We start from the raw sequence: 72,089 nt of genomic DNA on the forward strand, positions 1-72,089 counted from the left end.
AAGTTTTCATTGTATCAACAAAACATTTATTATATTAACTAGCTGAACCCGGTGCGCTTCGCTACCCCTTTTGATTTTATATGCATTCAAAATTTTATTTACCAATATATGCTGGTTAAAAAAAAATTATTGCACTTCTTTAATGCGTAAATAACCAAAGCCATTAGAAAAGCAGTAACATGACATACATACACGAAGGGTTTGTACTTCGGATTTATTTATTTCATAGCAAATAAGAAGCGTGCAGTAAACTGCAATCTTTTGAAGTTGAGTGGCATTTCTATTGCAATTAGTGAATTCGAGATAGCAACAACATATTCGCCGTAATAAGCGTATTTCAAATCAATTGTTGTGTTGTTTTTTAGTGTTAGCCTTAGGCGTTGTGGGTCAATGGTTCTTATTAAAATGATATCCCAATCTGATCCGATTTAAACATAATTTAAAAAAAAAAATACTTTTACACCAAATTCCGCCACACCTTTCATATTTCATTGAAATTGGTGCGTCAGATATTTGAAATCGGCCGAGAATATATATAGAAGCTATATCCAAATCTTAACTAATTTCCAATTAATTTGTCACATTTATTATTGTAACCAAATTCCGCCACACATTCTGAATTTCATTGGTATCGGTCTTATATATCATGTTTGGTGCATAACATGTATGAAATCGGCCGAAATATATATGTTAGCTATACCCAAACCTCAACTGATTTCAATATAATTTGGCATTTTTTTTTCTGGTGCCAGATTTTGTCTCTCTCGCTTTGGGTGCATCAAATAAGTGAAATCGACTGAGAATATATATGGGAGCTATAATCAAATCTGAGAGTGTTTGAATATAATTTGTCAAATTTATTTTTGTAACAAATTTAGCCACTCATGCCAAATTTCATTGGAATCGGAAATACGTATGGTGTTTTGTGCATCAAATATGTGAAATCGGCGGAAAATATATATGGGAGCTATATCCAAATCTGAACCAATTTTAATATAATTTGAAAAATTTATTTTCTAATCAAAATCCCGTTACATATTCCAAATTTCTTTGGAATCGAACATACATATCGTGTATGGTGTATAAAATACACGAAATCGGTCGAAAATATATATGAGAGCTATATCCAAATCTGAACCGATTTTAATATAATTTGACAAATGTATATTTGTTTTAATTTCCGCTACACATTCCAAATTTCATTGAAATTAGAGATACATGGCGTGTTTGGTGCATCAAATATATGAAATCGGTCGAAAATATATATAGGAGCTATATCCAAATCTGAACCGATTTCAATATAATTTGAAAAATTCATTTTTGCTCCCGATTCCGTTACTTATTTTAAATTTCATTAAATTTGGACATACATATCTTATTTGGTCCACCAAATACATGAAATCGGCCGAAAATATATATGGGAGCTATATCCAAATCTGAACCGATTTCAATATAATTTGGGAAATAAATTTTTTTAGATAAAATCTATCACACGTTTCAAATTTCATTGAAATTGGGGATACATAGCGTGTTTGGTGCATCAAATGCTTGAAATCGGCCGAAAATATATATGGGAGCTATATCCAAATCTGAACCGATTTCAATATAATTTGACAAATTTATTTTCGGATCAAATCCCGTCACATATTCCAAATTTCATTGGAATCGAACATTCATATTGTGTTTGAGGCATCAAATGAACGAAATCGGTCGAAAATATATATGGGAGCTATATCCAAATCTGAACCGATTACAATATAATTTAGCAAACTTATTTTTGTTCCAAATTCCGTTACACATTCCAAATTTGTATACTGTATCTTTAACCGATCAATAGATATGTGCATATAAAATCTAAATTTTTGGGAGGTACCTCCGATTCTGATGCTATATCTCCAGTTCCAAGTGGAAATTCAAAAATGTATATAGCCTATGTTACTTTCAGGCGATGTTGCAGTATATATGGAAATTTTCAGAAAAATCTATTTAGCAGTTTTCGAGTCCTTAAATTACAAACAAACAAACAAACGTACAAACATTTTCCTCTTTTATAGATATAGATTTATTTATTTATTTTTTTTTTTTGAATTAACAAATATCTATATCTATAAAAGAGGAGAATGTTTGTATGTGTTTGCGTAGCAAAATGAAAATAAAGAAATTGGGAGAAAAATAAAAACACAAATAATTAATATTTTTTCCCACTGAGCAGTGGACTGTATATTTTTTATAGGGTGGCTGTTCGTGGAACAGTATTACCTTCGTACAAAGGGTTTTTGGCAGTAGGGCGTAATCCTATGCTTGTTAGTACTCGTAGAGTCGGTGGAATACTGTAAAGGCGGCAATTACAAAACGTCGCTCCTTAGGAAATGTCATTACCTTTGACATTATGTACGAAGTACAAAGTCGTATAAAGAGGTAGTAGACATTACCTAAGGAGGAGAAAAATCACCCGTGTTACAAATATGTAATATTAACGCAATTAAATGAAAATTAAGTTTGAAATTAAACATTCCGCCGGCCTTTGCAACATTTCACCGTGTTGAAAATTTTACGTTAATGTTAGTTATTTTCATGTGAGCTCGTGGAGCACGATCGTGCTATGCCTCGAGGAGGAACTGATCGTATCATGAAAACAATGGACAAAAAAAAAGGGTTTTCAATTTTTCATGCGAAGTCATAGAACACGGTCGTGCCCGAAAAGGAACCGATCGTAACATGAAAATTGAAGGAATGTGCTCGTAGAGCAAGATCGTGCAATGCCTCGAGAAGGTCCTGATCTTTTAAAGGTTGAACTCGTCGAGTCCAATGTGGCGAAACCACCGATCTCTCCTGGAGGAACTCCAGGGACCGTCGAAGACGGATTTTTAATTCAATTTTCTCCGAGGAGGTTCTGCTTCATCCGTTGTGTATGCCGTGGGCTTCAGGGATCAGCGCAGCCATCAAATCTTTGTTCCTTATTATATATGGGACGTAATCCGCACACCATCATCGCAACCATCATTCTAAAATTTCCAACTCATATGAAAAGTAGAGAGGAAGCGAAAATGTAAATAGGAACGAACTTTGGTCAAAATGACCGCAAAACCGTAGGTCGTTTTTCAACTGTATAGTTCGATGCTTCGTGGCTCTAACGCGGCCATCAAACTAAGTTTTAAGAGGCGCAGACGACGCGAAACATCGACTATAACTAACTCCGTAGGAGTGGGAAAGGAATTGAAATGGCCGTCGGACGTTTTCAATATTAAATTTCGCTCCTCACATTCGGTTATATTTTTGTGAATTATGGATCGGTGATCCAGCAATATATATAATTATAGATGCGTAGCATCTGCTTCTAGATTTGGCATTCAAAATATGCCAGATAAACAATATGGGATGCCTCTGGGAAAATGAAGCACAGATGGCCGTATAGCCATTGTTTATGCGGATTAATTCTTTGGGGGACAAATGAAAAAAGAAGACGTAGTCGATCCAGATGGTCGTTGACCAATATTTGCGTAGCAAGTAGGAGGACGAAGTGTAGGCGATGGAATCTTTGTGTTTCCGTGGGAAAACTGACCTATACATTAAACACGTTAAAAAAAAACAAATTTTATAATTAAAAAAACAAAAAAATTATTGCACTACTTTAATGCGTAAATATACAAAACCATTAGAAAAACAGTAACATGACATACATACACGAAGGGTTTGTCCTTCGGATTTATTTATTTCATAGCAAATACCAAGCGTGCAGTAAATCTTTTGAAGTTGAGTGGCATTTCTGTTGCAATTAATGAATTCGAGATAGCAACATACTTCGCCGTAATAAGCGTATTTCAAATTAATTGTTGTGTTGTTTTTTAGTGTTAGCCTAAGGCGTTGTGGGTCAATGGTTCTTATTAAAATCATATCCCAATCTGATCCGATTTAAATATAATTTTAAAAAAATTACTTTTACACCAAATTCCGCCACACCTTTCATATTTCATTGAAATTGGTGCGTCAAATACGTGAAATCGGCCGAGAATATATATATGGGAGCTGTATCCAAATCTTAACTAATTTCCAATTAATTTGTCACATTTATTATTGTAACCACACATATGTTAGCTATACCCAAACCTCAACTGATTTCAATAAAATTTGGCAATTTTTTCTGGTGCCAGATTTCGTCTTTCTCGCTTTGGGTGCATCAAATATGTGAAATCGGCTGAGTATATATATGGGAGCTATAATTAAATCTGAGCGTATTTGAATATAATTTGTCAAATTTATTTTTGTACCAAATTTAGCCACTCATGCCGAATTTCATTGGAATCGGAAATACATATTCGGTTATATTTTTGTGAATTATGGATCGGTGATCCAGCAATATATATAATTATAGATGCGTAGCATCTGCTTCTAGATTTGGCATTCAAAATATGCCAGATAAACAATATGGGATGCCTCTGGGAAAATGAAGCACAGATGGCCGTATAGCCATTGTTTATGCGGATTAATTCTTTGGGGGACAAATGAAAAAAGAAGACGTAGTCGATCCAGATGGTCGTTGACCAATATTTGCGTAGCAAGTAGGAGGACGAAGTGTAGGCGATGGAATCTTTGTGTTTCCGTGGGAAAACTGACCTATACATTAAACACGTATGGAAAAATAGTGTCCGTATGGAAAAATGTGAGCAATAATGACTCAAAGTCCCCAGTCCTTTACCGAAATCTAAGGAGAATCCCTAAAGAGAAGGTTGTAGAGGGGAGTTTGGCATGGGACCAGTAATGATCCAGCCGAAGACGGTGCTCTGCGCTATTAATGAACCTAGTACGTTGGTACGTGTACCCTGTAGCAGAATCTTCGAATAAAGATCTGCACCTAATAGTAGGACAACAGGACGAGAAGAAAAAGGATCAGGGTCGGCCAAACGAAGATTTGGCAATTGCGGAATGGTGTCACGTTTTATGGAAAATGATGGCAGATTTTCTGCAATTGTCGGCAGAACCAGAGCATTAGTTTCCATTGTCTGCGTAGCATCCAATGGAGAACTGATACGAACGGGACATTGCTTACGGGAAATTTGTGAAACGGACGCACTAACCCCCAAGATTGAAGCTTGAACGTTATTCGCGCTAAACCCAATCTTTTTGTATACGTTCAGAAACAAAAGATGCTTCTGAAGCAGGATCTATTACGGCTCTAGCTGGGTACGTAGTACCGTTGTGCAAAGTATGTACCATAGCTGTGCCTAACAATATTTTTCTGCTCTGGGTGGAATGAAATACCTGTCGGTTTGAAGACCCCGATATAGTATTGGTAAAAGTAGTAGGTAGAATTACCTGATCTAGACTTCTAACATTTGAAGTCGTCGGAAACGATTGAGGCGTGGCCTCGATGTGTAACAGCCTGTGATGACGTTTATTGCATATAGTGCAGTTGTAAATGCTGTTGCATTTTGAAGATTCATGTCCGTGAGACACACAACTAAGACAACAGAAGTGTTTCTTAACTTTGCTGATTCTTTCAGGAACTGAAAGTCTAAGGAATTTATGACAAACTCTTAGATGATGCCTTTGTGGTGAACAAAGCGCACTTGATTTCGGCGAGGATGTACGAGGTAACTTTAAGAAATGAGGGGCACTTTGGGCCGTGACGGAATTTGATGTATTCGTTGCACCATTCGTAGAAAGGGAACGTTTATCATTGTTTAGAGGTTCGACGTAATCGATGCCCCTAATGTCACGTAAGCAGGCCGGAGTTTGGATCCTTTCTGTAAGAAAGTGATCCAAATCTTTCCACGAAAACAAAGTAGATTTGTTCTTTATGCTTTGTTCCCAAAGCACCACGCAGTTCTTAGGTAACCTCTGAAGACACAGGAAAACTAGAATAGGATCCCAGTCTTTGTCGACACATCATAATTAGACATGGACGAAATACACCCGTTTATGCCTCTTTGTAATTTCTTTAACCCTGCACTAGTTTCTTTGTCTAAAACTGGAAGGTCAAAGTGGAGCTTAAGTTGGTGGTTCACCAAAATTCGAGGATTGTCATAAGTAGAGAATAATGCACTCCATGCTAAGCTAAAGTTTTTGTGTGTAAGCAAAAACTTAGACACAGTTTCATGGACATCACCACTAGTTTTGTTATTTAAATGGCATAAACGCTCGATATCGCTTATACCGCTATTATTTACATATATGGCAGAAAATAAGTACCTGAACGTAGGCCAGGAAAGAAAATCGCCATTGAATACTTCGATGTCACAGGGTGGCAAATTTAACCTGTGACTGGAATTTTCATTTCCACAGGATGTAAAAGATGAATTTTGGGAATTTGCGGAACGATGCGGAGCATTCGATACGGTCGCTGTATCCCCGGAACGAGGTTTTGACGTGTTATCTATATGAGATTTTGGTGTAATTACAGTAGGTGACTTAGGCGGAGCCCGTAGCGCACCTACCTTTCTATTAATGGACGCTAAAACATTTAAAAACATTTGTAGGCGACATCGTATTTGATGTCGGCTGCTGAAATGTCGTCCTCATTCGAATTTTTATCTTCATATAGGTAATCGAGGCACTTTTCAAATTGGAATTTAACTTTATCCCATTGTGTTCTGACCTCAGCTCCTTGTAATTCTAGGATGTAAACATCGAGCTCTTCCTCCAGTTGGGAACTGAAATTGGCATCAAATTTAACCAAAGCATTAGTAGCTCGGATGAATAAATCCAAAGGAGTGAGTGGCATTTTGAATGCAAATCAGAAGCAAAAGAAATGAATACTGTATATTTAGGCACGTAATGTCTTGTTTGAAAAACAAATGCAGCCGAAGAATACAAAACTGCAGCGAAAATACAAGAAATTGTAATTTAATTTGAACGAAAATGCGTAAAATATTTTTAAAACGACACGTAATGTCAAGAGATTCAATATTTATTTAATGAAAATACACTGATTGTATAATAGTCGTGGACTATTCTCAATATTAATTGAGGTTTAACGTGATTAAACCACAAGAAGTAAAATATTATTATACAGAAACTCGAAAATTTTCAATTTTTTCTTTCAGTGTATTTGTGGCAGGGTATTGTAAATACCACTTACCGACAAAAAAATCTAAAAGAAATGTGTAAAAAGTCGAAAAACTCAAAAAATGTGACGAAAATCACTAAAGCCGATGATAGGGTGCACGGACCCTTAGTTGTGCTCTTCCAATCGTTCAGAATAAAGCAAGAAACAAAACAGTTTTCTCGAAAGACTTTGCAAAAATAAATAATAATATTTGTATTAAACGTTATTTAATAAAATATTACTATGCACATATATGTATGTATATACCGAATATAGGGTGTATTGTATCGGAGACACAAGCAAAATTTTATTATTGGTTGATATTCGAAGAAATCAACACAAAATTTGATTGCAAATAGCACATTCAATTTTTTAATAAATATATTATGATAAATGATCGTGAACACACCTATTGTATGTGATCAGCTATCATTTATCAGTGAGTGTCACTATTGTTATTTACACGAATATAGTTCGTAAAGTCCTTTCGAAGGATCCTAAATCCATAGGAAGTATAAAACGGACTGACGGCACATGGACTGGCTCTGGACTAGAGACACTTAACCTGTTGTATTGACACGGCAAGCAATCGGCAAACCGATCAAGTGCATTGTGATCATACGGCTGGACCAAAACCTGGCTGACAGAATAGTAAGCTTACCCAAAATTAAATGGAGAGAAGTCACAGTCACTTATATCCCCAAAGCGGGGAAACCGAGTCACTCACTTCCTAAGGACTATAGACCGATAAGTCTCTCATCCTTCTTATTGAAAACTTTGGAAAGGCTGATAGACATAGAGATCATATCTCTATTACCCAAGACCGCCATTAGCCCTGCTCAACATGCCTGTATGAAAGGTAAATCTGTTGAAACAGCGCAAAACGATGTCGTAGGGTATATAGAGAAGAACATGAATGGCTCCTTATTCACCTTGGCTGCCTTCCTCGATATTGAGGGAGCCTTCAACAACATCACGCTAGAATCCATTCATGATTCACTATCACTATCTTCATAGACAGGGTTGATACCATGCTTAGCAGCAGAAATTCCTGCAAACAATCTCGGACCTAATGCAAGGAGCTCTAGTCACCCTATCACAGTGGGCGTGTCGCAATGGACTTGGCGTGAACCCATCAAAGACAGAGTTCGTCCTTTTCACTAAAAAACGTAAATATCTTTCATTTACACCGCCGAGACTAGATGGAGTCACTTTAAACCTCTCACCAGAAGCCAAATACCTTGGCACTATCCTTGACCGCCGATTAAGTTGAAAGAGGAACACCGAGGAACGAGCTAAGAAAGGCTTGATCGCACTCTATTCCTGTAAGAACTCCATAGGCAAAAGCTGGGGCCTCAAACCACATATCATTAAATGGATGTATCAGTCAATCGTTCGCCCCATTCTAACCTATGGATCTCTAGTATGGTGGCATTCTTTGAAGAAGTCAACCTACTCACGACACATTAACAAAGTTCAAAGAGCCGCATCCCTACTAATAACGGGTGCCTTCAGGAGCACGCCTCAAGCAGCACTACTGGGCCTAAGCCCGCTGAATATATATGTGGAGGAACAGGCATTCAGGAGTGCTCTTCGACTCAGAGAACTAAGTGAATGGCGCAGTCAATCCTTTGGACATTCTGCGATTCTAAGGCGTGTAAGGAATGTGGGAGCCTATGCATGTGACTATATTTCACCACGATTAAGCTTCTACCCACCTGACATACACATACCATATAGAGACGCCTGGGCCCATAACAACCCACCTTTCCGCGGCATAACTGTTTATACCGACGGTTCAAAGATGGAGTGTGGTACGGGAGCTGGTGTCTTCTGTGATACCCTTAATGTTCGTGAATCCTACAAGCTTGGAAACAACTGTAGCGTATTTCAGGCGGAAATCGTTGCGGTCAAAAAGGCCATAGACCTGCTGGCCACGAGGAGCATTGAGGTCAGCGGTCCGGTGACTATATATGTCGATAGTCAAGCGGCACTGAAGGCCTTGAGTTCATTTACTATCAAGTCTAGGGCTGTTTTGAACTGCAGGGAAGCCTTGGAAAACACTGGGTTGTCCATCAAGCTCTGTTGAGTTCCTGGACATTATAACATCCCAGGTAACGAGACTGCAAACGAATTGGCCAGACTAGGATCCGAAACAACTACAATTGAAGTAGACAACTCGGTTAAACCACCACTGTGCCATTTCCTACAGGTTATTCAAAGACATTACTCTGAGAAAATCCAACAAAAATAGCTGGACGAAATGGGATGCACCATCCCCAAAAGAATCTGGCCCACACTCTCAGAGAAGAGAACAAGGTCGCTGATGTCATTGTCAAAACCTGATTTAAAACTTGTGGTGGGTATCATCACAGGTCACTGTAAGGTGAGGGCTATGACCTCGGAATGGGACAGCGACGACACTGACTACTGTAGCATCTGTCAAGATGAAGAAGAAATCGAGACAGTCGAACACTTGCTCTGTCACTGCCCAGCACTCATTAATGTGAGACACAGGCTAGTGGGAGAACTAGTGTCACATGACCTGTCTTCTTTTTCTAACACTGACCCTATAGTAATCCTTCAATTAGCCAGAAGATTCAAGTGACTAAAGACGACACGGCAAACTCCTCAGCCGTAGATCACATTCTACAACATTATCTTTTATCTTCACCTCTTCTACCAATCACTATTTCCTCTTTTCTTAACATTCTTTTAGGATGAACACAATAGACCTATAGGTCTCCGAGTGGAACGGTTGCCTAACCTAACCTATATATATATATATATATATATATATATATATATATATATATATATATATATATATATATATATATATATATATATATATATACATATATATATATATATATATATATATATATATATATATATATATATATATATATATATATATAAATCAATTTTTTACGTTACGTTACGTTTTTAAGAAAAAATATTAACTACGATTACTTTTACGCCCACTATTTCGATTTATCTAAAATCCCTATATTTGCCAAAATAATGAAGATATCGGTTTGAGAATTATTACACGAGATGCTGTTGGCTTTCCATCCAACCCTAAGTACTTATTTAGGGGCTGAGGCGCGTTCCTCAATCTGTTGAATCTATCTCTCTATATGTAAAAGAAAGTTGTGTTAGTTACTATTCTTATAACATAAAGACCGCCGGTCTGATTTTAACGATTCAGACAAATTCGGAATTGCCTCTTGGCAGAAAAGACTTAAATCGAAAAAAAAAAATCGTGTAAAAATGTGAAATTTCAACATTTTCATTTTGACTTTTAAAATGTACAATAGTAATGTTTTATTGCATATTTTTTTTTTCATTTTGCCTTACCATTTTCGAATTTACATTTGTAGTGTTTTTTTTATACCCTACACCACAAGGTGGTCAGGGTATTATGTCTTTGTGCATTTGTTTGTAACAGGCAAAAGGAAACGAATAGACCCATAGTTCCTTTTGATGATCTGCATAGAATCACATTCTGAGTCGATTTATGCATGTCCGTCTGTTCATGTATTTTTGTAAACAAAGTACAGTTCGCATTTATTGCCCTATCCAGATGAAAGTTTGCACATATCATTTGTTTGGCCCAAGGACGAACCCTATTGAAATTGAAGATAATCGGTCAAAATTTAGATATAGCTCCCATATATATCTTCGTCCGATTTGCCCTATTTTGTGCACCAAACGTCTAATATTTGCCCAAATAGTATGGAATTTTGCACATACAACCAAATTGGGCCTGAAAATAAGTATGCCAAATTTGATCGAAATCGGTTCAGATATAGCTATAGCTCCCATATATATTGTTCATCCGATTTGTTATTTTTGCCCTCCGCAGCCGTAATATGCACTCTGTAACAACAATATTTGGGGAAATATATCAAATGCAGCTCAGAAATACCTTTGTTAAATTTTATCGAGATCGGTTCAGATTTGAATATAGCTCCCATATATAACTTCGTCCGATTTACCCTTTTTTGTGCACCAAACGTCTAATATTTGTCCAAATGGGATAGAATTTGGCACTTACGACCGAATTGAGTCTAGAAGGTAGTATGTCAAATTTGGTGAAGGTCGGTTCAGATATAGCTATAGCTCCCATATATAATGTTCATCCGTGTTGATATATTTGTTACCCACAGCCGTAATATGCACTCCATAACAACGATATTTAGGGAAATATATCAAATACCGCTCAGAAATATCTTTGCCAAATTTTATCGAGATCGGTTCCGATTTGGATATAGATCCCATATATATCTTGCACCAAATGGGCAATACAAGTCCGAATTTAAAAGATACAAATGCTTCGGCATATTGAGTCTTTCGAACTTTACATTATAATTATAATCGTAGCGTGTATGATTGAACTCTCCCATAAAAACAAAGTGGTGTAGGGTATCATAAAGTCGGCCCCGCCCGACTTTAAGACTTTCTTTACTGTTTTTTTTTTTTTTTTTTTTTTGGAATTCTAATATGATGTGTAGGTTTTTTTTGGGTAGTATAAAGCCACAACGGATAAAACTGTTATTTATAGATTTTATGTATTTATTCGTATTACCCAATAAATACATAAAATCTATAAATAATACTTTTATCCGTTGTCGCTTTATATGAAAATTCAAAATAATAGTACATTCTACCAACAAACTTCGTAAGGACCTTTAAAAGTTTGCCGCAAAAAGAACAGCGAACCAGTTGAAAATCCTTTTTTTATACCCTACAACACTATGTGTTGGGGGTATTATAAGTTTGATTGGGCCAGAATTTATGTAACACCTCGAAATATTGGTTTCCCATATAGGAAAGTATATATGGATCTCCCTAGCTCGCCGAGCTGAGTCGATCTAGCTATGTATGTTCGTCTGTCCGTCTGTCTACGTTAATTTGTAATCACTCTACAGTTCGCAATTATGGTCCGATCTTCACGAAATTTAAAATGGAGGTGGGGCTAGGGTCAGAATAGAACCTTATTTCTTTTGGAGACGATCGCATAATATTTAGGGGTTGAAATGTAATATTTAGGGGTTGCTCTACAGGTTGCAATTATAGACCAATCAAAGCGAAAGTTAGCATGGGACTAGATCTTAGGGCTGGGCAGAAGCCCCAATTTTGTTGGTCATCGGGTAATATTTAGTGGGTGAAATAGGCCACAACATTTGTGTTAAGTAAAAGTCAAATTTTCCATTAAACCGCGAATATTTTTAATCCCGGCGAAATCACAAATAGACAAACAGGTCAATTCTGACCGTTACGTAGATGCAGATAGTAAATATATCGGATATATATAGCGAAATATATACAATGTGTATATACAAAGGAAGGGGATGTTAGCTAGAATGCTTATATTTCAAGAATGGCTGGACCGATTTTGACAAATTTTGTCAATTCAGAATGCCCTCTTGGCATAAAGGTATATAGTCTAAAAAAATCGCGGAAAAATATGCCAATAATGATGATAATATAGGTTTTGTAGTATTTTGTGATATTTTTTTTTTATTTTTTCATATTTTTTATCGCATGCGATTTTTCAATTTGACTTATAATATTTTGTAATATATTTCCACCTTACAACACAGGTTGGGGATCCTCGCGAAAATTTTCACAAGGGTAGGGTTGGGTTCAGAAGGGCTAGGCCTATTGTTTTCAAAGATGTCCGCAAAATATTAAGGGTTGAAATGGACCAACAACTAAATATTTTCATGATTTTGAAGTCGTTATAAAGGTCACAAATAGAAACCAACTGACACGAAATCTCGCATAAAGCTAGAGTTTAGGACAGCGGGTAGAATGGACCACTAATTTTATGTGAAAAAAACCAGCATTACTTACAGGCGATATCCGAAATACATAAAAGGCGAACTTTTGGCTTTTTATGCTGATTTCGTTGACGAATATAGCCAAATATCGTAGACAAGCAAATCATATAGATCAGTCTAAATTTGGAGATACAGAGGGGCTTCTTGCTTTTCGAGATGATTGCAAAATATTTAGGGGTTCAAATTAACCAAAAACAGAAATGTTTTTCCGATCACGCAACTGAAGCCAATCGACACGCCTGTGAAGAGAGTTGAGGACAGGGAAGAATTCTAGCATTTTGGATGACCATTGGATTATATTTAGCTGTAAAATGGACCACAACAACTAACAGTCCGACGGAGTGCATAACTATTGGCAAATGTCCCAGTCAAAATCCTAATTTCAAAGGCGAAATCATCCAATATGGATTTGGGGGCTTCTAACATATTGTAGTGTTGTAGGGTATAACATAGTCGGCCCTTTGCTAACTTGTTATGCTTTAAAAACTATGCATTAAAGACTAAATCTACGGGCCGGCAACGCGGACTGGGCCAGCTAGTCTATATATAAAAATCAATTGTTGTTTGTTGGTAATGAAATCAGTTGAGAACGGCTGGACCGATTTGCTTAATTTTTGTACAAATGTTCGTCATACCCCGAGTTAGGTTTTTGAAGAAAAATGTATTGACCACGCCTACTTTTACGCCCACTATTTCCATTAATCTAAAATCCTTTTATTTACCAAATAATGAAGATATGGATTTGAAAATTATTACACGACTGTTGACTTTCCATCCAGCACTAAGTATTTATTTGGGAACAGAGAAACTGACCACGCCTACTTTTTAATCTATATATACATACATAAAAAATTGTTGTTCGTTGGTAATTGAATCAGTTGAGAACGGCTGGAACGATTTGGCTAATTTTTTTTTCTAAATGTTTGTTCTACCCCGAGTTAGGTTTTTATGCAAAGAAAAAGTGACCACGCCCATTTCTTCGATTTACCTAAAATCCTAATAAAGATATCTGTTCCACAGTTAGTGTACGACGTAATCTTGACTCGCCCTGCAACCCTAGGTATCTGTTTGGGGACAGAGAAACTGGACACACCTACTTCTTTAAATCAATATGTAAAAAATATAAAAAGAATATAGAAATGCAAAAAGACGAATTGTTAGTGGTATTATTATACCTAAACAAAACGTATATATTCTAACTTTCTAGGAGTATTGTAGTTCCAAGATTAACCTAAATATTTCGCATTTATTGCGATTTCAACGAACGGGCACATACACAGACGGACATAGTTTAATTGACATAGGATTTTACACTGGTAAAAAATAAATAACTGACAGCACGATCTTCTAAAAGTTACGAATTCAAAATTACTTTTGATTTGGAAAATATTGCTAAGACCTTTATAATACTGAAAAATTGAGGCTTAAAAATTTAGTAAAATACGTTGAAATAACGAATATAAAGGACATGGGTGAGAAGGAAAATAATAATAAAGTAGACTTATGTTGTAATTTTTTGACAAAGGATTTCTAACCTCGAAAATGCTTTTGAGCCCTTCAAAATACCTCAAACTAGAGCACATTTGGTCGACGAATATTAGGTAATAATATTATATGAGGGCTATATCTAAATGAGAACAAATATATACCTTTGTAACATCAATCATCCTAAGAATACTATTAAAACCTGTGCAAAGTCTGAAAGACACATATTAAGTTTGGTGACCTCTATCGTAATTGCAAATGGTGAACGAAAAAGCTAACGGACATAATTTAATCAACAAAGATTTCTACTCTTTAACATACTTTATGGGGTCTCTAACATTTATAAATCGATGAAATTTTTTTTTTCTGATAGTTAAATTAAAGTCATATTGCACGGATAACATTTTAGAAATTACTATTTATTCTGATGTCCAAAACTCCAAAAAATTGCATAGATATGGAAATAATCCATCCAATGAGAACTGAAAATGCAAAAGTCATTGGGACTGTAATCAGTGAAATACCGAATATGAAGAGGCACTGTAATATGCGGACTATACAAAATAGTGGAGCGAATTGAAAATTTTGTGAGAAAAGGATTTATATCCTCAGAAAATTCTTCCGAACCCATAAAAGTAACCTTACCTCACATGTAGCGTTATACGAGGACTATGCCCTATCGTCAGTAATCAAACAGAGAAATTGTTCGGTTGGTAGATGAAAATCCCAGAAGGGGGTTTTCTGGTTTTTAGGGTCCATTTTATATAGCTTAACCATACACAAAGGACCTCAAATATTTTTCTCTATACTCCACAAAAGTAACGATAGAGTTTTAAATTAGGGGTTACATGAAGAATCATTTGTACAAAATATATGTTAGGTCGGTCTACATTGTGATATAGACAAATGATAGAGCCCATTTCAAATTCCTTAAATGTTGGTAATTTGAGAATTTAGAAAGAACAACACATTCTTTCAAATAATTATAAGTATGGGACCATGCTTTGGTATAACCCTTATATGAAAGTATTCGCTGATTTCAGCTATTTCCAGGGTCTTGGTAACATTATTCAATTGATTTTACACTTGAAACACTATGAATCGCCCGTTACGTGAACCTGCATTGACATTTTTGCGATGCGTATCTATTTCTATTTAGTTGAGTCAACATTTATACTAAAAATTGTGCCATTTATGTGAGCATTAAAGACTAAAACTACGGTCCGGCAACGCGGACGGGTCCAACTAGTTATATATAACAATCAATTGTTGTTCGTTGGTAATGGAATCAGTTGAGAAAGGCTAAACCGATTTGCATAATTTTTTGTAGAAACGTTCGTCATACCCCGAGTTAGTTTTTTAAAGAAAAAACAAGTAAGCAAAGGCTGTAGTCGTGTGGGGCCGACCATGTGATACCCTACAACACTACAATATGTTAGAAGCCCCTTATGTCCAAAACAATTTAGGAAGATTTCGCACAGATATTACCCTTAGCATTTAGACCAAGGATATTTGCCCAATATTTACGCACATCGTCGGGCTGTTAGTTGTTGTAGTCCATTTTACATCTAAATATAATCCAATGGTCATCCAAATTCCCAGAATTCTTCCCTGTGCTTAACTCTCTTCATAGGCGTGTCGATTGGCTTCAATTGTGTGATCGGAAAGATATTTATGTTTTTGGTTAATTTGAACCCCTAAATATTTTGCAATCATCTTCACAAGCAAGAAGACCCTCCCACCTTGCCTACGATATTTGGCTATATTCGTCAACGAAATCAGCATAAAAAAGCCAGAAGTTTGCATTTTGTGTATTTCGGATATCGCCTGTAAGTAATGCTGGTATTATTTCACACAAAATTAGTGGTCCATTTTACCCGCTGTCCTAAACTCTAACTTTATGCGAGATTTCGTGTTTTTTGGTTTCTATTTGTGACCTTTATAACGGCTGCAAAATCAGGAACATTTTTATATGTTGGTCCATTTCAACCCCTAATATACTGCGGTCATCTTTAGAAACAATAGGCTTAGCTCTTCTGAGCCCAACCCTACCCTTTTGAAAATTTTCGTGAGGATTGGACGATATTTGCAATACTATATAATATCCCCAACATGTGTTGTAAGGTGAAAAAATGAAAAAATCGCATGCGATAAAATGTATGAAAAAATAAAAAATGTCACAAAATAATACAAAATCTATATTAACATCATTATTGGCATCTTTTTATACGATATTTTAAGATTTCATACTTTTATGCCAAGAAAACATTCCGAATTAACGCAATTTGTCAAAATCGGTCCAGCCATTCTTGAGATATAAGCATTCTAGCTAACATCCCCTTCCTTTGTATATATATATTGTATATATTTCGCTATATACACCCAATATATTTGTTATCGGCATCTACGTAACGGTCAGAATTGACCTGTTCGTCTATTTGTGATTTCGCAGGGATTAAGGATTTCGACTAGGGACATTTGCCCAACATTTATGCACTCCGTCGGGCTGTTAGTTGTTGTATTCCATTTTACAGCTAAAAATAATCCAATGGCCATCCATAATGCTAGAATTCTTCCCTGTCCTTAATTCTCTTCACAGGCGTGTCGATTGGCTTCAACTGTGTGATCGAAAAAAACATTTCTGTTTTTGGTTAATTGAACCCCTAAATATTTTGCAATCATCTCATCTCAGCAAAAAGCCCCTCTGTATCTCCAAATTTAGACTCATCTATATGATTTGCTTGTCTACGATATTTGGCTATATTCGTCAACGAAATCAGCATAAAAAAGCCAAAAGTTTGCATTTTGTGTATTTCGGATATCGCCTGTAAGTAATGCTGGTATTATTTCACACAAAATTAGTGGTCCATTTTACCCGCTGTCCTAAAATCTAACTTTATGCGAGATTTCGTGTCCTTTGGTTTCTATTTGTGACCTTTATAACGGCTGCAAAATCAGGAAAATTTTAGTTGTTGGTCCATTTCAACCGCCTAATATATTGCAGACATCTTTGAAAACAATAGGCCTAGCCCTTCTGAGCCCAACCCTACCCTTGTGAAAATTTTCGTGAGGATCGGACGATATTTGCAATACTTATATAATATCCCCAACCTGTGTTGTAAGGTGAAAAAATATTACAAAATATTAAAAGTCAAATTGAAAAAATCGCATGGGATAAAAAATAAAAAAATGTCACAAAATACTACAAAATTTTTATTAACATCATTATTGGTATATTTTTCTGCGATTTTTTAGATTTTATACTTATATATCAAGAGAGCATTCTGAATTGACAAAATTTGTCAAAATTTGTCGGTCCAGCCATTCTTGAGATATAAGCATTCTAACTAACATCCCCTTCCTTTGTATGCATACATTGTATATATTTCGCTATATACATCCAAATATTTGTTATCGACATCTACGTAACGGTCAGAATTGACCTGTTCGTCTATTTGTGATTTCGCAGGGATTAAAAATATTCGCGGTTTAATGGAAAATTTGACTTTTATTTAACACAAATCTTGTGGCCTATTTCACCCACTAAATATTACCCGATGACCATCAAAATTGGGGCTTCTGCCCAGCCCTAAGCTCTAGTCCCATGCTAACTTCCGTTTTGATTGGTCTATAATTACGACCTGTAGAGCAACTGCAAAATCAGGAATTTTTTCAGTTTTTGGTCCATTTCAACCCCTAAATATTATGCGATCATTTCCAAAAGAAATAGGGTTCTATTCTGACCCTACCCCCACCTCCATTCCAAATTTCGTGAAGATTGGGCCATAATTGTGACCTGTAGAGTGATTACAAATTAACATGGACAGACGGACGGACGGACATACATAGCTAGATCGACTCAGATCGGCGAGCTAGGAAGACCCATATATACTTTCCTATGTGGGAAACCAATATTTCGAGGTGTTACATAATTTTTGGCCCAATCAATCTTATAATACCCCCAGCACATAGTGTTGTAGGGTATAAAAACCGAAAAAAATGAGAAAGTTTGCATATTTTCTGTACATGCTGTTATATGGTTGCAATACCCAAATTTTCGATTTTCATTATATATGGAAATGATCCATTCAATGAGAACTCAAAATGCAAAATTCAGTGGACTTCAATCAGTGAAATATCGAATATGTAGAGGCACTGTAATCTGCAGGCTATACAAAATAGTAGAGTGAATTGAAAATATAGTAAGAAAAGGATCCATATACTCGAAAAAATCTTCCGAACCCTTAAAAGTAACCTTAAATCATAGGTAACGTTATACGGACACTATGCGCTATCGTCAGTTAGGAAATTTGTCGGTTGGTAAATAAAAATTCCAAAAGAGGGGATACCTGATTTAATTTTTTTGGAGTCCATTTTATATAGCTTAACCATACACAAAGGGCTGCAAATATTTTGCCCTATACTCCGCTAAAGTTTTAAATTTGATACAGTCCTAGGGGTTACATGAGGAATCATTTGTACAAAATATGTATCAGGTTGGTCTACATTGTGATATAGCCCCTTTCAAATTCCTCAAATGTTGGTAACTTGAGATTTCAGAAAGAAGAACAAATTCTTTCAAATAATTATAAGTACACTGAAAAAACAAAACGCTGTTAATCTAACTGCGAAAGACTGTCAAAACAACTGTAGCGAAAAAATAGTTGAAACAATAAAAAACCCTTGCCTCAACTGGTTTACATTTAAAACCAGTAAGGAAAGCTCAAAAGTCGGGCGGGCCCGACTATATGATACCCTACACCACTATGCATATTTAGTAGATTTTGATAAAATTAAAATCGACTATTTTTGGGCTTTATCTGATATCTGGTACCAAATATCATTCCTGTGAAGAGTATATTACGAATGTAAGGGACTTAAAGAGCAAATCGGATGAAACATATATATGGGAGCTAGAGCTATATCTGAACCGATTTTTACTAAAATTTGTGTACTTGCTTATAGGCTGGTTTCGGTCGGATTTGCCAAAATTCATGCCATTTGGACTGATAGTGGACATTTGGTGCACATTTAACCCGAAATCGGATGAAGATATATATGGGAGCTATATCTAAATTTGATCCGATTCTCACCAATTTCAATAGGGTTCGTCCTTGGGCCAAAAAAATATTGTTTGGAAAATTTCATCTCAATCGGATAATAAATGCGACCTGCATTTTGTTCACAAGAATTCATGGACAGACGGACTGACATGGATAAATCAACTCAGAAAGTGATTCTATGAAGGTTCTCAAAAGTAACTATGGGTCTATCTCGTTTCCTTCTCCATGTTACAAACAAATGCACAAAGACATAATACCCTTACCACTATGTGGTGTAGGGTATAAAAATAATAGTGGCACTGTTAACAGACTGTAGTCGAGACTGTTGATTTTATAATCAATGCAAATTGTTGTTGTTTAACGCTTTCAAGAGCGATGTAGGTAAAACCAACAGCCTTTTAACAACTTTGCTGTTATCTTCCTTCCATTTTTAATTTTTATACCCTACACCAGAAGGTGGTCAGGGTATTATGTCTTTGTGCATTTGTTTGTAACAGACAAAAGGAAACGAGATAGACCCATAGTTCCTTTGATGATCTGCATAGAATCACATTCTGAGTCGATTTATGCATGTCCGTCCTTCCGTCCGTCTGTCCGTCTGTCCATGTATTTTTGTAAACAAAGTACAGTTCGCATTTATTGCCCTATCCAGATGAAATTTTGCACAAATCATTTGTTTGGCCCAAGGACGAACCCTATTGAAATTGGAGATAATCGGTCAAAATTTAGATATAGCTCCCATATATATCTTCATCCGATTTGCCTTTTATTGTGCACCAAACGTGTAATATCAGTCCGAATAGTATGGAATGTATGGCACGTACGATCAGACTGGACCTTAAAATAAGTATGCCAAATTTGATCGAAATCGGTTCAGATTTAGCTATAGCTCCCATATATATTGTTCATCCGATTTGCTATTTTTGTCCCCCGCAGCCGTAATATGCACTCTGTAACAACAGTATTTGGGGAAATATATCAAATGCAGCTCAGAAATATATTTGCAAAATCTTATCGAGATCGGTTCAGATTTGGATATAGCTTCCATATATAACTTCGTCCGATTTACATTTGATTGTGCACCAAACGTCTAATATTTGTTCAAATTGGATGAAATTTGGCACTTACAACCGAATTGAGTCTAGTAGTTAATATGTCGAATTTGGTGAAGGTCGGTTCAGATATAGCTATAGCTCCCATATACACTTTTTATCCGATTTGTCATATTTGTTACAGACAGCCGTAATATTCGCTCCGTAACAACGATATTCAGGGAAATATATCAAATACAGCTCAGAAATATCTTTGCCAAATTTTATCGAGATCGGTTCCGATTTGGATATAGCTACCATATTATCTGATTTCAAATTAATTTTGCACCAAATGGGCAATACAAGTCCGAATTGAAAAGATACAAATGCTTCGGCATATTTAGTCCTTTGAACTTTAAATTATAATTATAATCAGAGCGTGTATGATTGAATTCTCCCATAAAAAATTTTAAATGTTATGTGGAGCTCTACTAAATTGTAGTGGTGTAGGGTATCATAAAGTCGGCCCCGCCCGACTTTAAGACCTTCTTTACTGGTTTTCACTTTGTTTTCTGCTGTATTTCTTTAACGCTTCCAAGAGCGATGTAGGTAAAACCAACAGCCTTTTAACAACTTTGCTGTTATCTTCCATTTTTCATTATTTCTCTTTGTTTTCTGCTGCATTTCTTTGTTCTCATTTTTTTTGTTGTAACAAGCCAATGTCAGAAACAGGTGATTTATTTCTTCTAATGTAATTTCAGTTCAGTTGATATTTTCCAGGCTAAGTTAAAGCATGACTGAAGATCAGCAACTTGATTTCACGGCTTTTTTGAGTGAGTGCGGCATGAATGCCGACAGTCAGTTATTATTTAAAGAGTGCGGTATTAATTGTATCGGTACTTTTAAACTATTAAGTAATAGTGAAATAGACAAAGTATTTTGTGAGCGGCACATGCTAGGAGAAAAACTTATTTTTCGGGGAAAATTTGAAAAATGGAAATCTAAGAACACGGTAAGTGCATTTTTTTTATACACAACACAAAAAACAGTTGAGCATTTTTTTATACACAACACAAAAAACAATTTAGTCTTAGAATAACAACACAAAGCATTCGAAAGCAAAGCACGCACATACAATAGCAACAACACGCATTAAGAGTAAACAACCGCACAGCTAGCGGTTTAACACTTTTTTATACCCTCCACCAAAAAAGGTATGGAGGGTATATTAAGTTCATCATTCCGTTTGTAACTCATCGAAATAATCATTTTAGACCCAACAAAGTATATATATTCTTGATCAGCGTAAAATTCTAAGACGATTTAGCCCTGTCCGTCCGTCTGTTGTAATCACGCTACAGTCTAAACGAATTAAGATACGAAGCTAAAATTTTGCACAGATCTCTCTTTTGTCTGCAGGCAGGTCAAGTTCGAAGATTGGCTATATCGGTCCACGATATCGTATAGCCCCCATATAACGCCCCCGATATTCGGTATTTTGATGATTTTAGCCACATTTTTCAACGGAATGGTCTGAAAATCCACACAAGGAGTTCCTTGTGGGTACTTTATACCTCGGCAGAGAATTATCTATATAGGTCCACAATATCGTATAGCCCCCATATAACGGTACCCCCGATATTCGGTATTTTGATGATTTTACCCACATTTTTCAACGGAATTGTCTGAAAATCCACACAAGGAGTTCCTTGTGTGTACTTTATACCTCGGCAGAGAATTATCTATATAGGTCCACAATATCGTATAGCCCCCATATAACGGTACCCCCCGATATTCGGTATTTTGATGATTTTAGCCACATTTTTCAACGGAATTGTCTGAAAATCCACACAAGGAGTTCCTTGTGGGTACTTTATACCTCGGAAGAGAATTATCTATATAGGTCCACAATATCGTATAGCCCCCATATAACGGTACCCCCCGATATTCGGTATTTTGATGATTTTACCCACATTTTTCAACGGAATTGTCTGAAAATCCACACAAGGAGTTCCTTGTGTGTACTTTATACCTCGGCAGAGAATTATCTATATAGGTCCACAATATCGTATAGCCCCCATATAACGGTACCCCGAATATTTGGTATTTTGTTGATTTTACCCACATTTTTCAACGGAATTGTCTGAAAATCCACACAAAGAGTTCCTTGTGGGTACTTTATAGCTCGGCAGAGATTTATCTATATAGGTCCACAATATCGTATATCCCCCATATAACTGTAACCCCCGATATTCGGTATTTTGATGATGTTAGCCACGCTTTTCAATGGAATTGTCTTAAAATCAACACAAGTAGTTCCTTGTGAGTACTTCACCCCCTGAGAGAGAATTGTCTATACAGGTCCACGATATCGTATATCCCCCATATAACGGTACCTCCCGATATTCGGTATTTTATGATTTGACCCACATTTTTCATCGGAATTTGCTTCGTTTTTTCTTTGGTTCGTGAAGTTTGTGTTGTGCATTTTATAGTACAGTAGCCCCTTGCTTATTCTTCGCTTTATTTACCTACATATTTACTTGAAATTTACATTAACGTTTTTTTATTGAACAACAGTGATAGAACTAATAAGGTACAAAGTACAGAAATTGATTTGAAAAATTTACTAAGTTCAACGATAGCTGGACAAGACATATTAGACAATTTTGTGATTAGTAAACTTTTAAGAGAGGCTGACCAGACAATAATTGCTCGATTAGTTGTGGAACAGTATCAATTGCGACACATGAAAATGGACCCCTCAATAATGAGTCGTGCTGCAAAAGCGATCGTTGAATTATTTCCAACTAAGGTAAAGGCCATGTATTATATTCCACGTTCGCAAAATATAAGACCGTCAGGAAAGTTATATGACAGGTACTTCAACACGTACAAAACAAACAAAAAGCCCATATCTACAGAAGAATTGCCACCAAAGAAAATCAGAATCGAAAACTGTAAGGACAATCCGAACGACGATGAATTTTTAAAACAGAAGTCATTTCTGCAGTTCAAAACACCAGCAAATTCAAAAAAGTATGGGAAGAAACATCGAATTTGAGGATGCAGGAGTCCAAAGACAATCTTGACAATGTTTCCAAAAATTGACCAAGATACAAGGACTTTAACAGTTTAGATTTAATAAACATTGATTTCCAGACCATCAACCCAAACAAATCAAATTTATTATTTGAGAAAATTGAGACATTTGTAGCAGACGTGTGCAAGATTTTCCCCTCACTCATCAAAAACAAACTCAACATGAACCTCTTCGATACATTGAATAAATGCTCAAATTGGTCGTCAGGTAAAGCGTTTCAGTCATTTTAAAAAGATAACTTATAATGAAATTTTCCTTTTTTTTATTTTGCAGATACAACACATTTTCAAATTTTTAACCTTCTGCACGCAGTAATTTTACCACCGCGACTATCCAAAACTCACAAGCCCACTATATAGGAAGCGCAGAAGGACATGATGGTGCATTTATTAAATATTAACAATTTTAAGCACATGGAAGATACAATCACAGTTTCAGCGTTAGAGGAGAAGTTGTCGGTGCAACCCAAAGTTATTGTTGTTGGTGAAGAAGTGAATAATTTAAAAGAATTTTTCGTTTATTTAAATGGCTCTATATACAAAGTACATACGTTACTAGCGGCTATCGACGCAGTCGTGAAAATGTGTTTTGTTTTCGATTTAAAATATTCAGCAAAAAGTAAATATGTATGGACGTTCTTGCAGAAATGTATTTATGAAATTCCATCAAAAGCTAAAGTTTCGAAAGTTCAAAATTTTATTAATATTATTCAAAAATGAACGTTGAAAATCGAACGTTTACACATATTTGCTTTATTTGCGAAAAAACGGCTAGAGAAAACATGTTGAATAACAATATAAGAATAATTACATTTTAATAAAAATTAGAAACAAAAAAATGATTTTTATTTTCCAAAAATTTTCATAAAAAAACGGAATTACAATTTTTCAAGAACAAAGCCGTCAAAAAAACTATTGTTTACAATAATTTAAAGACAGCACTCTTAAAAAATTTTGAGATTTATTTAACAGAATATTAAAATGAAAACTGTTGTTAGCGCTTTCACAAAATTGAGAAAACTAGCTTCACAGTATAACAAGAGCAAAATTGTTGTTATTACCTACTCATACAGTTGAAAAATCAAGTGCATTTGCATTTGGCACAACTGTTTCGCGACATTATTCACCGGAATTGTTTTATATTTGGTGTTTAAAGTTCGTAATGAATACTACAGCCTAAGGCAGAAAATTGTATATGTAAGTCCACGTCCTCGCACAGCCCCCATATAACGGTACCTCCCGATAATCGGTATTTTGATGACTGTATCTACATTATTCACCGATTTTTATACCCTACAACATTATGTGTTGGGGGTATTATAAGTTTTATTGGGCCAAAAATTATGTAACACCTCGAAATATTGGTTTCCCACATAGGAAAGTATATATGAATCTTCCTATCTCGCCGAGATGAGCCGATCTAGCTATGTATGTCCGTCCGTCCGTCTGTCCATGTTAATTTGTAATCAAGCTACAGGTCGCAATTATGAACCGATCCTCACGAAATTGAAAATGGAGATGGGGTTAGGGTCAGGATAGAACGCTATTGTTTTTTGAGATGATCGCACAATATTTAGGGGTTGAAATGGATGATGAAACCTACCATCGGACAATAATTAGCGGGTAAAATAGACCCTAACTTTTTTGTAAGAAAATAGGAAAATTTCCACTAAACCGCGAATATTTTCAATCCCAGCCAAATCACAAATACATTAAAAGATCACTTCTGGCCATTACAGTGATGCTAATAGCCAAGAAATCGGATATATAGCAAAATAGGTACAATGTATATGTAAAAGAATTGATCTTATTTATTCTGATTATAAATCAAGAACCGCTGGGCCGATTTTCACAATTCCCATCAATTCGGAATTGTCTATTGCCAGAAATCGATAAAATCTAAGAAAATCGCGGAAAAATATACCAATAAAAAAGTAAATACCTTTTATCGAATATCGCATGCGATTTTTTCAATTTGACTTACAATTGTAAATTTTCTATATTTTTACTCCCCCAACACTACGCTTTGAGGGTATTATATGCATATTGCAATTAGCATTCGATTCGAAGCCTATTGTTCTTAAGACGTACATTTAGAGGTGCAAATGGACTAAAAAAATTAATATTTTTTAATTTTGTAGTAGCTTTATATGCCACAACTGAAAACTAATCGACACGGAATCTCGCATCTGAAGAGAGTTAAGGACAGGCAAGAAGTCTAGCATTTTGGATGACTGTAAAATGGACCACAACTTTCGAGTGAAATTGTTTTGATTACTTAACAACACAACAAAAATTGGCCAAATTCTACGGGTCAAACAACTAAGGGTAACCTCAGGGCGGGGCTCGTTGACATTATTTCAAAAACGAAATCTTCCAAAATGGATTTGAATATAAGGGGACTTCGAACAGATTGTAGTGTTGTAGGGTATCACATGGTCGGGCCCGCACGTCTATAGCCTTTGTTTTTTTTTATTTTTTTTTTTTTGTGAACAAAATAAATCATAGTTACTACGCTTATAACTCAAGAACGGCTGGTCTGATTTTAACAATTAACACTATTTCAGAATGGTCTCTTCGCCTGAAAAGGATAAAATCCAAAATATCGCTTAAAAACACGCCAATAAAAATGTGAGTTAATTTTTTTTTTGTGATGTATATTTTTTAATTTTTCATAATTCTAAATATTATTTTTTTAATCTGACATATTTTATTGAAGTTTAATTTTTTTGTTTGAATTCTGAATTTAAGGTAAAGAAAATGAGATTAGGGCACGATACGATGCTAAAAGGTAATCTTTCCAAGCAAACAAAAAATGGCCTATAAATCTGTATAGGGGTCATATCAAAACGTGGACCTACTCCCTCCATTTGGCAGTAAGTAATACGCCTAATGAGAACTCGAAATTCAAATTCATTGGGACTGCAATCAGTAAAATACCGAATAGAAAGAGGAATTCAATTTATCGAATCGAAATTTTAGTAAGAAAATAATTAATATCATCCGAAAAATTTTACTGAAACCTTCAAGATATGTATTTAAATTGCTGGTACCATTAAACGAGGATGTATGCGCAATAGCGAGTAATGGCATTGTGCAACACCCAATCTGGGGTTTGGGAAATTCTAAGTGAAAAGTCTTCGGTTAGTAGATCAAAATCCCGAAATGGTTTAGGGTTCCCAAGCAAAACTTTTTAGGGCCCATTATATATTGATTTAACCATTAAGTATTTTCTCTAATCGGGAAAAAATCGAGAAAAATTTTTCAATGGAATCGAAATTAAAAATGATAGCCCGTTCAGAATTTTCTCTTGGCAGAAAAAGATAGAGTCCAAAAAAAATCATGTAAAAATAATTGGTGTTTTTTTTTAATTCTGAATGAAAGATATTGAAAAAGAAACAAGAGCACAATACGACGTTAAATACTGATCTTTTCTGACAAGAATTAACATCTCAGGACGTACACCGCGCTTCTGCTGTAAGATGCGAACTCCTTCAAGCAAATAAAAATGACCGACACAGCTGTATGGGGCTCATATCAAATCGTAAACCTACTTCTTTCATATGGTAATAATCCGTCTAATAAGAACTAAAAATGCAAAATTCATCGGATGTCAATGAATTTCCGAATAAAATGGGATACTGCAAAATGCGGACTATACAAAATAGTAAATCAAATTGGAATTTCAGTAAGAGAAGTATATTCTCCTGAAATTTCTTCCTCAACCATTAAGATACTTTAAATCGCAGGTACAGGTATACGGGGGACTATGCGCAAGGTAATTACACTTTTTTATGGATTATTATATATCCGTAGTCATACCAAAAGGGCCTCAAATATGTTGCTCTATATTTCGCAACATAGAGCCACAGGCTTATGGGTTATATGTAGAACTAGTTATACAAAAAACGGATCGTATCGGTCAACGTTTTGTTATAACCCCCACTTAAGGGTTTATCCCGATTTCAAGTATTTTTATATGTTAGCCACATTTTTCATACGAATTCCGGAATATTTCAGTGATTCGACTTCGTTGTAAGAAAAAATCATACTTGCAAAAAATTATCAATATATGCCCACGTTTTGGTATAGCCGTCATATCAAGCTGTTCCCTGATTTCAGCTATTTCCGGGTTCTTTTACACATTTTTCAATTGATTTTGCCCTTATTTGGCATCTTGGTTTCTAAAGATCTAGGCCAATGATACGGAGTAACGCACATATAAAGGTACCTCTTGATTTTATGTGGCGTTTCCACTGCGCTTGATTCGCTCTCTATTCGTTGTTTGACCCTTAACTATGAAAAAACTACCTAATTCTTCACACAAAATTCCCTGATCGAACACTCATATTTGTACGTTGTTCAAATCAAATCACTCTCAGAACAACGAAAAAATATGTCCCATCCCTAACAAATGAGAGCATTTATCGAAAAAATAGATTATGACATTTAAAAATTATAAATAGAAAAATTTAATGAAATTTTAAAATTTTTTGGGAAGACTGAAAATTATGAATGAAAACTACAATGTTGAATGGCGTATGTACATTCAAACGAAAGTAAATTTTGTTTTCTCTCTCATTCGAGGTACGCATTTGGTCCACTAGTTAAAATTTCTACAGAAAACTGCAAACAAATAGTAAATATTTTCAAAATGTTTTTATCGGCAGAAAAAATGTTTGACAAGTGTCTCTTCAGCAGAATTTAAAAATAGAAAAACACAAAAATATGTTCAAAATGTCAACATTTACACAAAAAGTTGAAAACGTGAATTGTAAAATTAATGATATAATAAATCTTTGGGAGAAAAACAATAATTTCTTATATTCATATTAGTGAGAATTTCATGTATTTTCGTATACATTCCCTTTAAAATCAACAAACTATTTTTTTGAAAAAAGGAATTATTTTACTATGAATTACGAATCGTGCCGTATGAACGGGTTAATTCGTGTACCTAATTCTGAGAGCGAACAACGTTGTTCGGTTTCCAATGGATACAGGCCATTAACTATTTCGAACAAATTTAAAATCGATTTGGCTACAAAATTGAAATATATTTTTCACATTGACTATTTTTCCATTATGCCTTTTGTCCAGTCTTTACCATTTTACGTTTTTCCTAATACTACGGGCCAGCAACGCGGAATCAGTTGAGAACGGCTGGACCGATTTGCATAATTTTGTGTACAAATGTTCGGTTTGTTAGGTTTTTAAAGAAAAAAATATTGACCACGCCTACTTTTATGCCGATTATTTCGATTTATCTAAAATCCTTATATTTGCCAAATAATGGAGACATGGGTTTGAAAGTTATTACACGAGATACTGTTGACTTCCCATCCAACACTAAGTACTTTTTTGGCTGCTGAGGAACTAACCATGCCTACTTTTTAATCTATATATATAAAAGAAGGTTGTGTTAGTTACTACGCTTATAACTGAATAACCGCTAGACTGATTTTAACGATTCATACAAATTCGGAATTGTCTCTTGATCGAAAAGGATAAAATTCAAAAAAATCGGCTTTTGAAATGTACAAACGTAATGTTTTATCTTGCATTGTTTTCAATTTTGACTTTTTTCGAATGTACTTTGTAGTGTCTTTTATATTCTACTAGCTGAACCCGGTGCGCTTCGCTACCCCATTCTTTTTTTTATGCCTTCAAAATGTTATAAACTAATATATATTGGCCTTCAAAAAATAAAACAAATTTCAAAATTAAATAAAATCGTAATACTTTAATGCGTAACTAAACAAATAGCTCGGTCTACCAACGCGTGAACATGACGGGAACAGCTGACCATGAGAAAAGCAGGAACATGTCAAATTTTGTCCACATATACGAAGGGTTTTTCCTCGGATTTATTAATTTCATAGCAAATGCCAAGCGTGCAGGAAACTGCAATCTTTGGAAGTTGAGTGGTACCAGATTTCGTCTCTCTGTCCGAATTTCTTTGGAATCGGACATACATATCACATGGGGTGCATCAAATATGTACATCCAAATCTGAACCGACTTCAATATAATTTGACAAATGTATATTCGTCTTAAATTTCGTAACACATTCCAAATTTAATTGAAACTAGAGCTACCTTGCGTGTTTGGTGCATCAAATACATGAAATCGGCCGAAAATATATGTGGGAGCTACATCCAATTCTGAACCGATTTCAATATAATTTCATATCTTTATTTGTGAACCAAATTTAGGCACTCATGCCGAATTTCATTGGACTCGGACATACGTATCGTGCATCAAATACATGAAATCGGTCGAAAATATATATGGGAGCTATATCCAATTCTAAACCCATTTCAGTATAATTTGGCAAAATAATTTTCTAGACAAATTCCATCACGCTTTCCAAATTTCATTAAAATGTGTCGTAAACAGCGTGTTTATTGCATCCATAAATTACAAACAATCATTTTCCTCTTTTATAGATATAGATAGACGTACATCCCACATCTACATTCCCAACCAATATTCTCTTGGGAGTTTCAAATTCAATTGAATACCAAATTTTCTTTTCTGACCACACATTGGATGGGAAAGTGGACTTGGGGTACGCTAATGTGGAAACTATACTCAAATAAATGCCTATGTGGAGAATTATCGGTAAGATTATTCTCTACCCTAGAGTAGCCTAAATACAATTTTTTAGCCAAATCAATTGATGAATGTGGTCAAGACCAAGATGGACCCTACTCCGAAAATTGAAAATTTTTACCCCCTTAGAAACAAAGATGCCAAATAAAGGCCTAAAAATGAAAAAAAAAATGTCGAAGGACCCGAAAAAAGCTTCAATCATATATATGATGGTTATACCAAAACATGATCATTTTTTGCAAGGTTGGTATCTTCTCAAATTACCAAAATTAGTACGACAAATATGGTTAAAATGTAACATATACTTGAAATCGGGTTGTACCCTTATCCGGAGGTTATGACCCATATCATGGTCAGAAAAACCGATTTAAGGTATATTGAAAGTTTATGAATCATTTCTGGAAGGATTTAAATCCTTTTTTTACTAAATGTCCGAATCGCTCTACCATTTTGCATTCTTTAAATTCCGTATTTCACTGATTGCAGTCGCAATGAATTGCACTTTAAATTCTCATTGGTCGGATTGTTGTCATATGAAAGAAGTAGATTACTCATTCCATTTTTAATATTATTCATTGAAAAATTTTTCACTCCAATATAGTATGTCAAATTGAAAAAAAAAATCACATCAGAAAATATTCTTTTTTCATTCACATTTTCATTGGTATATTTTACCGCGATTTTTTGCCAGTGTACCATTCCAAAATTGTATGCATTGTCAAAATCCGTAAAGTCGTTCTTTAGTTATAAGCGTAGTACCTAAGATAACTTTCTTTTATATTGTGAAAATAATTCTTTAGTGTGTTTATAAAGAAATCGATTGAATTCAATATGATAAGCTAAATTGAAAAAATCGTACATTATATAAAATTGACAAATAAAAACAAATTAAAAAAAGAAAAAAAATTTTCAACTTTTTCGATTATTTTTTTACAGCAAAAGTTTAAAAGTCCTTACGGAGTTTGTCAATAGAATGTACTATTATTTTAAAATTCGATTCCAGTGAAAAAATTTTCAATATGAGAATTTTTGCAAAGAGATCTCTTTTTATCGATTTTGAAAAAGTAATTACCTTTTAACTTTGGTGTGACCGCGTTAAATTATTTCGATATCATCTATTCCATTTCGCCACCACATAATTCGGTACTACACTTCAATGTAACCCGCCTTCAATTTCAGTTCTCGAGAAATCGAGTCAATTAAATAAATTGGTATTGGTATATATATATATATATATATATATATATATATATATATATATATATATATATATATATATATATATATATATATATATATATATATATATATATATATATATATATATATATATATATATATATATATATATATATATAATTGTTGGTTGGTTGGTAATGGAATCAGTTGGAAATGGCTGGACCGATTTGCATAATTATACCCTACACTACAAAGTGGCAAAGACATAAAACTATAAAGTCTGCACAAAATGCATATGGGCTTTAATTTTTCCATCAGGTAATATATGTCAGGCGACATGCATTGGCATTGGCAATTTTAGAAAAATGTGTTATTCCGATATCGCCGAATATTGGCGGAAATACGAGGAAAAAAATATCAGGTATGATAGATATGCTCTCAAAAATCTATTCCAGAGCATTTCCTTGTACATTGAATCGATAAAATCAACAACAACCCTTAAAAAGTGTCAGCTCTGTTAAATTATAACATAATGCTATGTCACGACATCGTGACATAACATATTTTCCACTACCAACGACATCTATTGAAGAAAAATGGCAATGTAATGTCCCATCTTATTATATTATATGTCTTTGAAAGTGGTCAGGGTAATATGTCTTTGTGCATTTGTTTGTAACAGGCAAAAGGAAACGAGATAGACCCATAGTTCCTTTTGATGATCTGCATAGAATCACATTCTGAGTCGATATATGCATGACCGTCTGTCCGTCCATGTATTTTTGTAAACAAAGTACAGTTCGCATTTATTGCCCTATCCAGATAAAATTTATTGTGCACCAAACGTCTAATATATGTCCAAATGGGATGGAATTCGGCACTTACGACCGAATTGAGTCTAGAAGCTAGTATGTCAAATTTGGTGAAGATCGGTTCATATATAGCTATAGCTCCCATATATACTGTTCATCCGATTTGTTATATTTTTTAACCACAGCCATAATATGCACTCCGTAAGAACGATATCCAGGGAAATATCTTTGCCACATTTTATTGAAATCGGTTCCGATTTGGATATAGCTCCCATATATGTCTTTATCCGATTTCAAATTAATTGTGCACCAAATGGACAATACAAGTCCGAATTTAAAAGATACAAATGCTTCGGCATATATAGTCCTTTGAACTTTAAATTATAATTATAATCTATATCTATAAAAGAGGAAAATGTATGTATGTTTGTTTGTTTGTTTGTTTGTTTGTAATTTATGGACTTGAAAACCGCTGAATAGATTTTCCTGAAAATTTCCATATATACTGCAACATCGCCTGAAAGTAACATAGGCTATATACATTTTTGAATTTCCACTTGGAACTGGAGATATAGCATCAGAAGCGGAGGTACCTCCCAAAAATTTAGATTGGTTGAAGATACAGTCTCCAAATTTGGAATACGTAACGGAATTTGGAACAAAAATAAGTTTGCCAAATTATATTGTAATCGGTTCAGATTTGGATATAGCTCCCATATATATTTTCGACCGATTTCGTTCATTTGATGCCTCAAACTCAATATGAATGTTCGATTCCAATGAAATTTGGAATGTGTGACGGGACTTAATCCGAAAATAAATTTGTCAAATTATATTGAAATCGGTTCAGATTTTGATATAGCTCCCATATATATTTTCGGCCAATTTCAAGCATATGATGCCTCAAACACAATATGAATGTTCGATTCCAATGAAATTTGGAATGTGTGACGGGACTTAATCCGAAAATAAATTTGTCAAATTATATTGCAATCGGTTCAGATTTGGATATAGCTCCCATACACATTTTCGGCCGATTTCATGTATTTGGTGGACCAAACACGACATGTATTTCCAATTGTAATGAAATTAAAAATAAGTAACGGAATTGAGAGCCAAAATGAATTTGTCAAATTAAATTGAAATCGGTTCAAATTTGGATATGGCTCCCATATATATATTCTCGGCCGATTTCACATATTTGACGCACCAATTTCAATGAATTATGAAAGGTGTGGCGGAATTTTGTGTAAAAGTAATTTTTTTAAAATTATATTTAAATCGGATCAGATTGGGATATGATTTTAATAACCCAGCTAGCATTTGGAAGATTGTTTTTGAAAAAAATCACTTTGGTGAGTCTTCTTCGAGTCCTTTTGGTGTCCAAAAAATGATTAACTGACTTGTATGATCGAAAAGCGACTCGAAAATGACTCTCTCTAATGAGTGTAAAGAGATCAATTTAATATACAACAACAAAATGTAGGGGAATCGTAAATCAATCATTGAGTTGTGCAAAATGTGACCATTTTTCCGTTATTTATTATAGTATTGCGGTCATCTAGAGATTGAAAAATGATTAGTTCTAAAAAGATCTTGCAGCTGTTTGAAAAGTGATCAAAATTACGTATTTTTTGATCATATTTTGCTTGTTTTGTTATGCAAGGGTCATTTTGTTTCTCGTCTGACAATCAAAAAGTTGAATTACTGTTCATTTGTAAAAAGTGCATAGAGGCGTCAACAGCAAAAGTGTATAATATTGAAAAGTGAAAAAAATATGAAAAAGTGTACGTTTATCTCTTTGTTTATTTATTAATTTTTGTAAAGAAAATGTCAGCAAGTTAAATTACAAAAATAGAAAAGGCTTAAATAAAAACGCTGGCAAAAAAGAGGCAGAAAATTTAATTTTGCAAAAAAGAAGTAGAACTGAATATGAGAAAAATGAAGAAACTGTCCAGAAACGTGAATTGGTAAAGCAACATGAGACAGAACTTGATTTGTAAGTATAGAAAATTGGGTATTTGATTGATTAATTCACTACTTTATAAACTATTAATACTTATATATTTTTTTGATAATCTATTTCCAGAAAGAGTTTATTGCAAAAACCGAAAGGTTTTTCAGATAAATTAGCCTGCCAATACAGCTGGAAGGGGACAGGGTATATCTGAGTGCAGAAAAGTGTTATTTAGTTACAGTAATCAAAAGTAAGTTTGTCTTTTTAACACGTATATAAAGAATTAGTAAAATGGACAGACTTGTACATATTTTATTTCAGATATGTGCCATCTCAAATACTCAAGCAACGACAAGAATATGAACACAATCCTACAAAAACATTTTGTTCACGCTAGAGACCGCGTTACAAATAGAAAACGGCCCGATTGCAGTTCCTGATTTTTTATTTTTTGATTTTTCATTTTTTATTTCATTTTTAAAATTTTTTTCATTTTCTTATTTTATTTTTTACTATATTTTTACAATCGCATTTATTGATATTACAGTACAAATTATAATCATAAAAGCTGAATTATTTTTATTTTAAATAAATTTATATATGAACATATATAATTAAATTCTTTTTTTACGGTACATCCGAATATTTAGAAATCACGTACGTGATTCGTAGAATCGTAAACACTCATATAAGACTCATAAATGACTCAAATTTAAGACAAAGGGGACTCATAATAGACTCCTAACTGAATATACATATGAGTGATATATGACACTTAAAAGACTAATAAATTACTCACTTAAGACTCATAAATGATCAGAAAATGACTTAAAAAAGACTCGAAAAAGATTCACAAATTAAGCGTTTTAGCGCAATAAATGATTATAAAATCACTCGAAAAAGACTCGTAGAACGATCAGAAAATGGTCGAAAAAGACTCTTAACTAATCTAGAGGAAGACTCATATGTGATTTATTTAGAAGAGTCGCGGGAGGTCACGTTTTTCTCCCGACAACTGAGTCTTTTATGATCAGAAAATGCGCTCATATTCCAGCTTTTTAATCACGCAACCGTATCAAAAAAGACCCGAATATGATTAAAAATTTCAAAAAATGCTGACTGGGAAGAACCATTGACCCACAACGACTTTGGCTAACACTAAAAAACAACACAACAATTTATTTGAAATACGCTTATTACGGCGAAGTATGTTGCTATCTCGAATTCACTAATTGCAATAGAAATGCCACTCTACTTAAAAAAATTGCAGTTTCCCGCACGCTTGGTATTTGCTATGAAATAAATAAATCCAAAGGACAAACCCTTCGTGTATGCATGTCATGTTACTGCTTTTGTAATGATTTTGTTTATTAACGCATTAAATTAGTGCAATATTTTTTTTTTTTTAATTTTTAAATTTGTTTTTCTTTATCCAACATATATTCGTAAATAAAATTTTGAATGCATATAAAATCAAAAGGGGTAGCGAAGCGCACCGGGTTCAGCTAGTATATATATATATATATATATATATATATATATATATATATATATATATATATATATATATATATATATATATATATATATATATATATATATATATATAAATCAATTGTTGTTCGGTGGTAATGGAATCAGTTGTAAACGACTGGACCGATTTGCCTAATTTTTTGTACAAATATTCGTCATACTCCGAGTTAGGTTTTAAAAGAAAACAAGTAAAACCAAAACCATACAGTTTATATAGGCGAGATACTCGAAAGAATTCCACAAGATATTGTGACAAATAATAAAAGAAAACCATCATGTTTCGTTCTCTAATTTTCGAGTAATAGCAACTTAAACGAATTTGCTCATTTCCAATTTATTGGTAGATGTTGCACGTAAATGGTCTTCCTAGATCTGGAACCAATATTTCCCAAAGACCTATAATCTTTCAGAAGTGGCAAAAGATTAACATTTATTATTGGTTTTTGACTGAAACGCATCTATATGAGATACAGACATTTGACTATATTCTTCAACGAAATCAGCGTTAACGAAATAGTCAGAAGTGCGTCTTTCCTGCATTTGTGAATTCTCCAAAAAGTCGCTGGAATGGACATTTTCGTATTTAGTCTACAAAAGTTGGCAAACTATTTCACACATTGAATATTTTTGGATGGCCATCCGAAACTGCTTGTCTTTTGCAATGTGCGGTAACCCCCATTCAAATGTGCGTGAGGATCGGGCGATAATTACGACCTGCTGAATACTTTGCAGTTTTTTGGTTCATTTCAACCCCTAAATATGTAGCGATCATTTCCAAAAAGGGTAGGCTTCTATTCTGACCCTTATCTTATCCCCATGCTAAATTTCATAACAACAAAGGATCGGGCCATAAATGCGATCTGAATATGATATCCTGATATCCTAACTACTTAGTTTTGATAGCTGTAGAAATGTTACCAAATGTTTAATTCAAAATGAAAATATGCCAAAAATATGACAAAATTGAAAAAATATGGGAAAACATTACAAAATCAATATTTTCATCTTTAGAGAGATATTTTTATGCAATTTTTTTAGATGTTTTTTCTTTCCTGCCAAGAGGCCATTTTGAATTAATGAGAACTGTCGAAATCAGTTCAGCCGTTCTCGACATATAAGAGATCTTTCAAGCATATCTTCTTTGATAGACATATATATCGCACATATTTTGCTATATATCCGATTTGTTGGATGTTAACATTAATGTAAAGGTCAGGAGTAACCTTGTCATGGCTTTGGGATTTCGACGGGATTTAAAATATTCACGGTTTAATGAAAAATGTTGAATTTTTTCAACACAAAAGATATGGTCTATTTTACCCGCTAAATATTATCCGATGACCACCCAAATTGGTAGGCTTCTTCCCCGCCCTAAACTCTAGCTACATGCGAAATTCCGCGTCGATTGGTCTATAATTGCGACCTGTATAGCCACTGCAAAATCCTACATTTCTTCAGTATTTTGTCCATTTGGTCCAAAAGAAAGAGGCTTCTATTCTGACCCTAACCTCACCTTCGTGCAAAATTTCGTAAGGATCGGGCCATAATTGCGACCTGTAGCGTGATTACAATTAACATGGACAGACGGACAGACGGACGGACGGACATACATAGCTAGATCGACTCAGCTCGGCGAGCTTGGAAGATCCATATATACGTTCCTATATGGGAAACCAATATTTCGAGGTGTTACATAAATTCTGGCCCAATCAAACTTATAATACCCCCAACACATGTTAAGTTCGGCCGGTCCAAACTTTTAATACCCTCCACCTTAGGGTAAAGGAAACATTTGAAGAAATGTGGCAAAAACCATTAAAATGCCGAATATCGGGAGGTACCGTTATATGGGGGCTATACCAAATCGTGGACCTACACATGCAATGTTTCGTCAAAGAAGCTAGAACCCACTATGACCTACAAATACCAATTTTCAGACAAATCCGTGATAAAATGTGACAAAAACCATTAAATTACCGAATATCGGGAGGTACCGTTATATGGGGGCTATACCAAAACGTGGACCTATAATTACAATGACTCGCCATACGAACTGGGACCCATTATGATCTACAACTACCAATTTTCAGAGACATTCTTGCCGTATATCGGGAGGTACCATTATATGGGGACTATATCAAAACGTGGACCCATACATACAATGTTTCGCCACACGAACTAGGACCTATTATGACCCAATTTTTTAGACAAATCATTGAAAAATGTGGCAAAAACCATCCAAATACCGAATATCGGAAGGTACCGTTATATGTGGGCTATACCAAATCATGTACCCATACATGCAATGTTTCGCCAGCGCAGCTGGAACCCATTATGACCAACAAATGCTAATTTGTAGACAAATCCGTGAAAAAATGTGGCAAAAAAAAAAAAAAATTAAAATACCGAATATCGGGAGGAATATACCAAAACGTAGACCTATACATGCAATATTTTGCCACACGCACAGGGACCCGTTATGACCTACAAATACCAATTTTCAGACAAATCCGTGAAAAAATGTGGCATAAATCATCAAAATACCGAATATAGGGAGGTACCGTTATATGGGGACTATACCAGAACGTGGACCGATATATCTCATTTTCAATACCAACCATCCTAGACACAATACAAATTGCTCTGCTAAATTTTGGCGCTCTACTTCAAATAATGTGCGCTGTATCGTGATTTCAACAGATAGACAGACGGACAGAGAGACGGAAAGACAGACAGACAGACGGACAGACAGACGGACATAGTTAAATCGACTTAGAATTTTATGCTGATTATGAATATATAAACTTTATGGGGTCTACGACGAATATTTAAGGATGTTACAAACGGAATGACAAAGTTGATATACCCTCCTTTCCAAGGTGGAGGGTATAAAAATATTGACCACGCCTTTTACGCCCACTATTTCGATTTATCTAAAAGCCTTATATTTCCCAAATAATGAATAATGAACTGTTGACCCTAAGTATTTATTTGGGGGCTGAGGAACTGACCACGCCTACTTTTTAATCTATCTATAAATACATAAATAAATTGTTGTTCGTTAGTAAGAATCAGTTGAAAACGGCGGGAACGATTTGGATAATTTTGTTTTAAATGTTCGTCGAACCACGACCTAGGTATTATGCAAAGAAAAAGTGACCACGCCCAATTTTACGCTCATTTTTTCGATTAACCTAAAATCCTAATATTTGCCAATATCATGAAGATATATGTTCCACAGTTAGTATACGACATAATCTTGACTTGAGGTCAGAGGAACTGGCCACACCTACTTCTTTAAATCTATGTGTAAAAAATTTAAATACATATAGTAACACATCAGTTGAGAACCGCTGGACCAATTTGACTCAAATTTTCTTTCGGTTATTTGTAAATACAGTGAAAACGTTTTCATGAAAGAAAATTTTGAGAAAAGACTCCGAAAAAGTCGCGGAACTGGAAAAAATTACTGTTCAATTTTGATTTGGAATTTTTTGTGGAATTGTTTCAGAATGCCTTTTGGAATTTAAAATTCTTATAGAAAAAAAAAAAACGAAAAAATTGAGAAATTTGGCATATTTTCTACAGATATGATTCCCATACCAAAACTTTCAATTTTGATTAAAAAATACTTCTCAAAACACCAAACATATAAAATCTCAACGTCCTTTTAAATTTAGTCTATGCCTAATTGGGACCAACAGTAAACAGTTATTGTCGGCATTGATTTCACAATACCGAAAACTTTAAATTTATTTGGTAGAAATTGTAAGAAAAACATGCAAAAGGACGAATTTTCAGTGGTATTATCATACCTAAACGAAATGTATATATTCGAACTTCCTAGGAATATTGTATAAAAGTTCAAAGATTAATTTAAATATTCGCCTTTATTGCGATTTCAACGAACGACCGCATACACAGACGGATATAGATTAATTAACATAGGATATTACACTGGTAAAAACTAAATTCCTTACAACATGGTCTTCTAAAAGTTACGAAATCAAAATTACTTTTGATTTGGAAAATATGGCTAAACCCTTCATAACACTGATAATTGAGGCTTGAAAATTTAATTAAACACGATGATATAACGAATATAAAGAGAAAACGAATGTAAAGAGATACTAATAGAAAATAAATGTGGAATTTTTTTTTGTATTTTTTTATACCCTACAACACTTTATGTTGGGGGTATTATAAGTTTGATTGGGCCAAAAATTATGTAACACCACGAAATATTGATTTCCCACATAGGAAAGTATATATGGATCTTCCTATCTCGCCGAGCTGAGTCGATCTAGCTATGTATGTCCGTCCGTCCGTCTGTCAATGTTAATTTGTAATCACTCTACAGGTCGCAATTATGGTCCGATCTTCACGAAATTTAAAATGTGGACGGGGTTACGGGCAGAATAGAACCTATTCAGAATAGAACTATTTCTTTTGAAGATGATAGCATAATATTTAGGGGTTGAAATGGATCAAAAACTGAAAAAATTCCTGATTTTGTCGTTGCTCTACAGGTCACAATTATAGACCAATCAAAGCGAAAGTTAGCATGGGGCTAGAGCTTTGGGCTGGGCAGAAGCCTTCACCGTCATCGGGTAATATTTTGTGGGTGAAATAGGCTACAACATTCTGACCGTTACGAAGATGCCAATAGTAAAAATGTCGGATATATATAGCGAAATATATGCAGTGTATATATATAAAGGAAGGGGATGTTAGCTAGAATGCTTATATCTCCAGAATGGCTGGAGCGATTTTGACAAATTTTGTAAATTTAGTAAATTTATTTTGGCATAAAAGTATAAAATCTAAAAAAAAATCGCATAAAATGATGCCAATAATGATGTTAATATAGATTTTGTAGTATTTTGTGACATATTTTTATTTTTTCATATTTTTTATCGCATGCAATTATTAGAATTTGACTTATAATATTGAAGTGTAGATTTTGTAATATTTTTGCACTTTACAACACAGGCTGAGGTTATTATATACAGATTGCAATTATCGTCCGATCCTCACGAAAATTTTCACAAGAATAGGATTAGGCTCAGAAGCGCTAGGTCTATCGTTTTCAAAGATGTCCGCAATATATTTAGAGGTTGAAATGGACCAATAATTGAAAATATTCCTGATTTTTCAGCCGTTATAAAGGTCACAAATAGAAACCAAAGAAATCTCGCATGAAGTTAGAGTTTAGGACAGCGGGTAGAATGGACCTCTATTTTTGTGTGAAAAAATACCAACATTACTTACAGGCGATATTCGAAATACACAAAAGGCGTACTTCTGCCTTTTTATACCCTACAACACTATGTGTTGGGGGTGTCATAAGTTGGATTGGGCCAAAAATTATGTAACACCTCGAAATATTAATTTTCCACATAGGAAAGTATATACGGATCTTCCTATATCGCCGAGCTGAGTCGATTTAGCTATGTATGTCCGTCCGTCCGCCTGTCCGTCTGTCCATGTTAATTTGTAATCACTCTACAGGTCGCAATTATGGCCCGATCCTCACGAAATTGAAAATGGAGGTAGGGTTTAGGTCAGAATAGAACCCTATTTGTTTTGCAGATGATCGCATAATATTTAACGGTACCTCCCGATATTCGGTATTTTGATGATTTATGCCACATTTTTTCACGGATTTGTCTGAAAATTGGTATTTGTAGGTCATAACGGGTCCCTGTGCGTGTGGCAAAATATTTGATGTATAGGTCTACGTTTTGGTATATACCACCCGATATTTGGTATTTTAATTTTTTTTTGCCACATTTTTTCACGGATTTGTCTACAAATTAGCATTTGTTGGTCATAATAGGTTCCAGCTGATCTGGCGAAACATTGCATGTATGGGTACATGATTTGGTATAGCCCACATATAACGGTACCTTCCGATATTCGGTATTTGGATGGTTTTTGTCACATTTTTCACTGATTTGTCTAAAAAATTGGGTCATAATAGGTCCTAGTTCGTCTGGCGAAACATTGTATGTATGGGTCCACGTTTTGATATAGTCCCCATAAATGGTACCTCCCAATATTCGATATTTTGATGATTTTTACACATTTTTTCAAGAATGTCTCGGAAAATTGGTAGTTGTAGATCATAATGGGTCCCAGTTCGTATGGCGAGTCATTGTAATTATAGGTCCACGTTTTGGTATAGCCCCCATATAACGGTACCTCCCGATATTCGGTAATTTAATGGTTTTTGTCACATTTTATCACGGATTTGTCTGAAAATTGGTATTTGTAGGTCATAGTGGGTTCTAGCTTCTTTGACGAAACATTGCATGTGTAGGTCCACGATTTGGTATAGCCCCCATATAACGGTACCTCCCGATATTCGGCATTTTAATGGTTTTTGCCACATTTCTTCAAATGTTTCCTTTACCCTAAGGTGGAGGGCATTAAAAGTTTGGCCCGGCCGAACTTAACATGTGTTGGGGGTATTATAAGTTTGATTGGGCCAGAATTTATGTAACACCTCGAAATATTGGTTTCCCATATAGGAACGTATATATGGATCTTCCAAGCTCGCCGAGCTGAGTCGATATAACTATGTATGTCCATCCGTCCGTCTGTCCGTCTGTCCATGTTAATTTGTAATCACGCTACAGGTCGCAATTATGGCCCGATCCTTACGAAATTTTGCACGAAGGTGAGGTTAGGGTCAGAATAGAAGCCTCTTCCTTTTGGACCAAATGGACCAAATACTGAAGAAATGTAGGATTTTGCATTGGCTGTACAGGTCGCAATTATAGACCAATCGACGCGGAATTTCGCATGTAGCTAGAGTTTAGGGCGGGGAAGAAGCCTACCAATTTGGGTGGTCATCGGATAATATTTAGGGGGTAAAATAGACCATATCTTTTGTGTTGAAAAAATTCAACATTTTTCATTAAACTGTGAATATTTTAAATCCCGTCGAAATCCCAAAGCCATGACAAGGTTACTCCTGACCTTTACATTAATTTTAACATCCAACAAATCGGATATATAGCAAAATATGTGCGATATATATGTCTATCAAAGAAGATATGCTTGAAAGATCTCTTATATGTCGAGAACGGCTGAACTCATTTCGACAGTTCTCATTAATTCAAAATGGCCTCTTGGCAGGAAAGAAAAAACGTCTAAAAAAATTGCATAAAAATATCTCTCTCAAACAGTCAAAGATTCACTTAGTGATCTAAATATCCAAAATATATATTATTGGAGTGATAGTTCCACTGTCCTTAGCTGGATTCGTAAATCCCCATCTAATTGGATAGTTTATGTCGCCAATAGAGTCGCTGATGTTCAGCGCTTAAATAATCCTATACAATGGAAATATGTTCCAACTTCACTAAATCCGGCTGACTGCGCATCTAGGGGAATTCTGGCTGAAGAATTGATTGAAAAACAATCATGGTGGTTTGGACCCCAATTTCTTTACGAATCAGAACAATGTTGGCCAGAAATTCTTCCAAATTTACATACCTCTGAAGAGGAACGAAAATCTAAAATCTCAACAAATTTGTCCACTGAGAAAATATACCCAGAACTATTTTCAAAATACTCAAAATTACAAACTTTAGTAAGAGTCGTTGCATATTTTTGAGATTTCTTGAAAATTGCAGAAATCCAAAATATAAAAACTTAAAACCATTGACTCTTGCAGAATTTAACAAATCTTTATCTTTTCTGGCTAAAATTTCCCAAAAGGTTGACTTTCCTGAGGAAATTTCTAAACTTGCCACAAAACGAGAAATTAAAACAAGTCCCATTCTAAAACTAATGCCGTTTCTAGATGAAAATGGTGGACGCCTTCAAAATTCAAACTTTCCTTATGACGTCAAACATCCAATTATCTTGTCAAAACACAATCCTTTGTCTCAACTTTTAATTTCTGACGCACATGAAAAAACTTTACATGGCGGTGTTACATTAACTATGTCTTTTGTAGCCTGCAAATTTTGGATTGTATCTGGAAATCAACTTGCAAAACGCATAATTCATAAATGTATAAAATGCTTCCGATACAATGCCAAAACTGCTCAGCAAATAATGGGCAATTTACCAAAAGTGCGATTAACAATTTCTAGACCCTTTAAACATAGTGGCGTCGACTATGCAGGACCCATTTTTATCAAAAATTCTAATCTCAGATCTTCTTCTACAACTAAAGGCTACATATGCGTATTTGTATGCATGGTTACAAAAGCCATACACTTAGAGGCAGTCTCTAATCTTACAACAAATGCTTTTCTTGCTGCCTTTAAACGTTTCACTTCTAGAAGAGGCATTTGTACTGATCTTTATTCTGACTGTGGTACAAATTTTGTTGGTACATCCAAAGAACTAAAAGTTTTGCATAACAAAAATAAAAATTCTATTCCTGAAGATCTTATTCACTCTTTAAGCCAAAATTCAACTACTTGGCATTTTATCCCACCAGCTTCGCCGAACTTTGGTGGTCTTTGGGAAGCAGGTGTAAAATCTTTTAAATATCATTTGAAAAGAATCACAAATGATAGAAATCTTACCTTCGAAGAATTAACTACACTATTATGCCAAATTGAAAGTTGCTTGAATTCTAGGCCACTTTGTCCTCTCTCTAATGACCCTTTGATACGCTTACTCCAGCGCATTTTCTTATAGATGAACCTACCAATTGCTTACAAGAAGAAACGCTTTTGGATTCTAATATCAATAACCTAACCCGTTGGAAAACTATTGAAAAAAGAAAGCAACATTTTTGGAAAAGATGGCAAAACGAATACCTAAATCGCCTTCAAGCTCGTCCAAAATGGCTTAAAACTTCAACGGATCCTAAAATTGGAGATTTGGTACTAGTCACTGATGAAAGATGTGGACCTGGACAATGGATACTTGGCCGTATTGAAAATACGCATCTAGGACCTGATGGACATACAAGGGTGGTATCTGTTCTTATGAAAAACAAACTTGTTAAACGACCAATTTCTAAAATCTGTTTACTTCCAGATAACTCACCTCATTCTGACCCTGATATGGATGATACCGCAAAACAACTTTAAATAGTTTACATGTATTTTTCTTTTTCTTGGATGTATGGTTGCTTTTATGATGACTACACTACCACGCTGTGAGTCGGAGCATAGCGGAGGTTTCTACCTCGACTAAAATTCTCCCATCGGTAGTTCATCATATCATAGTAACCCGGATTCAAGAACATTCATCCTTCAGGGGGGAGAATGTTGATGAAAACAACTATTTTATCCACCATAACAATCGTTACCACCCATTGATGGCAACAACACTATCTTCTTCATCATCATTATCATCATCATCAAAAAAAAAACGCTCACCTAAAACCACACAAATTTCCAAATCAACAAACATCATCATAATTATACTCTTAAGTATTATGATTGTATTTATATTCTATTCATTAATATTATTATTTTCATATTTAATAATAATATTAGTAATTCTTTGATTAAATTTCATTATTTAAATTCCTATATTTTTCTTTAATCTTTATAATATTATTTCCTTGTAATTAAAATCTATTCTATTTCAAATAATTTGCACTACTATTTATATAATTAGCAATCAATTATTGTACGTATACTAATTATCACAAGTGTAGCCAAAAATACCTTTGTTTGGTGACTACTCATTTGCCTATTCTCTTTTCTTCCTTTCAACAACAACAACAACACATCGATCACTGATCAGTTGTGTTGTTATGATGGTCGCTTTGATGCTTGCTTGTGCGTCGCGACCCCCTCGCCAACATGCTCTGTTATTCTTATTGCTTAATAACAATGGGAATGCAGAATAGAAGTAGGCAAATGAGTTGGTACACAACCAACTGCACATGCATGCATACATATTTATGTGTGACCGATGTATGCCTAAGCCTTTCTTGTTACAAATAAATATGTAAAAGAAATGAGAATTAGCATGATTGGCTTAGGTAGTCATTGACACCATGCAAATATGCAAAAGGAGATAAATGCATATAAATGCAAACAGCTGTTGCATATTATATACATTTTTCGTTTGGTGATTTTTGGCTACCAAACAATGTAGTTAAATTTGACTCGCTCTCTTTTTAATTGGACAGCCGAGCGATCAACAGCTAAGTACTTTTGCTTAAACCCTTTCTGTAACCTTTTGAAGAATCTTTTTCTTGAAAATAAAATAAATCAATTCTGTGCAACCCTTGTTTAGTTGAAAGAAAATTACTTTGTTTTCTTTTTTACTTTGCATAATTAAACAAGGGAAAATAACTCAACATTGTATTGGTGCCGAAACCCGGGAATTTCATCGGTGTTAGAAATTCAGTGTTTATTTAAAAAAAAAAAAAAATAAGTGCTTTTAAGTGAAAATTCCAATAATTGAAAATTATAATAAACTAGCTGGCCCGGTCCGCGTTGCCGGCCCCTACTTTTAGTTTTTAATGCATATTTTTTAAAGCATTATAGAACACTGATCTGAATGATTTCAAAATAGTCAAAGATAATTGGTCTTTTACACCCATTACCGTAAGATAGGAATTAATTTATTTTTGTCATTTAAATTGTGTGTTGAAAAACCCATAAAGTCCATATTTTTCTTCATAGTGTAATTCTATAACGATCCAAAAAATAATATTCGTGATTTTTTCATGTTTCTGCCACAATTTGATATTTCGGAGTTCCAAGCATGTAGACGTACATCCCACATCTACGTTCCCAGCCAATATTCTCTTGAGAGTTAAAAATTCAATAGTATACCAAATTTTTTTTTCTGACCAAACATTGGTTAAGAATGTGGATTTGCGGGTACACTATTGTGGGAACTATACTCAAATAAATGCCTATGTGGAAATAAATGCTTATCTGTAAGACGATTCTCTATCCCAGAGTAGCCTAAATACAATTTTTTAGCCAAATCAATTGATGAATATGATCAAGACCAAGATGGACTCTACTCCAAAAGTCAAAATATTATGAGAGTAGGTTTTTTACACCCGTAGAAACAAAGATGCCAAATAAAGGCCTGATAAATGAAAGAAAAATGTCGAAAACCCCGAATATAGCTTAAATTATATAATGGTTATACCAAAACGTGATCATTTTTTGCGAGGATGGTTTCTTTTCAAATTACCAACTTTTGCTAAAATGCGTATGAGTGAAATATGGTTAAAATGTAAACTATACTTGAAAAAGGAGTGTACCCTTATCCGGGGGTCATATATCGTGACCTGCAAAAGCGATTTAAAATATCTTGAAAGTTTTTTTTCCTAAATGTCCAATTCGCTCTACCATTTTGCACCCTTTATATTCAGTATTTCACTGATTGCAATTCCAATGAATTGCATTTTGAGTTCTCATTGGGCGGATTATTGTAATATGAAAGAAATAGTTCCACATATAAGGGTTATACCAAAGCATGGTCCTATTCTTATAATTATTTGAAAAAAATGTGTTGTTCTTCTTAAAATCTCAAATTACCAACATTTGATATACATCTGATATATATTTTGAACAACTGATTATTCATGAAACCCCTAGGAAAAATTTAAAACTCTATGGTAACTTTTGCGAAGTATAGAGCAAATATTTGAGGCCCTTTGTGTTTGGTTAAACTATATAAAATGGGCCCTAAAAACGTTTGATCGACCCCCCCCCCCCCCCCCCCTTTTTTGGGATTTTTAATAACCAACCAAACTGACTACTGATGATAGCGCATAGTCACCGTATAACGTTTCATGGGAGTTAAGGTTACTTTTAAGGTTTCGGAAGAATTTTCCAAGGAAATGTATCCTTTTCTTTCCAAATTTTCAATTTGCTCCACTATTTTATATAGTTTGCATATAACAGTGCTCTTCATATTCGGTATTTCACTGGTTGCAGTCCCAATGAATTTAGCATTTTAAGATCTCATTGGATGGATTATTTCCATATCTATGCAATTTCCATTGAATTTTTTTTTCGATTTTTCCCGATTTGAGAATTTTTGCCATGAGATCTCTTTTATCGTGTTTTTTAGCGATTTTGAAAAAGTAATTATCTTTTAACATTGGTCTAACCGCGTTAAGTTATTTCGATATCATTTGACTGACTTCCATGCAACCCGCCATCAATTTCAGTTCTCAAGAAATCAAGTCAATTAAATAAATTGGTATTAATATTCGAATTAAAAAAATATATAAAAAAAACACTACAAATGTACATTACAAAAAAGTAAGTCAAAATGGAAAAAAAATCATGCAAAATAAAACATTACTATTGTACATTTCAAAAGTCAAAATGAAAATGTTAATATAACACATTTTTACGCGATTTTTTTGAATATTATCCTTTTCGGAAAAGAGACAATTCCGAATTTGTATGAATCGTTAAATCGGATCAGCGGATCTTGAGTTATAAGCGTAGTAACTAACACAACTTACATTTATATATATAGATTATTATTTTGGAAAAAAAAAATTAATTATTCAGTTGTGTTTTGTGTGAAAGTGAAAAAAAGTGAAAACTTTTATAACAAAAACTGAGCAAGGCCAACAAAAAGTACAAAAAAACTAAAGAATAATTGTCTGTAAAAAATTTATCAAATTAAATACTTCTCTTTAACACTGCTTGTGATTTTAAATTTTTCCAATTTCCCGTTGGAAAAAAATAATATCTATTGATTTTTTGTGCTTTTTGAAGATCAAAACGAAAAACACAACGCCATAGCTCAAATATTTTAATTTTTCTTTTATATTAACTAAAATTTTCCTGCGAATTTAATTAGATTTTATTAAATTTTTATTCATTTTATTAAATTCTTTCGTGAACCAAAAGAAAAATATTTCAATTATTGGAAATTTTAAGTACAATTTGTGCAGTGTAATCTAACCTAAAAAAGTGTTTTCGGTGTCAAAGGTGTGTGCGAGTGTATTCAAATCATAACCATGAGTGACCTTCCCAATTTAATAAAAGAACAGAGGGATTTATACGATTTATTATCGAAATATCAAGCCCGTTTCGAGGCAAAAGATCCCTCTGAAAAGACTCATGGTTATGGAAATGCATTAACTCAAAGATTTGAATCGCATCACGAAACCATTATGCAACTTGTGCGAGACTCTTCCTTGAATGCCAGTGATGTACACTACTTGAATGATGATGTGTATTTTGATTTTTCCGAAAAATATCTAATCTTCAAAGGAAAAATCATAGACTCATTATCTGATTATTCTATTTGCAATCACCAATGGCAAGCACATTTGTTGCAAATCATAATCGTAGTGACACATTAGCTTCAGACTCTAAACTTCCAAAAATTTCACTGCCAAAATTCTCAGGTGATTATATGGAATGGATTCCATTCCGTGATATATACTTATCTCTTGTACACTTAAATAATTCTTTGAATAAAATTCTATTATCTTCGAGGTACATTGGTTGGCGAAGCAGCTAATTTAATCAAAAATATTTCTGCCACTGAGGCAAATTATGACTCTGCATGGAAGATTATAGAATCAAGATACCATAATAAGCGAATGCTTGTGGGTAACTTAATTTCTAAACTTTTCAATATTCCAAAATCTGATGGTGGGTTTCAATCTGTCAAAACTTTACCAGATTCTGCTCGAAAGTGTATTGCATCCTTACAAAACTTGGATGTTAATACAGACACTTGGGATTCACTTTTAATACACCTTCTAGTTCAAAAACTAGATATTCAATCTCGTCGAGATTGGGAACAATCTCTTAAATCTTCTACAGAATTACCTCAACTTTCTGAATTATTTTCATTCTTAGAAAGAACTTTTAGGACTCTTGAGTCCTTAACTGATGAATTCCCATCAACTTCAAAATCTTTTCCTAAACAAAACTTCACTAAAATTAGCAAAAGTTACAATAATTCTTCTCCTAAAACCAAGAAAACTTTCACTCATACTGGAAAGTTTTCAAAATCAAACTCAGCTGTTTGTTCACTTTGTGAGAAGAATCATTCTCTCTCAAAGTGTTTTAAATTTCTCGCCTTAACATTGATCGCTAAAAATAAATTTCTTGCAGATAAAATATCTGTCGCAATTGTTTTGTAATCGGTCACGATGCAAACAATTGCAAATCTTTCTTTCGATGCATAACATGCAAACAACCTCATCATAAAGTGCTTCATTCAGTGAACCTGTGACTCAAACTAAAAATCTAAATCTGTCCAATCAAGTCACTTCTCATAGTGCACAATCTTTTAATTCTGTTCTACTTTACACAATTAGACTTTGCATTATCACACAACGTGGTAAATTCACTATACGTGCTCTACTAGACCCTGGATCTCAGGGAAGTCTAATTTCAGAATCAACAGTTCAACTTTTAGGGCTTGAAAAAACCAGATCACATTGTAAAGTGATTGGTATAGGAAATGGTGGTGAAAATTTATCTAAATTTTCGGTGAATCTTGTCTTGTTCACACGAAAACAAGAGTTAGTACTTTCATGTACAGCTCTTGTACTTTCTTCTCTCTCTTCTTATACACCAAATCCTTCATCTAAACATATTTCTTTGCCTAATATTGAACTAGAAAACTTAGCTGACCCTTATTACTACAAATCTGACCCAATAGACTTAATTCTAGGATCGGATATCTGTTCTAAAATCAAAATTCCTACAGAGTCATTCATTCATAATGATCTTTTCTTCCAAAATACAACTTTTGGATGGGTATTTTCTGGACCCATTGAATCTATATCTACAAATAGAATCCATATTCACAATGTGAACTTGGAAAATATTTTAAAATCCTTTTGGGAACAAGAGGAAGTTATTTCTAAAAGAAAACTTACCAATGAAGAACTGGAATGTGAGAAATACTTCCTAACTACTACAAATCGAACCGAAAATGGTCGATATATGGTAAATTTTCCATTTAAATCTTTACTAAAATCCAATTCTTATCCTATACTTAACAATAATGTCACTAATGCTTTTAGGCGTCTTAAACAAATTGAAATTTCTTTTACTAAAAGACCCAGTTTTAGTGACACATACAAAGCTTTTATGCAAGAGTATGAATCCTTAGGACACATGACTAAAATAGGGACTTATCCTACTGACGTTCGTCCAAATTCTCCGTAAATGGAGAACTAATTCAAAAGAACTTCTTTCCCAAATACCAGAAGAGCATAGAGAAACTTCTGTTACACAAGGCTTTGACCATGACAATATAGTAAAAACTCTTGGCATTCAGTGGAATACAGAAGCTGACTCCTTTTCATTCAAAGTTAATCTCGAAGAAAAACCTCATTTGTCAAAACGAGAAATTCTGTCTGAATCTGCCAGATTGTATGACCCATTAGGTTGGCTTACACCAACGACTGTTATAGCCAAATCTATATTCAAACAGCTTTGGGAAAATGGCGTCGATTGGGATGAAAAAATTCCTCAACAATTAGACTCTCAATGGCTAAACCACAGATCTTCTTTGTCAATATTTTCTAAATTATCCATTCCAAGATGGATTGAATGGTTACCAAATTGTGAGACTCAACTTCATTGTTTTTGTGACGCATCAACTGCTGCCTACGCTGCTGTCGTTTATGCACGTGTTATAACCCCTAATGGCATATTTGTCAACATTCTACAAGCCAAATCTAAAGTGTCACCCATAAAAACAGTCTCTATACCAAGACTTGAACTGTGCGCTGCGAATCTTGGCGTAAAATTAACTCAAACAGTCAAAGATTCACTTAGTGATCTAAATATCCAAAATATATATTATTGGAGTGATAGTTCCACTGTCCTTAGCTGGATTCGTAAATCCCCATCTAATTGGACAGTTTATGTCGCCAATAGAGTCGCTGATGTTCAGCGCTTAAGTAATCCTATACAATGGAAATATGTTCCAACTTCACTAAATCCGGCTGACGGCGCATCTAGGGGAATTCTGGCTGAAGAATTGATTGAAAAACAATCATGGTGGTTTGGACCCCAATTTCTTTACGAATCAGAACAATGTTGGCCAGAAATTCTTCCAAATTTACATACCTCTGAAGAGGAACGAAAATCTAAAATCTCAACAAATTTGTCCACTGAGAAAATATACCCAGAACTATTTTCAAAATACTCAAAATTACAAACTTTAGTAAGAGTCGTTGCATATTGTTTGAGATTTCTTGAAAATTGCAGAAATCCAAAATATAAAAACTTAAAACCATTGACTCTTGCAGAATTTAACAAATCTTTATCTGTTCTGGCTAAAATTTCCCAAAAGGTTGACTTTCCTGAGGAAATTTCTAAACTTGCCACAAAACGAGACATTAAAACAAGTCCCATTCTAAAACTAATGCCGTTTCTAGATGAAAATGGGATTCTTCGTGTAGGTGGACGCCTTCAAAATTCAAACTTTCCTTATGACGTCAAACATCCAATTATCTTGTCAAAACACAATCCTTTGTCTCAACTTTTAATTTCATTGGTGCATCCAAAGAACTAAAAGTTTTGCATAACAAAAATAAAAATTCTATTCCTGAAGATCTTATTCACTCTTTAAGCCAAAATTCAACTACTTGGCACTTTATCCCACCAGCTTCGCCGAACTTTGGTGGTGTTAGGGAAGCAGGTGTAAAATCTGTTAAATATCATTTGAAAAGAATCACAATGATAAAATCTTACCTTCGAAGAATTAACTACACTATTATGCCAAATTGAAAGTTGCTTGAATTCTAGGCCATTTTGTCCTCTCTCTAATGACCCTTTGATACGCTTACTCCAGCGCATTTTCTTATAGGTGAACCTACCAATTGCTTACAAGAAGAAACGCTTTTGGATTCTAATATCAATAACCTAACCCGTTGGAAAATTATTGAAAAAATAAAGCAACATTTTTGGAAAAGATGGCATAACAAATACCTAAATCGCCTTCAAGCTCGTCCAAAATGGCTTAAAACTTCAACGGATCCTAAAATTGGAGATTTGGTACTAGTCACTGATGAAAGATGTGGACCTGGACAATGGATACTTGGCCGTATTGAAAATACGCATCCAGGACCTGATGGACATACAAGGGTGGTATCTGTTCTTATGAAAAACAAACTTGTTAAACGACCAATTTCTAAAATCTGTTTACTTCCAGATAACTCACCTCATTCTGACCCTGATATGGACGATAACGCAAAACAACTTTAAATAGTTTATATGTATTTTTCTTTTTCTTGGATGTATGGTTGCTTTTATGATGACTACACTACCACGCTGTGAGTCGGAGCAAAGCGGAGGTTTTTACCTCGACTAAAATTCTCCCATCGGTCGTTCATCATATCATAGTAACCCGGATTCAACAACATTCATCCTTCAGGGGGGAGAATGTTGATGAAAACAACTATTTTATCCACCATAACAATCGTTACCACCCATTAATGGCAACAACACTATCTTCTTCATCATCATTATCATCATCATCAAAAAAAAAAACGCTCACCTAAAACCACACAAACTTCCAAATCAACAAACATCATCATAATCATCATAATTATACTATACTATTATTAAGTATTATGATTGTATTTATATTCTATTCATTAATATTATTATTTTCATATTTAATAATAATATTAGTAATTCTTTAATTAAATTTCATTATTTAAATTCCTATATTTTCTTTAATCTTTATAATATTATTTCCTTGTAATTAAAATCTATTATATTTCAAATAATTTACACTACTATTTATATAATTAGCTACATACATTATTTTATATTCAATTATAAAAATCAATTATTGTACGTATACTAATTATCACAAGTGTAGCCAAAAATACCTTTGTTTGGTGACCACTCATTTGCCTATTCTCTTTTCTTCTTTTCAACAACAACAACAACACATCGATCACTGATCAGTTGTGTTGTTATGATGGTCGCTTTGATGCTTGCTTGTGCGTCGCGACCCCCTCTCCAACATGCTTTGTTATTCTTATTGCTTAATAACAATGGGAATGCAGAATAGAAGTAGGCAAATGAGATGGTACTCAACCAACTGCACATGCATGCATACATATTTATGTGTGACCGATGCATGCCTAAGCCTTTCTTGTTACAAAATAAATATGTAAAAGAAATTAAATTAGCATGATTGGCTTAGGTAGTCATTGACACCATGCAAATATGCACAAGAAGACAAATGTATAAGTTAACACACAATAAGTTGTTAATCCAATAAAGTATAGTTTCTTTTATTAATAATTATTCCAAAGCAATCAATTCTCATGAATCTGCATTGCAGACGTTTGTCTGCTCCAAATATTTTCCCAACATCAAATTCCGATTAATTTTAATGAACCCAAAAAATGCATTTCCGGTAGTTGACTTCGTCAACCCATGCAATGCTTTACGCGTGTAGACGAAATTAATAAGAATTGTTTTTGGTAACAGCAACTAAATTTTAAACAACAGAGTGGCATGATTTCATGGAAAATAATTTTGTTAAATAGGCAAATTAATTTTAAAATTTAATTCTTACTCGAATATTGTAATGTAGTTTTTAAGACACTCTGAGATCAGCAGCCAACCAATAAAGTTGATTTTAATAAATAGAAAAATCGTGGTTTTAATAATAAAAGCGGCAGTAAGTTCAATTTTGATAATTGCAACTTACAGGATCAAAAGTAGTCCGCGATCCTTTTTGATAAAGTGACGCGTAATAAAAGACAGCGGTAAGTGCAATTTCGATAATTGCAACTTACAGGATAACATTAAATCGCGAGCCCTTTTTGACAAAGTGTCGCGTAAGGATCACGTTGATCCAAATTTTTTTGATACCTTATCACGTAAGGATCTAACTGGCGCCCGAGCGAATCAGTGTCGCGTAAAGAGTGAAGAAACGGCCCTTAGTACAAATTGGGAAAAGGACGCGTTGCACGCTAGCCACTTCACCCGCGATAAATAATAAACAAATAAATAAGAACATTTTTTGAAAGGACAACATACATTGATATGTAAAAAAAAAAACAACAAGTGAAATTTTTAAAATTCTGTTGAAGACAGACAAAACTTGTCTAAAAAAAAAAAAAAAAAAAAAAAAAAAAAAAAAAAAAAAAGTTTTACTAAAGCTAAAAAATACGTTTTTATTTTAAGGAAAACTCAAATAAAGTGTCAAAACACCAAGTGTAATTATTAAGTTGTTAAAGGAAAAACGTATACATTTAGTTGGATACGAATCCCATAAAAATCATTTACAAAAAAATCTAAATTAACTTATTTGTGAACTCAAAAAATCACAATCTGTGAATGACCAAAAACCAAAATACAAAGTGTTTGAAAAAAATGAAAATATTTCCAAAATAAATATACGAAGAGTGTTGAAAAAAATAAAACATTTTTTATATTTAAAAAAATAAATTTGCAAATTGGTGAAAACATCAAAACAAAATTACAAAAATTGGTTAAAAAAAAATAATTTTCCAAAATACATTAAAAACTGTTCTATAATACTAAGAACTTAAAAAGTGCTATCTGTGACCCCACAACACAAACATCCCAATCTAAGAAGAAATCTTGCAGCTACGAAAAGGGTCAACAAAGTTTTGAGCCCCACAATAGATGACCAATAACATCGTTACAATAGAAGGACCTACCAACATGACATCTTTAAACCTGCTATTACTTTTGTAAGTTATTTTTATATTTATAATAAATTATAAATAGACATAAAATAACCGCATAAAACATACAAAATATTTGTAAACTATATTAAAAAAAGAAGCACTTTATACTTAAATACAAATACAATTTCAATACCCTTGTTAAAAAGAAACTTAATTCGTTTAAACGTTGTAAAAATACAAAAGTTAAATTTAAAAATAAATAATTCTTAAATTGCATCTGAATAGAATTATTTTTAAAATAAAATGGCAAATCCTAACAACCTAGTCCGTCCACCAATTCTAACGCACCTACACCAAATCCTTCCCATCCCCCAAACCAATCTAACAGACCTGAACCAGGACAGATAAACTTAACAGACCTTAGGAATATTATATTAGAAATAGTCAATAGTCAGTTACCTCACGTACTACAAGCTACATTAAATCCGAACGCAATTCAGACAAACGCAGTCGATCAAACCATTGACGCGGAACACGTAGGCAGTATAAGTGACCTAGATAAGATCCCCGATGTTGTCAAATGTCTGAGAGAATTCTCAGGGAAAGCAGGAGAGTTTAACTCTTGGAGAAAGAGCGTGGAAAGAATTTTAAAAATATATGAAAACCTGAAAGGTACTCCAAAGTACTACGGTATTTTGAACATAATTAGAAATAAAATTGTAGGTAATGCGGACATAGCATTGGAGTCATACAACACTCCTTTAGATTGGCCAGCAATTTCCAAGTGCCTTACTCTACACTACGCCGACAAACGAGATGTATTCACATTAGAATACCAGATGACAGGTCTAATTCAAGGGAACTCCACAGTACAGGAAATTTATCAGGCAGTTTATTCACACCTATCCTTGATGCTGAACAAACTAAGAGGTTTAGAAGCTGGAAATGAGGCTCTAAGTCTACTAACACAAACTTATAGGAGCAAAGCCCTCGATACGTTTATTAGAGGATTAAATGGCGACCTACCAAGATTACTAGGAATGAGAGAACCAGCGGATTTACCCCAGGCTCTTCATTTATGTCTCAAATTAGAAAACCAAAATTCCGTACTAACCATGCCCAAAATCAAAATATTCAACCAATTAAAAAAAGCTATTATCAAACAACTCCGTCTCAAAGATATAATTTTCAAAGGAACAAATATCAGTTCAATCCAAACATAGCCTACATACCTAACCCACAAATATTCCTAAAATGAACAATAATTATAATATGGGTATTCCAAGTTTCGGCCACCCAAGACAGCCTCCACCACGCCCAACGGCACCAAAGCCAGCGGAGCCAATGGATGTTGATCGCAGTATTCGATCGCAACAAATCAATTACGCAAATAGACCAATTCAAAACCAATTCTTAGGTAAAAGACCACCCAATCCACCGTCAAAACAAAACGTTAGTCCACCGAAAGCCCAACGAACATTCCATATAAATACAGATACAGGAGATACATTCGAGCCCGACAACATTAATTACGAAGATTATTCTGAAGAACATACACCACAAAATTACGACCAAGATCCGGAAAACTATTTCAATGACTCTTATCTAGAAAATAATATACCGAACTATGAAGCAGATTCCGAACTTGATGACATTCATTTTTTAGAATGACAAGCTCTTCGCTTCCATATTTTGAGTGTCGGACGAAGAGCGGGAAAATCTTAAGAATCTTGATAGACACGGGATCTAGTAAAAACTACATCCAACCGGACTTAGTAAAAAAAAAATAATTCCAAATGAAATTCCATTCTTTGCAAAATCTGTTGCAGGTGATGTAAAAATCACATAACACACGTACATAAACCTTTTCAAAGTAGACGACAAACTTAAATTCTATCTAATGCCTAGTCTAAAATCCTTCCATGGCATTCTAGGTAATGACAGTCTAAAAGCCTTAGACGCAGTTATTTACACAAATAAAAATTACATGATCGTTCGCAAGCATACGAAGGTTCAACTTAAGCAACATGCCAGTCAAAGTGTAAATACTATAAAATAACGAGATGACCATATGAACCCCAGGCAAATGAAAGCCATGAATTGTTTAATAGATAATTCTCTAACCTATTCGCAGAGCCAGACGAAAAATTAACTTACACAACCAAAGTAGTTGGAGAGATCCGTACATCAAATGATTTTCCAGTGTATACCAAATTCTACGCTTACCCGGCTTCATTAAAACGAGAAGTCGAAATGCAAGTAGAAAAACTTTTAAGCGATGGAATCATACAACCATCAAGATCACCATACAATTCACCTGTATGGATAGTTGATAAAAACCTGATTCCCAGGGAAATAAACAATATAGAATGGTCATAGACTACAGAAAACTAAATTCCGTTACAATTTCAGATAGATATCCAATTTCTGAGATATCCGATGTTTTAGGAAAATTAGGAAATAGCAAATTCTTTTCTGTCTTAGACTTAAAAATTGGATTCCACCAAATTCCATTAAAAAGCTCTGATGTAGAAAAAACTGCATTTTCTATAAATAATGGTAAATACGAGTTCACTCGCATACCATTTGGTTTAAAAAATGCGCCGTCGATATTTCAACGAGCTCTCGATGACATTCTCCGCGAACATATAGGGAGAATATGCTACGTATATATATTGATGATATAGTTATATACAGCAAATCTGAAGATGACCATATTCGGGATATTCATAATGTCTTCAAAACTTTAGAAGAAGCTAATATGAAAGTCTAATTGGACAAATGTCATTTCTTTAAACAAGAGGTAGAATTTCTCGGATTTATAAAATCCGAAGCAGGTATAAAAACCAACCCCAAAAAAGTGGAAGCTATTGCAAACTTTCCACAACCCAGAACTATTAAAGAACTTCGATCCTTCCTAGGCCTTGCGGGATATTATCGCCGTTTTATAAAATATTATGCAAAATTGGCTAACCGCTGACGTCACTTTTGAGAGGTGAAGAGGGTCGAATATCGAAAAGACAATCGTCTAAAATTTCTATAGAGTTTAATGCAAAGGCGGTAGAAGCTTTTACAAAGATAAAAAATCCCTTAATATCAAGAGATATTTTGTTATACTATCCAAATTATGAGAAGCCCTTCGAGCTAACATCTGATGCCTCAGACTATGCTCTCGGAGCAGTTTTGTCTCAAGGAGACAAGCCCATTACATTTATATCAAGAACTCTGAATAAAGCAGAAGAACATTACGCTGCGAATGAAAAGGAGATGCTTGCTATTATATGGGCCCTTAACAGTCTTAGAAATTTTCTATATGGAGCGGCAAAAGTGAAAATATACACAGACCACCAGCCACTCACCTATGCTCTAAGTAATAAAAACAACAATAGCAAAATGAAGCGATGGAAAGCCATATTGGAAGAATATGACTATGAACTCTTTTATAAACCAGGAAAGAGTAATGTAGTGGCAGATGCCCTTTCCAGAGTGCCTGAAGTATCGCAAGTTAATTCCATGTCGGAAATGACGCATAGTGACGATAGTTCCTCACATAATCTTATTTATAGTGTCGAAGCTCCAATAAACGTTTTTAAAAATCAAATAATCTTTGACCCTAACGCAACAAACTCCTATAAATTTGATATTGTATTCCCAACCACCCACAGGCATACACTTCCAGAAACCGATTATACCCCTGAACAGCTAATCCAAATTTTGAAAAAATACTTAAATCCCTCTGTAATAAATCCCTCTGTAATAATTCAAGAAATTTTTCCACAACACTTTGCAAAATATCGTATTAGACTTACTAGCCTCCAAGTAGAAGATATTAAAGACAATACCCAACAGGATGAAATAATTATCAGCACACACAAAAGAGCTCACAGAAATGCCAGAGAAAATAAAATACAGATTCTCGAAAAATATTATTTTCCCAGTATGAACAGTAAAATTAACAGAATCGTCAAGCAATGTACTACTTGCAAAGAAAACAAATATGACAGGCATCCTCCGAAACCTGAACTAAGGGAAACACCAATACCCTCATATCCTGGAGAAATCCTCCATATTGATATTTTTAAAACGGAAAATAAACTTGTCCTCACAGCGTTGGATAAATTCTCAAAATACGCACAGGGCAAAATTATTATGTCAAGAGCTATTGAACATGTAAAAGAATGTTGTTATGTATGTTACAAGACCAATTGAATATAGAAATCTACAAAGCTGCACCATATACGAGTGTTGTGAACGGTCAGGTTGAACGATTTCACTCCACCTTAGCTGAAATTGCGTTGCCTTCGAACTGAACGGAGATATCCTACCTTTATAGAACTTTTAGATAGAGCAATTTATGAATACAATTACACAATACATAGCACAACAGGACAAAGACCACTCGAAGTATTTTTCGGACGACGAGTTAGCATAGACCCCGAAATGTATGACAAAGCGAGACAAGATAATATTCAAAGATTACGAGACAAACAGATAACTGACCTTAAAAACCATAATAAAAAACGAGAACCAATCAAACAATTTGACCCAGGTGATGAAATTTATGTAAAAATCCATAAGCGTTTAGGGACTAAATTGTCTCCAAGATTTAGAAAAGAAATAGTAAAAGAAAATAACACTACAACAATACTTACAGAATCAGGAAAAATAGTACATAAAAGCAACATCAAAACTGACTTCATTTTTATATATTTCTTTTTACAGAACATTAACATTTCACTACACTTCTTCACAAAGCAACACACACCTTTTAACTTCACACAATCATACCTTGTACCCATTCATAATGGACTATCAAAAATTCAGGATGGAACTTTCAACATTATTCACATCATAGACATAAAACGATACAGAAACCTCGTTGAGGACATACAATGGAAAATTACACAAACCATTCCTAAATCTAATCCTTTTTTCCCACTCCTAACTCATGAAATATCAGAAATTCACAATATCCTTGAAACCATAGAACCCATAGAAAGAAAGAAAAGAGCCATTAATATGATAGGCACAGCCTGGAAATACATCGCGGGATCTCCGGATCATGACGATTTTGAGTTAATTACAAAAACTTTAGACCAAACAGTTCAAAACAATAATCAACAAGTAATAATAATGAAATTTTTACAGAAAGGTTACAAAACCTAACCCAAATTACAAATCAAATAGAAAAAGCCATTAAAAAAGATAACAACTATGTAAATGAAGCTGCACTCAGCATGCAAATAAAACTAAGATTTACAAAAGAAGAACTAACAAATATTAAATTTGGAATACAATGGGCTAAGTTAAATATTGTAAACACATTTTTGTCAAATAAAAAAGAAATGACAATTGCATTAGAAAAAATTAAAAACGATAATATTATTGTAACATCAATAGAAGAAGCCCTAGAATTTGCAAAACTAAAAGTAATGTATAATCAAGAAAAACTTTTATATATTATTAAAATACCATTAACTAGTAAAGAAAACTATCAAAATTTTATGATAAAACCTGTAAAAAGAAATAATAAAATCATAAATATTAAATTTAATGAAATTATTAAAAGTAATAATAGCATACAAACATTTTCCTCTTTTATAGATATAGATAGATATAGCGTGTATGTTGAATTCTCCCATTAAAACTTTAAATTGTTATGCGGAGCTCTACTAAATTAGCAAAGTGGTGTAGGATACCATAAAGTCGGCCTCGCCCGGTTTAAAAAAAATATTGATCACGCCTACTTTTCCATTTATCTAAAATCCTTATATTTGCCAAATAATGAAGGTATGGGTTTGAAAATTATTACACGACTGTTGACTTTCCATCCAGCACTAAGTGTTTATTTGGGCGCTGAGGATATCTATATATATAAAGAAAGTTGTTTAGTTACTACGCTTATAACTTAAGAACCACTGGACTGATTTTAACGAATCATATAAATTCGGAATTGTCTCCTTTCCGAAAAGGAAGATATCCAAAAAAATCGCGTAAAAATGTGGTATATTAACATTTTCATTTTGACTTTTGAAATGTACAATAGAAATGTTTTTTTTTTTTTGCATGATTTTTTTTTCCATTTTGACTTACTTTTTTCTAATGAACATTTGTAGTGTTTTTTATATTTTACTAGCTGGACCGGTCCGCGTTGTCGGCCCGAAGTTTTTGTCTATTAGGCATATTTGTCAAAGCATAATTATTCACAGATATGACTGTTATAAGTGTTCACGTACTGGTTGATTAATTTTTAATTTTTAGTCAAATGAGCAGTAATTTGGAATTTACTGTATTTTGTACACCTCAGAGGGTGAGGGCTGAATGATTTAAGAATATCCAAAGTTAATTACTTTTTTAAACCCATTAGCACCTCAGATTGTGCATTAAGGTGGACTTGAGGGGGTACTATTACATGGAAAAAATTCTAAAATTTGTAGATATGTTGAAATTTTTGTGTAAGATTTTCGCCTTCCAAATACACATTTTTAGCCAAATCCTTTGAAATATGGTAAAATCAGGAGGTACCTTTATATGGGCACTACTCCGAAACATCGACCAACATTGAAAACTTTCTTCTATCCCTTATAATCAAAGATGACAAATAGAGGCCAAATCAAAAATATAGCAGAACAACATAGCATGCCAAACTGAAAAAAAAAAATTCACGTGATTTAAATAAGTAAAAATAGTTTCATCCACCTCATAATTGAGGGCAGACTGATTTCAGAATGTCCAAAATAGAATACAAAAATTTCTTTTCTGACCACACATTAGATGTGAAAGTGGACTTGGGGATACTCTAATGTGGGGACTTTACTTTAATAAATTCCTATGTGGCAATTATCCGTATTATGGTTCCTTACCCCAGGATAGCATAAATACAATTTTTTAGCCAAATCAATTGAGGAATGTGGTCAAGACCAATATGGACCTTACTCCGAAAATTGTGTGCGAAGAGGTTCTCTACCCCCTTAGAAACAATGATGCCAAATAAGGGCCAAAAATAGAAGAAAGTGGCGAAGACCCCAAAAATATCTTAAATCATACGAAGGTTATATATGATCGATATCATGACCTGCAAAAGCGATTTAAGGTATCTTGAATGTTTGGGAAGAATTTCTGGAAGGATAGAAATCCTTTTCTTACTAAAAGTCCCATTCGCTCTACTATTTTGCACCCTTTATATTTGGTATTTTACTGATTGTACTCCCAAAAAAATTTGCATTTTGAGCTCTCATTGGACGGATTATTGTCACATGAAAGAAGTAGGTCCACGCTTTGAAATGAGCCCCATTAGGTTTTTTCGGTCAGTTTTGTTTGTTTAAATGTGTGCGCATCTTCCAGCTGAAGCACGATGTAGGCCCTGGAGTTGAAAGGTAGATGTCAGTTAACATCGTATTTCGGACTTAATTCATTTTCTTAATTCAACATTGGAGTATCCCCAAGTCCACCTTCATATCTAATGTGTGGTCAGAAAAGAAAATGTTGTATTCTATTGAATTTGTAACCCCCAAAGAATATTGGTTGGGAACGTACATTTGGGATGTACATCTATATGAAATAAAATGTAAAAACATGAACAAATTACAAATATAAGAAAGTAGCACGGGACCGAATATTTGTTGAATCGTCATTGAATTATACTATGATGAACAATATGGACTTTATGGGGTCTCCAATTTACAATTTAAATGACAAATGAAATTAGTGCCCATCTTACGGTAATGGGTGTAAACAAGTAATTATATTTGACTATTCCGAAATCAGTCTGCCCTCAATTATGAGGACACTTATTAAATCACGCGAATTTTTTTTTTTTCAGTTTGACATGCTATGTTGTTCTGCTATACTTTTGATTTGGCCTTTATTTGTCATCTTGGATTATAAGGGGTGAAGAAAGTTTTCAATGTAGTTCGATGTTTCGCGGTAGTGCCCATATAATATACTATAATTTTACCATATTTCAAAGGATTTGGCTAAAAATGTATATTTGGGGTGGAAATCTTACACAAAAATTTCAACATATCTACAAATTTTAGAATTTTCTCCATGTAATAGCACCCCCTCAAGTCCACCTTTTGGCGGTCAAACAGACCGACATGGTTAGGGGAATTTATGGGGACAATGCACAATGCACAATCTGAAGTGCTAATGGCTTTAAAAAAGCCCTCAATTATGAGGTGTACAAAATACAGTAAATTCAAAATTCCAAATACTGCTCATTTGAGAACACTTATAACAGTCATATATGTGAATAATTATGCTTTGACAAATATGCATAATAGAGAAAAACTACGGACCGGCAACACGTACATACATAAACAAGTAAGCAAAGGCTACAGTCGAGCGGGGCCGACCGTTGAATACCCTACAACACTATAATAAACCATACAGTTTATATAGGCGAGATACTCGAAAGAATTCCACAAGATATTGTGAAAAACAATAAAAGAAAACCATCATGTTTCGTTCTCTAATTTTCGAGTAATAGCAACTTAAACGAATTTGCTCATTTCCAATTTATTGGTAGATGTTGCACGTAAATGGTCTTCCTAGATCTGGAACCAATATTTCCCAAAGACCTATAATCTCTCAGAAGTGGCAAAAGATTAACATTTATTATTGGTTTTTGACTGAAACGCATCTATATGAGATACAGACATTTGACTATATTCTTCAACGAAATCAGCGTTAACGAAATAGTCAGAAGTGCGTCTTTCCTGCATTTGTGAATTCTCCAAAAAGTCGCTGGAATGAACATTTTCGTATTTAGTCTACAAAAGTTGGCAAACTATTTCACACATTGAATATTTTTGGATGGCCATCCGAAACTGCTTGGCTTTTGCAATGTGCGGTAACCCCCATTCAAATGTGCGTGAGGATCGGGCGATAATTACGACCTGCTGACAATTTTGCAGGCTTTTGGTTCATTTCAACCCCTAAATATGTAGCGATCATTTCCAAAAAGAGTAGGCTTCTATTCTGACCCTTATCTTATCCCCATGCAAAATTTCATAACAACAAAGGATCGGGCCATAAATGCGATCTGAATATGATATCTTGATATCCTAACTACTTAGTTTTGTTAGCTGTAGAAATATTACCAAATGTTTAATTCAAAATGAAAATGTAGCAAAAATATGACAATATTGAAAAAATATGGGAAAATATTACAAAATCAATATTTTCATCTTTAGAGAGATATTTTTATGCAATTTTTTTAGACGTTTTTTCTTTCCTGCCAAGAGGCCATTTTGAATTAATGAGAACTGTCGAAATCAGTTCAGCCGTTCTCGACATATAAGAGATCTTTCAAGCATATCTTCTTTGATAGACATATATATCGCACATATTTTGCTATATATCCGATTTGTTGGATGTTAACATCAATGCAAAGGTCAGAAGTAACCTTGTCATGGCTTTGTGATTTCGACGGGATTTAAAATATTCACGGTTTAATGAAAAATGTTGAATTTTTTTAACACAAAAGATATGGTCTATTTTACCCGCTAAATATTATCCGATGACCACCCAAATTGGTAGGCTTCTTCCCCGCCCTAAACTATAGCTACATGCGAAATTCCGCGTCGATTGGTCTATAATTGCGACCTGTATAGCCACTGCAAAATCCTACATTTCTTCAGTATTTGGTCCATTTCAACCCCTAAACATTTGGCGATCATCTCTAAAAGAAAGAGGCTTCTATTCTGACCCTAACCTCACCTTCGTGCAAAATTTCGTAAGGATCGGGCCATAATTGCGACCTGTAGCGTGATTTCAAATTAACATGGACAGACGGACGGACGGACATACATAGCTAGATCGACTCAGCTCGGCGAGCTTGGAAGATCCATATATACTTTCCTATAAGGGAAACCAATATTTCGAGGTGTTACATAAATTCTGGCCCAATCAAACTTATAATACCCCCAACACATAGTGTTGTAGGGTATAAAAATGTTGTTCGTTGGTAATTTAATCAGTTGAGAACGGCTGGAACGACTTTTCTAATTTGTTTTTAAATGTTTGTTCTACCCAGAGTTAGGTTTTTACGCAAAGAAAAAGTGTCCACGCCCAATTTTACGTCCATTTTTTTCGATTTACCTAAAATTAAAAACGTATATCAACGCATCAGTTGAGAACGGCTTTGTTTATTCGTAATTAAGGTGGAAACGTTTTCATAAAAGAAAATTTTAAGAAAAGCCTTTATGAAAATCGCGGAACTGAAAAAATTGATTCTTGTATCTATGACAAATCGAGAAATATTTTCTATATATGCCGTTATATGGTTGCAATACCAAATTTTTCAATTTTAATCGAAGCATCAAAACATTTAAAATCTCAACGTACTTTTAAATTCAGGCTATGCCTAATGGGAAACCAATAGTAGCCAGTTATTGCCGGTATTGAGTTCACAATACCGAAAACTTTAAATGGCAAGTTACAGATAATTCGGCAGAAATCGTAACAAAAAGAAATGCAAAAGGACGAATTGTTAGTGGTATTATTATACCTAAACAAAACGTATATATTCTAACTTTCTAGGAGTATTGTAGTTCCAAGATTAACCTAAATATTTCGCATTTATTGCGATTTCAACGAACGGGCACATACACAGACGGACATAGTTAATTGACGATCTTCTAAAAGTTACGAATTCAAAATTACTTTTGATTTGGAAAATATTGCTAAGACCTTTATAATGCTGAAAAATTGAGGCTTAAAAATTTAGTAAAATACGTTGAAATAACGAATATAAAGGACATGGGTGAGAAGGAAAATAATAATAAAGTAGACTTATGTTGTAATTTTTTGACAAAGGATTTCTAACCTCGAAAATGCTTTTGAGCCCTTCAAAATACCTCAAACTAGAGCACATTTGGTCGACGAATATTAGGAGATAATATTATATGAGGGCTATATCTAAATGAGAACAAATATATACCTTTGTAACATCAATCATCCTAAGAATACTATTAAAACCTGTGCAAAGTCTGAAAGACACATATTAAATTTGGTGACCTCTATCGTAATTGCAAATGGTGAACGAAAAAGCTCACGGACATAATTTAATCAACAAAGATTTCTACTCTTTAACATACTTTATGGGGTCTCTAACTTTTATAAATCGATGAATTTTTTTTTTTCTGATAGTTAAATTAAAGTCATATTGCACGGATAACATTTTAGAAATTACTATTTATTCTGATGTCCAAAACTCCAAAAAATTGCATAGATATGGAAATAATCCATCCAATGAGAACTGAAAATGCAAAACTCATTGGGACTGTAATCAGTGAAATACCGAATATGAAGAGGCACTGTAATATGCGGACTATACAAAATAGTGGAGCGAATTGAAAATTTTGTGAGAAAAAGATTCATATTCTCAGAAAATTCTTCCGAACCCTTAAAAGTAACCTTAACTCACATGTAGCGTTATACGAGGACTATGCCCTATCGTCAGTAATTACATTGCTGAAAATTATACTGGGAAATTGTTCGGTTGGTAGATAAAAATCCCAAAAGGAGGTTTTCGGGTCAAACGTTTTTAGAGGCCCTTTTATATAACTTAACCATACACAAAGGACCTAAAATATTTTGCTCTATAATCCGCAAAATTAACGATAAAGTTTTAAATTTGATACAGTCCTAGGGGTTACATGAAGAATCATTTGTACAAAATATATATCAGGTCGGACTACATTTTGATATAGACAAATGATAGAGTCCCTTTCTAATTCCTCAAATGTTGGTAATTTGAGAATTTAGAAAGAACAACACATTATTTCCAATAATTATAAGTATAGGACCATGCTTTGGTATAACCCTTATATGAAGGTATCCGCTGATTTCAGCTATTTCCAGGGTCTTGGTAACATTATTCAATTGATTTTACCCTTATTTGGCATATTTGCTTCTAAAGGGGTAGAAGACCAATTCGTGGAAATTTTGCAATGTCAATGTTTCGGAGAAGCGCCCATTTAAAAGTACCTCCTGATGTTACCTATTTCGAGGGTTTTGATTATATTTTCGAATCGATTTGGCTTCAAATGTGTGTTTAGGCTAATTTGGGGGTAGAGAACCATCTACATGGGGCTAGTATAAACAGTTGATGTATACATTTTAATAGCTGTGGTTTATTATTTAGGTTTTAACTCTCAAAGTAAAACCTCTGGCTGAAAAATAGGTTCAGGTTTTTGAAACACTATAAATCGCCCATTACGTGAACCTGCATTGACATTTTTGCGATGCGTATTTATTTCTATTTAGTTGAATCATCATTTATACTAAAAATTGTGCCACTTATGTGAGCCAGATCTGTGAATTATTATACTTTAAAAACTATGCATTAAAGACTAAACTAAAAAATACATCTTTATTATTATACCCTCAGCCATATGGCTACAGAGGGTATATATCATTTGATACGGTCAAAACGTTCCTAGTCGAAATAACGGTTTTAGACCCTAGGTCTCTTTGGACCAAATCCGTTTCAGAACATTTGGAGTCGATCTACCGATGTCCGTCCGTCCGTCTGTCTGTCTGGCTGGCTGATGCGCACGATAACTCTCGAAGGGAGTATCCGATTTGATCCAAACTTGGTACATCGTAATATATTTGTAAAACTTAGATCGAGTTCGGAGATGGGCAATATCGGTCCACTCCCTCTGGTACCTCCCACACAAAATGTCAACATTTTCAAAGAAAATAATTTATTGCACAGAAAGAGGAAGGATAATCCGATTTTGTTGGAACTTTGCGAATCCTAATATTTTCATCACTGCTAGGTCATGTGCGATCCACTCCATCAGGGACCTCCCCCACAAAGGGTCAAAATTTTGGATAATTAAAACTCTTATAAAATGTGATGTAAAAGTCCGATAGTCTTCAAATTTCACACATCCCAATAATTTTATTAGACCAAGGTCTGGAAAAAAATGGAATGTATCGGCCCACTCCTTCTGGTACCTCCCCCACAAAGTGTCGAAATTTTGAATACCCATGAAGCTAATAAAACGCCAAATTAACATCCGATTCCATTTAGACTTGGCACATCTGAACATTTCTATCAATACAAGATCTTTTATAAAGGTGGTATAGATCGAACCATTTCTTCTCCCCCATACATAGGGTTCAAGATTTTGAAAAACGAACGCCTAAATAAAGCGAAATAAACATTCAACTCTTCTCAAATTTCACACATACAAATATTTTTGCTAACACAAGATCAGTTGTGAAGTTGATATATATCTGCCAACCCCTTCTGGGGTCACAATTTTCAATAATTTTATCTGTCATAACTTTCGAAACAATTAAGCAATTCTTTACTACTTGCTATGCTCAAATATTTCTCTAAATAAGAAGCCTGAAATAATCTTAATAAAATTGGACATAAATATCCTTTCTTTTATTGTTGCCAAATATTTCGCTCAATATTTTCTATTTGTATCAGATGAAGTATAAAAGTGGAATATTTCGGTAGACTCTATCTTGTACATCACGCACATTTTAACATTTTCTAAAAATTATTACATATCTCATATATAGTGAAGGAGTTAGTCGATTTAATCCACACCAGGAACGTCAGAATATTTATATCATATTTTGGGGTCCGATACGAAATAGACAATATTGGCGCATTCCTTCGGAACGTGCTCCATAGGGGGTGAAACGTTGGAATAATTGTAACATTAGTCAAATTATATTTAAATAATCGAACACAGGCTGAGGGTATATATCTGTCGGCAATACCGACCGATACTTTTTAACTTGTTTTTAAAAATAAATCACTCAGGTTAACGTGCAACGGCCATGATTTTTATACCCTACATCACAAGGTGGTCAGGGTATTATGTCTTCGTGCATTTGTTTGTAACAGGCAAAAGGAAACGAGATAGACACATAGTTCCTTTTGATGATCTGCATAGAATCACTTTCTGAGTTGATTTATGCATGTCAGTCCGTCTGTCCGTCCGTCCGTCTGTCCATGTATTCTTGTGAACAAAATGCAGGTCGCATTTATTATCCGATTGAGATGAAACAACATTTGTTTGGCCCAAGGACGAACCCTATTGAAATTGGAGATAATCTGTAAAAATTTAGATATAGCTCCCATATATATCTTCGTCCGATTTGCTTTTTATTGTGCACCAAACGTGTAATATCAGCCCGAATAGTATGGAATTTTGCACATACAACCAAATTAGGCATGAAAATATGTGTGCCAAATTTGATAGAAATCGGTTCAGATATAGCTATAGCTTATAGCAGGGCATGCAGATTTTTCACGAATTACGAATATTTAAATTTTATATGGCACTTTGACATCTCTGGTTTCGCATGCATAGAAACTAATGTTAATTAACATTACTCGCTACATATTTATATTCCCCTAAAATGTAATCCACTTTGTGGATCTTGTTTACACTGTTCTATTTATAGATTTCTGCCAATATGTTTCACACGTTTATCGCATTAACTTAAATCATTTTAAAATTCTTAAAATTACATTTTTCTAAGAAAATATATTATTTATCGATAATGTTTTTATACCCTACAACACAATGTGTTGGGGGTATTATTATACCCTACAACACAATGTGTTGGGGATTTTATAAGTTTGATTGGGCCAAAAATTATGTAACACCACGAAATATTGGTTTCCCACATAGGAAAGTATATATGGATCTTCCTATCTCGCTGAGCTAAGTCGATCTAGCTATGTATGTCCGTCCGTCCGTCTGTCCATGTTAATTTGTAATCACTCTACAGGTCGCAATTATGGTCAAATCTTCACGAAATTCAGAAAGAAGGTGGGGATAGGGTCAGAATAGAACCCTATTTCTTTTGGAGATGATCGCATAATATTTAGGGGTTGAAATGGACCAAAAACTGAAAAAATTCCTGATTTTGCAGTTGCTCTACAGGTCGCAATTACAGACCAATCGACGCGGAAGTTAGCATGGGGCTAGAGCTTAGGGCTGGTCAGAAGCTTTCCAATTTTGATGGTCATCGGGTAGTATTTAGTGGGTGAAAAAGGCTATGACATTTGAGTTAAATAAAATCAAATTTTCCATTAAACCGCGAATATTTTTAATCCCGGCGAAATCACAAATAGACGAACAGGTCAATCCTGACCGTTTCGTATATGCCGGTAGTAAATATTTCGGATATATATAGCGAAATATATACAATGTATATATACAAAGGAAGGAGATATTAGCTAAAATGCTTATATCTCAAGAATGGCTGGACCGATTTTGACAAATTTTGTCAATCCAGAATGCCCTCGTGGCATAAAAGGATAAAATCTAAATAAACACATAAAAAGACGCCTATAATGATGTTAATATAGATTTTTTAGTATTTTGTGACACATTTTTATTTTTTCATATTTTTTATCGCATGCAATATTTTCAATTTGACTTCTAATATTAAAGTGTATATTTTGTGATATTTTTTCACTTTACAACACAGGTTTGGGATATTGTATACATATTGCAATTATCGTCCGATCCTCACGAAAAGGCTCAGAATGGCTAGGCCTATTGTTTCCAAAGATGTCCGCAATATATTTAGGGGTTGAAATTGACCAACAAAAAATGTTCCTGATTTTGCAGCTGTTATAATACAAATAGAAACCAAAGGATACAAAATCTCGCATGAAGTTAGAGTTTAGGTGTCTGGGTAGAATGGACCACTACTTTGTGTAAAAAATATCAGCATTACTTAGAGGCGATATCCGACGATATCCGATCGTAGACAAGCAAATCATATAGATAAATCTAAATTTGGAGATTCAGAGGGGCCTCTTGCTTTTGGAGATGGTTCAAATGAACCAAAAACAGAAAAAAATCCTGATACACAATTGAAGCCATTCGACATGCCTGGGAAGAGCGATAAGGACAGGGAAGAATTCCAGCATTTTTGCACAACAACTAACAACACGACATAGTTCGTATATATTGGGCACATTTCCCTGTTCAAAATGCTAAGGGTAATATCTGCGCATAGTTTCAAAAGCGAAATCTTTCAAAATCGATTGGGACATAAGAGGGCTTCTAACATGTTGTAGTGTTGTATAAATTCTCATTGGGATAAGAGGGACCGTCTTAAAATAATTAAATTTTGAATATTTTTGAAAGAATAACTTTATAAATTCTAGGATAATCATTAAATTTTTGCGTTTGTTGATAACAATTTTACCTTAACCTGTATTAACTTTTTAAGTTGTGAATTTAATTTTGGATAAAATCATTTCTGGATTTGAATAATGATTAAGGAAATAATAGTTAGTATTTAATTCGTTTTAGTCTCTAATGGATTTTTTTTCAATAAATCAATGATTTTTGTAATCATGTATTGAATTGAATCCTAAGGGTTTGATTTAAAGGGTCCAAAAGGTAATGTAGGGTAACAAACAGTGGGTTTACCATATGATATTAATTTCCTTAGTGTGGATTTTATGGTGAACAGGATGGGTGGGCTTACCATGCTGACAACACCTTAGCATGGCTCAACCTGATTAGTTGAAAACCAAAGTTTTGTCTATTTTTTAGGGCTGTAGATACTCTCTTCCTTTCACTATCATGTCAATTATTTTCTTCTTGTTAACAATAATGCACGTAATAAAAATATAACTTGTAGTTGTTGTGGCTATTGATGGACAAAGGCAAGATCCCACCCCAAACGACGAGCAATAAGGCTGCTGAATATTGCGTGCCCGGCCAATACGTTCATCATTCTAACATTTTAAACACATTTTTTTTTTTTTTTTGGGATAATCCAACAACAAATACTACAGTTTTTGGCGCCCAACGTGGGGCCCGAGTGGGGTTA

At 34.2% G+C, this 72,089-nt stretch overlaps 1 long non-coding RNA gene across 1 annotated transcript; it reads left to right on the plus strand.

Annotated features, from left to right (window-relative positions):
* Positions 1 to 33,868: 33,868 nt before the first annotated feature.
* Positions 33,869 to 34,739, plus strand: LOC131800735 (uncharacterized). Its single transcript, XR_009341512.1, has 3 exons — positions 33,869 to 34,183; positions 34,274 to 34,391; positions 34,463 to 34,739. It is a non-coding gene; the product is annotated as an uncharacterized LOC131800735 (long non-coding RNA).
* Positions 34,740 to 72,089: the final 37,350 nt, after the last annotated feature.

The sequence above is a fragment of the Musca domestica genome, unplaced genomic scaffold (assembly GCF_030504385.1).
Source record: "Musca domestica strain aabys unplaced genomic scaffold, Musca_domestica.polishedcontigs.V.1.1 129, whole genome shotgun sequence".
NCBI classification, from domain to species: domain Eukaryota; kingdom Metazoa; phylum Arthropoda; class Insecta; order Diptera; family Muscidae; genus Musca; species Musca domestica.